Genomic DNA, 71,904 nt, shown 5'->3' on the forward strand with positions numbered 1-71,904 from the left:
CTATTACATGCAGGAGCAGTCCCTCATGGCTGCAGCAGCACCCTGACAATCAGGGTGATGTGGGTGAACTGAGTCCTCTGTTCTACCCCCCTTTCAGGTCAATGTGTCTCTTGGCCATGTGCTGCATCCATTGCCCTGATAGGAATATCCTTTACTTATGTCTGGCATATCTGGCCCTGCATAGAACAGACATTGCCACCTGCTCTGCACTGCCAGGTGGGTTCACAACATGGCTGTTTTTCTCACAGGGCAGGCAAGCCTTATTCTGACCCCAGGGCCTCATGCCTGAGCTCTCTTTGCCCCAAGGCTGTGCACTGGTCCCATGCCTCTTTGTCACCTCCTAACCATCCCACACCCAGGCTACTCTGATGGGCCACAGGTATATAAGCCAGTGATGTGGCAAACCTGCAGGAGAGCTGGGCCATGGCCTTGGAAAGCTCTGAGGGATAAGAGAGTGAAAGAGAAAAGTTGATGGTAATATCCCTTGACCCCTCAGCACTGCTGGTCTCATCCTGGGGAAGGGACTTCCCAGAGTTGAGGCGATGAGCACTTCCAGCCTGGATCACAGCTGTGGGGTCAGGGGTGGCTGAGGAGGCAGTTCTCCAGGAGCTCTTCTTGGGGTGCAAAAAGTGAAGGGAGTGGAGCAGCTATAGTGTGGTGGTCACCAAGGGGAGAGATAGGCTGCAGGGCCTGGAAAGGACTGTTTCCCACTGACAGTCATCAGACTCCTGGGGCAGTGGCAGTGACAGGATCTTCAAGCTGGGATGGGACCCCATCATCAAGCCCATTCCAGGGAGTTGCAGTGGATATGCAGCTTCCCCATTTCCACAGAGCTCTATCCAATGCCATGGGATCTGGGAGCTGCCTCTTTGTTCCCCTGCACCTCACAGTGTAGGGGAGCCTGAAGTCTGCCCTGAATGCCCCGACAGGGGAGGGTCTGAGGATCAGCTGCAGCCTGGCAACTCCTCTTTCCTTCCCACCAGCTTTGGTAAGGAATCCAGTCCCCCTCCCCAAGAGCCCCCTGTGTATGGGAACAAAAATGGTGGGAGCCATGCCCCTGCTCTGTCCAAATTGGCAGCAGTATCCAGTGCTAGAGGGACAATGGGATGACCAGAGCCAGCCTCTCCCCACGATCCCATATCCACTGCTCCTCCCTCACCTGCAGTTTCTCTCTCCCTTTCCTAGGGGTGCCCATGTTGAGGGTGAAGGCAGAGCTAAAGCCACAGCCAAGGGGAAGTCTGAGGTGGGGTGTCCTGATAACAACCAAACACAGCAGAGGTATCCATGTTGGTATGTGACCCTTCCAAGCACAACTGGGATCAGGTGTCACTGCTCCATGTCACCATTTTTGGTGTCTCCAGCTGTAGGGACATGGGGAAGGCCCATATGGGGATGCTGCAGGATGAGCTCCAGCACCCCATGACACTGAGTCAGATATGGGGACAAAAGGACACCAAACCCCTTCCCTTCCATGGAGCTGTCCCAGAGAGAAGTAGGGATGCTGTGGTGGTCTGGTAAGCCCAGAAATGACACCAGCTTCCCCAGCAGCATGACGCAGGGGATGTCCAGCTATGCCACCACAAGGTCCACATCCCTCCCACTAGTCCTAGACCTAGAGGAGACTGTTTGGCTGTCAGGACGGCAAAGTGCAGCCATAGGGCAGCCAGGGAGGGAAGAGACAAGGGGGCTTTTGTCTCTGCAGTCCTGTGAGGTGATCACTTGTCCCCATGGCTTCCCCTGAGACGACTGCTGGTCACTTCTTGCTGAGCAGCTGAGAGGCCATTCACAGCCTTCTGTCCTGTGCAGGTGCATGTGACAAAACTCAAATAACATGCAGCCCCCTGTACCCCAAGATGAGGTCCAGTGTACACAATCTTCTTATATCTACTCATATTTCATTTCTCCTTACTGGTGGAAATAATCACTAGATACAAAATTGTTAAATCTCACAGACTCCACAGAAACAAAGACAAACCCAAAACAGAGGGGTACTCCCCCCTTTCAAGATGGCATCTGCCACAGGCAACCATGTTTAGGGAGACAAAGGGAAAATGCAGTCAGCCTTCCTCCCTGCTTATCTCTCCAACAGCAAAGGCGGCTGGCACATTCCACAGGTGATACTTAGCAAACAGCTAGAAATCATGGAGAGACTTTGCCACACTGGGGCAGAGAACTGCAAGGCAAAGCCAGGCAAAGCAAAGCAGCTGGGCTGGGAGACTTGGTGCCTTTTTGCCTCGGCTGGGTACTGCTGGCAAGCTCTGGGCAACTTAGACTGGAGCAGGGCCACTGTTCAGTATGGTACAGTGCTGCTGATAGGCACTCCTGGAATTTGCCTTGAGGCAGGCCAAGATGCAAGAGAGGAACAAAAGGGAGGTAGAAAAAGCAAAGCCCCAAAGATTCTGCCTTGAGCAAAGATAACAAGGCAAGAGGGGTCTGCCTGAGAGACCCCTGACTTTGAAAAGGGGTCTTTGCGCCTTTCATGTCAACTTCCATCCATGGCACTGGATCTTAAAGAGACAGTAATAAGTTTGGGCACAGATAGATATGGACTACAATAACATCTTGGGTTACCCAGGACACATGCTTATTTGAAGTGGGCCAATCTTCCTTCCTGCCCTTTCCCAGGCTCAGTTTTTCCTCAGACTTCTCTCCTCCTGCTCATTACAGCTGCAAGTCACACTCGATGCCATTACCCACGTTCAGGGTACAGGTTCTGTGTACAGTGTAGGCTCTTGCTTTGCCTGTGCTCCCACCTGGCTTCTCTGCAGACTGCAGTCCCTTCAGGGGTGGGAGGGGGTGGCCCTGGCTGGCAGGTGACCCTCCCATCCTGCTGCCCACTCCCACTCCCTCAGGGGGACAGGAGAGAGAGAGTCACAAAGGCATGAGAAAACACTCATGGGTCAAGACACAGACGGTTTAACAAAGGAAAGAAGCTCTCTCAGGAAACACTTCCTCATATCACACTGTGGCCAAGGATGGCAGGAAGCTCTGGAGACCACTGGGCCCAAGCCCTTGCCCAAGCAGAGTCACCTATAGCCCAGCTCAGGGGGTCGTTCAAGAATGATAGATAATTTAAAAAGCATAAGCATGGCAACAAAAAGCTGCCTGAGTGTGGCTTGGTACGTCCAAAATCTTCAATTCCAACCTCATCCCATTACATTTTGAATGCATAAGTAATTACCCAAAGTGTAGTGTAGTGGCAATATCTAATGCAAAATGTTTAATTTTGACCTTTTTAAAGCTGTGAAGCATAGTACTGATGTCCATCTAATACTAGAAACCTCTGCTGCTTCTTTGAGGGAAAGAGTATCTTCTACATGGGTAAGTCTGATTAAAATAACACACAGTTCCAAATTGATGCTTGTTTTATTAGAACACCACATAATGTGAAATTCACAATTTATGACACTTAAGCATCAAAATCTTAAAGTTTCTTGCTCTATTCCAAAACCTCTAAGATGTGAAAAAAACCCCAACATGTTGTTCTAACCCAACATCTTCAGAATGTTACTTTGAGAACATTAGCAAAGTAGAATTTAATTTAAAGCATTTAATAGCTGAGATAAGCAATGCTTGAAGAAAGGTTGACAATGCTTACAGAAGAAACAGTGCAACCCAATATTCATACTACAGATCTACCTTTCCACAACAACTAGTACTTCCAGGTCAGTTTTTTCCACCAAAAAGATGTTGTAGTGGCGAAAAGATGATGCTGGGGAAAAAGTAACAACAAGAAGAGCACATTAGACTTAAAATACTTCTCTGAAAATATTGGGAAAAAAGCTGATTTCTGTGCAGAAGGACACAATGCTAGTACAAAACAATACAGAGGGAAACTGAAAAAAACCAGAGAAAATATTGAATAACTTGTGCACTAATGGTCTGGCCTCGGTCATTAAAGGAATGGCACACATTACAATTAACAAGGAGTTTTATTTTTGAAAAAAATAACAAAAAACAGCAGCTGCCAATATGCACCTGGTTCTGTGCAGTGATGGATAGCACTCACAGGATCCAGCCTCAGCAGCATGAGAGAACTCCTTTGGCCAGCCAGCAGGTGTCTGAACAGTGACACTGATTTCCATTTAAAATGGTGCCTTTGGGAAGGCAAAGTCCAGATTTGTTCAATGGCCAAATAAAGGTCACATGCAGCTTCATGGGGCTGACTATCCATCCAGGAAGACCCTTTTAGGTGGCACTTCTCAGCTGAGAAAAGCCACTTGTATAATGGCTGTGATGGAGATTCAGTCACCCTCTCTCATCAGGAGTTTTTCCCAAAGACAGCTCAGAAGAGGAACATTTAGTGGTAATGCTGCCCATTAGCATGAGATAAAATGACATCCCTTTTTTTTGCCTTGGGAGACTTTGGTTTAAACACAGAAAAATGTCTCCGTCCTTCAAAATTATGGAGAACAACCTGGCACTGCCAGAATCAGCCTTTAACACATCCTTGGACAGAGCCAGGCTGCCGCTGCTCATCAGTGTAGGATTAGTACCTTCTCCAGAACTGTGAGAGACCTCTTCCTTCTGACTTCATGCTTCCTTTCTTTCCTGTTTGGTCCACTTGCTGCAGCAGCTGCACTGCACCCTCGGCCTGACTGACTGCTCTGTTTTGTTCAAGGGCAAATTCCACAGGCCCCCCTGTAAGAAACAGCAGCAAGAACAAAACCACAACCTCGCTCTCTACACACTCCCTGTGTATCCAGGGAAATGAAACTCAGTGGAAACCAGGCATTCCTTACTCACAGAAACTCAGTTGGTCACAGTCTTTAGTAAGGGATGCTGGGCTGAATTCAAGTTCATTTGCTTTGGAGGAATTCTAAAAGGAAATGGAACCCAAGAACTGTTACATAATGCTAAATTATATTGTACAGAGATTTTTGTTAGCTTGCTTCCTAAAAGTATTAAAAAGCAAGGTCTAAGTCTTTGTTGTGTGGCTTCATTTGGGGATTTTTTTCTGTTATGATGAGGACTTTCTTCACCAAGGTTTTTTTACACCTCCTTCATCAGGACATAACATAAAGCTGTAATTTATTTAGAAGATTTTAGCATACCATATAGTGAACTAATAGTAGCTATGGAATAGGCAGAGATTTCAAAAAACATGAACAGAAGAGCTGTGGGAAACGACAGCCCCTGGACAGTGCAGGGCCCTGGAAATTCATCCTTCTAGGACAAAGTCCCAGGACAGAAGGATCAAAAATGAAAAGTTCCAGAAGCAAGAGGTGAGCCAGGAATACCCATTAGGAAGGTGATCAACAACACAAAGTACGACACAAAACGAAATAAGCATATAGAAACACAGCAAAATCAGCAGGTAAGCTTCTAAAAGAGAGTAAACCCTAAAACAATGACAGGTCCTAATGGTGTTTCCCTTGCACTAATCTCAGAACCATTTCGGTTTGAAAAGCCTTTTAAGATTGAGTCCAGCTGCTAACCCAGCACTGCCAAGGCCATCACTAAACCATGTCCCCAAATGCCACATCTAAGCTCAGGTTAACACAAAATTCCAAGCCTCTGATGGCCTGAGATCTTTGCAGTTTAGTCTGAGAGCATTAACTAAGTTAGGAAAATTCTCTGGAGTGACAGGCTGAGTCTCTTTCTTTATTTGACTCTTGCTGGTGCACTGTGTAAGTGAAAAGACATGCAGGTTTGACCACATTCATCCTGACCAGATGTCACCATCACAGGCCTGGGACACATTTGGATGACAGCTGAAAATGCAGTCTATTGAACAGTCATGTACCTGTGGAACTTCTTTGCTCCTTATTCCAAATCCAACATCCCTAAGTCGATAACACACATACTACATAGACAGATTTCCTTCCTGTTTAATGAAACTCTTCCCTTTTTGAGAAGCATTATGAAATACCAGGTGGATTTGAAACCAAAGCCACACACTGTTGATAAACTGAGAAAAAGCCTTGGAAGAACAACCAGAAAAACTCCAACAAAGTACAGGAGCTACTGACATGTTTTTATCCTAAACCTAATCTTTCTTCTCATCCTGAATTAAAAGAAAAAAACCAAACAAAACCCAAATGGAAAGCATGTCACAGAAATATTTGGCTTTCATCTTCTAAAAATGCATGTTAGGACTCAATAAGAGGACTTCTGCCCATGATTTCACACAGTACTTGTGACACCTGATCTAGTGTTCATCAACAGAACAGTCTGTGTCCAGACAACCCTCTCAGTTTAACAGCGCCTTAACTAGTGCAATTTCGAGGACAAGTCATGATGTCACAAGCAGCTGTTCCAGAGAAGGTTCTTTTCACCTGAGTTGGTATTTACTGAGTTATTTTTTATCACAGTTCCAGTTTACCTGGAAAGTGCTTATGAGATGCCCTCCCACATTAGTTAACACAAGAAGAGCTTAGAGTAACGTCTGCCAACTGTCATAGTGTTTCTCAGAGTCCAAGCTGCTAACCTGGAGCTCCAGCATTCAAGGACTCTAATGTCTTGAAAATTGTATAAACAACAGAGGAATTCTGGAGACACTGATTATAGCAAAGTGGAGAACAAAAAAAGCATCTTTCAGAAAATTATCCTTATCTCACCAACAGTATTTGGAGTACCTGAGGAAAGAAGCCAAAGAGGGCATGTGCAGAGACCTGTCACTTATACTGCAAAGATAAGGAGGGGGGGGAAAAAAAGGGATACAAATTTACAGACAAATAAATCTGCTTTTTTTAGGTAAGTTATTCTTTACTGAATGCTCCCAATGAGTTATTAGTCAGTCTTCTTCCTATCCTGTAAATCCAACAAACCTGTCAAAAAACCCTGTTCTAAAATAATGTTTTGGGCTTCTTTTGTGAGAAACCCAAGAGAAATGTGTTTGCCTCCTTGGAAAAAACTCTCTTCCAAAAAGCTAGAGAGGGGGAAAAAGCAAGAAAGGTGATAGTGTAGTAGGGATTTGAATTAAATTTAGAATGGGTATCCAGAAAATATATGAAGTGCATTTGGGAGGATGTGCAACATCTAGGAGGACACAGGTGTTAGGGTGTGACTAAGAGCAGCTCTATCTGAGCAGGCTTGGAGCCTGTGGGCTAGAAGAAAAAGAATCTTCTCCTCCTAACAAGGTCTTTGGAGAACACAGAGCAACAGCCAATCCCTCTGGAACAATCCTGTCATGAATCTGCCTTCTGGTGACATAGTGAGAAAAGGCATGGCACTGTTTCAGGAACAGGGTGATGCCTGCACAGCCATCAGCAGAGAGAGGGACACTGGTGGGGAGTGGCACATGGTCACAGCAAAGCCAGTGACAAGATGCCAGCACTCACTGTTGGCCCTTTGTGGAGTTCTCCATAAAGGGGCATGTGAGATGACAGAGGACTGGAGTCCTGGAGAAAAGGCACGGCATCCCTCAGGCTCACCTCTCAGAGGCTGAGCTTACGCCTGAGCTTGTAGCTTGACAATCAGAAAAGTTTGCGTAATCTCAAAAAAAATATAACTCATCCTTTTGCTAAGTCTCGTGAGGAGTCAAAAATGATGAGGGTGATGCAGGGAAAAAGGGGACAAATTACCTGCAGGCATTTTTATGCTTGCCACTGTAAGGGTCCAGGACTAAATAGGTGATGTTGTTTCTTCCTGAATATTCTGTAGCTTACCTTTTCAAATCCTTGCTCTGCTTTACTCATGTGGTGAACACAGTCAGCTCCAGTTCTAAAGAAAAGTAAGTAAAAACTGAGTTTACAAAAAAGGAAGCAGCCACTCCAAGTACTTCACTAGAAACCAGGACTTTAGTAGACTCTACTCAACAAGATATATACCCTTAATCTATATTTGTACTCATGTTTCAAAGTCTTCCTTAAAAATGAAAATATGCACTCATTCTGCTTTTCTACTGTTGGGAAGGATGAAAGTTTGACAAGAAAGTCTCACAGATATGTATGCTTGGCAGAAAGATTTTTTAATGTAGAGTCTGATGAAGGAATAGAGATGGAAGCAAGTTTTGATATAGAAGAAAAGAATTGCTGAGCCAGTCTTACTGGATAACCAAGAAGGCAAAAGGTATGTTAGTCAGAAGGGGTTCTTGTGACTTAGAGCAAAGGATAAACCCACCTCAAACATGAAGATGTTTTTACCAAGCAGAAAGAGCGCAGGCAAACAAGTCAGCAAAGCAGAAAACAAGTCTTGCAAGTAGAAAAAAGGTCTCAGAATTTTCCACTGCACGAAAACTGAAAAACAACTTCTAGCTTAAACTGTAATGTACTAACTTTTAGTGATTGGAGAACAGTAACATGAATATGGTAATTATAGTAGTTATGATAGGCTATAGATAATAGTTAAGGTATAGATTGGTTCTACTGCATTAAGATGCTAAGCAAAGAAAAGTATATAATGCATAGTAATCAAAACTAGAGGGTCTCCAGGCCTGCCTGCAGCTGGAGCTGACAGCTGTAGGCACAGGCTCTGTCACCCACCACCCTGGACTGCTGTAACATCTTGGATGGAATAAACTGCATTTTGGAGAGCCCCCTGGAGTCCCACGTCTCTCATTTAGGCTCTTACATTCTACGATGACAAACAAGCAGTTAAAGAGAAAAAGCATTACATGAAAAGGGGGATGAGCAGATAGCTGAGAAAGCTTGTGAATCCTACAAGGTTACAAGGGCAGGTTGTAAAGAACCACAGAAAGATCTTGCAAGACTTGGTCATGGGGCATTAAAATGGCAGAGGGAACTCCATATGGGGAAGTATGAAGGGATGCATGTGCAGAAAAACCACCCTGGCTTCACTTGAGGTGATCAGAATCACTGGGAGTGCCACTTGGAGATTCTGATTTCTCAACACTCAGTAGCACTCCAAGAAAATCCAAATCCCCCGAGACAATTTAGGAGCAAGAGATTGTCCAGAAAGAAGAGAAGACAAAGAGCTGGTCTCATTGCAGCAGACACACTCCTTCCTGGGGCAGGGAAGATGCTCACTCTGAATGAGCTCTTCAGTCTAACAGTGTAACTGGAAAAAATGACAGAAGGCTTGAAGCTAGTGCTCACCAATTTGATTTTGAATTCAAGCATACACTTAAAAATTACGGATTGCTCTAATCATAACTGCTGTGGCAAGATTCAGGACCTAGAGAGAACTGCCAGACTGGATCATGAAATAGTCCTTTTTGACCTTGTATTTTATTAATCTACAACTTGTGTCTTTGGGTAAAAGAAATAAAATTCTGAATCCTGGGCTCATTCCTCCCTCATATTCAACAGTTGTACTGTGAGTAGAAACAGGCCAGGGGGATGGGGGTGGGATTAAAGGAGTACATTTGCATGAGCAGGAAAAGAACTGGCTTCAGACTTTGTTAATATCTCCACATGAAACACGCTTGGGAAATGGTTAGGATATAAGGCACCAAGGTAGATATAGTCTGTACATGGGAGGAGAAAGGTGTGCACTAATGGATCCAGGACTGTTTGCCACAAACTTGTGAGGATTCAGCATAGGTATATATTTTCTTCTTTTAAAAAAATACACTCTAAGAAGAAAGAAGTCTGCCAGCCTGTAAGTAACACTGGATATCTGAGAGGTAGTCAAGAAGTAAGCAGAAGGTTCGCCAAGAGCCAGCCCTGTACCCTCACACAGAAGAGTGATTCAGCTGAGCTGAGTGATTCACCCTGAGCTGAATAGGCAGAGCTCTGCCAAACCACTGCCCTCAAGCAGTGATCCCTCCCCTCTGCTCAAGGCTGCTGAGGCCCCTCTGCCCCAGTATGGACTGGAAACCCCAGTACATAAGTGGGACTCACAGCAAAGGGCCACATGCAAACATGATGATGGGATTGGGGAATTTTTTTTCAAGTGGAGAAGCTTTAAGAGATGAGGCTGTTTAGCCTGGAGAAGGCTTGGATGGGATCTTACCAATGTACACCTGATGGGAGGAAATGAAGAACAGAGAGCCAGACTCTCCTCAACCCTCTTGTCTTCTGGCAGGACAAGAGGCAAATGGCACAGACTGCAAAATATGAAATTAAATTTGAACACAAGAAAAAGCTTTTTGACTGGAATTGTGGTCATACACTGCAAGTGGCTATTCACAGCTGTGGTGGTTCCACCCTCAGAGTCTACTCAAGACCTGAGGGAACTTGCTTTGGGTGACCTTGCTTGAGCAGAAGGGGTCTGAACCTTGATATCAAAGGACCTGTCCAACCTCAACCATTCTGTAAAATCCAGACATAGAGATCTACTTGGAAATAACCATGAGAAGTTTAGCTACTGAAGAAATATGGTGAAGTTGTGTGAGAATACTCACACAATGCATGCAATTGCATGAGACTTTAAAGCACTTGGAAAAGAGCAAGTTCCAAGGCATCTTGTCATCAGCCTCAAGCCAAGAGGGCAGCATTTATCAGCTGGCTCAATGGAGCAGGCTGGGAGGCAGGTAGAAAACTGCTTCCAGTTCTTCCCTTGCTGTCCTAGACTCAGGTGTGCAAGCCAGTGCACTGCTCTGTCTGGCTGCTGAGCTATCGCCTCACTGTGACTCAAAAGGTGATGTGAACACAGAGAAGTTAAACAGGCAGAGCTCTAGTCAATAGTATGGGAACTTGGAAAGTACGGGACCACTTTTTTCCCAATATGAGCAATGATGCTTAGATTCTGTTAACCATGGAAGAAAAGGAAGAAGGAAAATGGGGCAAAGGATTGCACAGAAATGAAGCATGAAGAAGGTACAAGAGACATTAAGAATATTAATATGTGTCCTGGGAGACTCTTCTGGAGTTCAACTTACCTGTCCATACAAGACTGTGGGCGTGAGGTATCATCTCTGACTTCCACTCTTCTCCTCTTCACTGCTTCTTTCATTGCAGTACTTTCTGACATTTCATTTCTTTTCCTGACCTTCAAAGGATTGCAAGTTTGGTATTGGTAACAATTGATTTTGACTTTTCTATTTTAGAACAAAATTCCTAGTTGAAGTACATTCATAGTTTGCAAAAATTGTTCCTGCTTATACTCTGAAAACAAAACAAAAAGGATTCAAGACTAAAACAAGCACTGGGAGGTCAGCCAGAGAATTATGCTCAATAGTTTTAAATAAAGTATTTCTTTCTAGGACATCCTATTTTCTCCATTTTCAGAGGACTGCCAATGAATGTAAATAGCAGGAATGCAGAGACAGAAAAAATTCCTTAGGGGAATTTGGACACTTCCTTGGGGGAATTTGGATTTGAATTATTCTTCATTAATTCACTTCAGACACTTACCTATATTGAAAATAATCCTATCCTGAACTCTCATTACACAGAAACTTCTCAAATAAGCATAACTTTGCTGTTTATGACACAGTACCTAGGGAACTACTTAATTACTCAGAAATATCAACCTCGCAGATTCTTCCAGTGATGGAAACACTGGACAGCTCACTCAGTCAGGCTTGCAGAAAATCCATGGAACTGAAGGCAGCAGGCTCTTAGGTCCTGATACAGGACTGCTTTCCAAGCTCAACTGAACTGTCAGAAGAACGTCTCTCCCCTTGGTTCTATGTGAGAATTCGGTGCCACTTTACACTGCCTGACTAACTCCTAGTGGTAGGAGAACTCTAGCATTGCCTAAAGGCATAGATTCTGTTTCTCAAGAATACTTAGAACATAAATTAAACAACAAAATAAAACCAAATGCACAACTTACAAGCTCACCACTGCCCTTGTTTACTTCTTTACCTGCAACAGAGGTATAAAACCTGGTGAATATTTGGACTCAACTTTCTTTAACCAACTGAAAAGTATATTTTTGCACTGCAATTTCTCTTCCAGGAGCAAGATAAACTACTGTGAAACAGTCTCGACCTGCATATGATACACTGAAATAGAAAACGTTCAAATACAGCTCTTTCTGAACCAGAATTCCTGGCTATGAACACCAGATATCACTGGGATGGGACAATTGCTTGTCTTAAAGAAGTCAAAGGTATCTTCAGAAGAGAAGGGCCTGAAAAACAGTTAGCATCTCGCTGTGCTTTGGGCACCAGATGGAAGATGCAAGGATATCTGGATCACAGCCTCTAGAGAATACTGGCCAGCTGTAGGATGTATGGGATTCACACATATTTCCCTGAAGAAAAATCCCCACCAAGAGAAATGTAAGACATCAAGTCTGAAAGTAACAGTGCCTTATACTGTTCCTAATTTTAGAATAGCAATGCTGTACAACTATCTGGATAAGGCAATTAAATACTGTAGCAGGTGTGCAGGGAAGTGAGTGAACTCTCCATGGTTAGAAGTCTTTACATCCAGACATGGTTTGTTTGATAGGAAATGCAAATAGGCGAGACTAAGAAAGTTGGCCATCTTATAAAGATCCCATTATCTGCTAGGCAGTCATTAAAGAAAAACAGTAAGTTTTTCCAGAGCCTGATAATCACAACAGGAAACAATATGAATACTCAGTTTTCAAATCAGGGGAGTTTTAATGTAGAGTCCCACAGAGTCCTTAGCTTTTGCTTGAGGTTGTTCAGAGAATTCATAGAAAACCTGGAAATTGAGACCCTGTTGAGGTGAAAATGTTTGCTAATTGTATAAAAGATATTATTAACATGATTACTATCATTATTTTTTAAATAAAAATCCATTATTTCTTTAAGAACATAGCAACAAAGAGTGTGATTTTCTATGTCAACAAATGTAGTCGTGCACAAGGAAGGAAAACATGTGTCCCATATACATTTATGTGCTGGCTCCAGCCCACTGACTGACATAAAAAAAGGAAGGTTGGGAGCCACTGGGCATAGCTTCACAAAAATACCAGCTAAAGAGTCATCAGTGGTTGGAAGACAAAGGGGAATTCAGGGAATTTTAGACAAGCAATATGAGACAGTAAGGAACACACTCTTAAGCACTATTTCAAACTCATGGTACAGCATCCCACATGCAGTTTTGCTCTCTCTGATTCAGATATAGTGACAAAGGAAAAGAGAAAAGCAAGACATGGATCATAGATGTTTACAGAAATTACCCAAACATAATCACAGTGACTTACCACAAGATATATATCGCTGAAATGAATTCAATTCTAGATACAACGTACAAATGTAGGGATAAGGCATGAGATGGACATTCTCATGTTTGAATTTCATTTTTGATACTTGCTCCCATTTACTCAAATCTGAGAAGAATGGTAAGACTCAAAAACACAACATTAACATTTCAAAGGAACATGAGTCCTGAAAATGTCTTCTAAAGCTTCAGAAGTCACAGCACACTGTATATGTGCACAAGGGAGCTAATACAACCTGTTCTATGAACTTGTGAAACTGCACTAGTAACACACTACAGGAAACACTTATCCATTTTTATTTATCCACACTGCCCCATCAGTCACCTGTATTAATAGTGTTCTGTTCCCTTAACTGTGCTTGCCTTCAGTACGAACACCCTCCTGAAAAAAAACGTAGCCAGGCCCTTCCAAACCTATAAATTAAAAAAAAACCCCTTCAACAGTCTTCCTAATTAAAAAGGAATTATTTTAAAATTTTATTTAAAAATTAAAAAGGATTTGTATTCATAGAAGCAGCATGTCCTGGTTTGAAAAGGAAGTGAATTTTTCGGGATGCTGTGGTCAGACCAATAGGTGCTCAGATTTGAATATTGGCACCTGGTGTGGGCACTGAGGACATGGATATGCCTCTGAGAACACGGGGGTTAAAAGCAGAGAACTCCCAGGGGGAAGCTCTCTTGGGTTCCGGTCAGTGAAAGAGGTCAGAGTTGCCCTGCCCGGCTGCGGGCTGGGCGGAGGAGAGGAAGCCATGCGGCCGGGTGAGGTAGGCCGGGCCTTGGACAGAGAGGGGAGGTGAAGGCCCCTGCAGGATGGAAGCGTGGAGGAGCACTGAGAGGCATCGGGCAGCCACCCCCCCCCCAGGAGAGAGGGAGAGAGAGACAGCTGGTGCCTGTGCCACCTTGAAATTTGATAGCACGGCCAGCTGAGGGGGGGGGGGGGGGGGGGGGGGGGGGGAATGCGGCGAGAAGGTGCTCGGCAGGGCAGCTGTGGGAGTTCTGGACATGCAGAGCCTGAGATTTTTAACCCTTTTCTTCGGTGATGGAAACCTTACAAATGCTAATCCTCCTGGAGTTGAATGAGAAGAGAGATAGAGATGGGATAAGAGAAAATGGACCAATGTGATGCAAGTTTGTGCAAGTGAAAGATGTCCAAGAGAAGTTGAGAAGAATCCTAGGTGGTGGGAGGAGATGATGGAGTGGCCTTTGGCTGGACTTTTCTTGTATAGCCATGGACAGAATCATTTTTCCTGTGACACAGAGACTGCATTTAGCAGGAGGCAATGGCTTGGAGCCAAGACAGTGCAGTGATGTTATATGAAGGAGTGCGTGAACAGAGACAACAGGTGAGGAGGGTGGTGGTGTCCTCCATCTTCAGGGAAGAAAAAGATCTCTGTTCGTGAGACCCCTCGGCCCCAGGGGGTGAAATTTGGGGGGGGACAGGTGTCCCGAAAGTGAGAGACTGTGCTTTTTTTGGAATTGGGCAAAGCATCCTTAAAAGGGGAACCCTAGAAGCAGCTCTGGTCCATGCGCAGTGGTGAGAGCATGTCATGATGGCAAATGATCTCCAGCCAGTGCCACGTGTGACATGGAAACACAAGAGGTCTCAACTGTGTTTCCAGGGGAAGCCTATGGTACAAGAGGCACTCCTCTCTCCATGATGAACCGAGGATTGATTATCTAAAGGGTGGTGATGGACTGAGAGTTGGGGACCTGACGGGTGGTAACTGAATTGAGAATCCAAGGTTTTGTATTACTGTGATGTATTGGAAATTTGGTGGCAGGAGGAGGAATGTTTTTAGAGGGTTTTCATTCTGAGTTCTGTGTGTGTTTCTTTTTATATATAGTTGTAGGTTAATAAAGTTTTTTTTCTTTATTCCTAAGTTGGAGCCTGCTTTGCTGTATTCCTGGTCACATCTCACAGCAGACACCAGGGGGAATATATTTTCATGGGGGCACTGGCATTGCGCCAGCGCCAAACCATGACACAGCATCATTAAATTTACTTCACAGTTCAAAATAGGGGAAAAAAGACAATTGATATAACAGCCATTCCTTCATGTGAGTGCAGTTCTGACATGCAGGAGCTTCTGCTTGGAAGGTCAAAGCATGCTGGACATAAGTCTCCTCACACACCTCAGATCTCAGGGAGAAACAGGTGAAATGAATACTGTTAGTCCTCATTTGCTAGCAGAAACTAACGTCTTGGGGACAGAAGACAATGAAACATTGATACAATCAGTTCCTTTCAGGACTGAAACTGCCTGATTTTTAGCTTGAGGGACTCATCATTGGTGATTAACAAAAACACTGTCACTCTACAGAGAGGAGCCCAACACACCAACTGTAAGACAACCCCTCATGCCAGGCCTCTGAGCTCACAGTTCTCTTCCAGGCCCAGTGCTGGCTGAGCATGTGGATGGACTTACAAGTTCTAGAAATAGAAGTTTGTAACTCTTCAATACACAGACAGAACTGGTTGAGCTTTAGAGCAAACTAATAAAGTTGGTTGGATTGGGTGTCTTCTGTATAATGATGCTCTTGGCTACCTTATCTTCTTGACTCTAACATGAGTAAGTTGCTGTCGTATGTACCTGCTTCAGACAGAGAAAAAGGATTTCTCATTCCATTATGCCTGCTATTAGGAGGCGGGAGGGGAATGCCTCAGAAGTTTTCATTACTCCAGGGCACTCAGAATCACAGGAAGTGATGCCAGATCTGATCCAAAAATGGACACGCCTTTAGGACTGGAAAACGCTAATATTTAACTGAATTACTTTTCAACAGAAGTCTTGGGATATTAACTTCTCAACCCAATACACAACAGCAACTACAAGAGAAATATTAACAGTTACCATCTCTTTTATCAAGTTATTGTCACTTTAAATTAAAAATCTGCAGAATATGTAGCAGCAACTACTAAATTCTGTCCAGTTGCACAAGCCAGAAGAAAAAAAATGAAGGCCACTTATGTATTCTGATAATAGAACACCTAGAAAGAGGAGGAGCCTGTAGTACAGCCACTAGCTAGAATAATCCAATCTCAAATGCCTCAGCACTTCTGTATCAAAAGTGAAATCCTGGGAAACTATACTCCTCAAAACCTGTGCTTCTATATGACTATGCTGTGCAACTGCACACAGCTTTTACAGCACTGTCTGTGGACAGCAGGCCAGACTGACAGCAGCTCAATGCCTCTGCAAACTTTAGGGAAGACAGAAAAGATCTGCTGACTGGTCCCACAGGAGTGAGAGGCATGAGTGCAGTAAAGGGAATACTGTGCCGATACATTTGCTTCACAATTGTTTCTAGGCTTCAAGGACTGAAGAGGGAACCAGGATAACTGGATGACAATCCTGCAGGCTTTGTGTGTTTAAAAGCTTTTCTGTTCTTCCAATTATCTTAGCTCAACTACTGCTTCTTGTAAAGCTCACTCTGTGAGGTACTTTTTGCTTTTCTCAGCCATCTCTGTGGAGACATGAGTGCAGACTCACACTTGCTCCCATCTTCCATCCCCAAAGGCTCATGGTGGTTTAACCTTGAGGGACCTAACAAGGACAAACACGTGAGTTTCCCTGCTCATGAGCCAGCATTGCTGGGCCTGTAAGGAGTGTTTTATGTTCCACAAACCTTTGGGAACAATGCACCGGCTGTGCTTCTGAGCACATGAGATGGGCTTCCTGGCACTTTATGTTTACCTTTGTTTGCTCTGGCTAAAGCTAATTTGGAACACAAGGCTGTTTGGATGAAAACACTGCAAAACACTCTCGTCACATCAGTTCTCTGGTGAAGGCAACACCTGAGGTGTTCACAATACCTTCAGCCAATGTCAAACTGCAAAGATTGAAGTAGTACTACTCCAGCTAAAGCACTACACACTCCTACACATAAATGTTGACTTATGCAATGCCCAAAAGATACAAGTCATTGAATCTTTTCTTTTATGAGTAGGAAAGAAAGGATACATGGAAAGACGGTGAAGTGGTCTGTAGAAAATGGATGTAAATCATCAAGATTTCCAAGGATTACTCTAATCACTTCCTGGAGAGGCCAAAAAATAAACAAAGGAAAAATATTAAAAACATAGTGACAATTCCACTGTCAAGTACACTTTCAAGACTTGGGGAAAAATTAACATTACTTTACAGTTTGCATGAATCATGGAAGACCAGATTCTATATATTCTGCCTTTCCTCCTCCCCTTCTTCTCCCCACTCCCTCTCGCCATTTTAGAGTGCACTGCACTGACAGACTCATAGACATTTAGGTGAATGAGTACCTTAATCTTGAATTAACATAGAAGAATTACTATGGAAAATGGGGGTGTGCTTTTAAATTTAAGGAGTGTCATTTAATTTTTCCAGCAAAACACACACAGCATTTACCTACCCCTCTTTCTCTGAATATTGACCCAAATCAGTTATAAGGCAAATGCAGTTAAGCCCCAACAAACTCCTCTACAAACACAAAACGTTTTCTAGTAATACCTTTCAACATTTTCAAAAGTGAAAAAAAGTTGTAGTTCTTCATATCAATTAAAATAAGCACATTTTCTTCAGTAATAGCATCTTCAATGCTATTACTGTACTTTGAAGTTTTTTAGAAATTAGGTAATAGGAAGAAGCATTTTTAAGCAGGCAGTATATTTGTTTCAATTTCTTAGTAATGGCAGGGGCCTTCTTCCATCTCAGGAAGAAGATGACAACAACACAACTCATCCATTGTGACCATCAGTTTGTGCTTGGACACAAAGCAATGGCATCATTAAAAGAACACCCACTGGTTCAAAAGTTGCAAGGAAAGCACATGCAATTTAGCATTAGATTAGCCTCCATTGAGCCAGGTCACCAGTACTGCCACAGCTCCTGAAAAACCAAGAGGGATTAACAGCTAAATCAAGTCTGACAACTTGAAAGTTTCGACTTTGAGAAAGTTTCAGTTGAGACTGAAATCTTGCAGGGAAAGAGCTCCTGCAAAAATGACTCTGAAGAGGAATCAGACAGGAATTGGGTGTGACTAGCTCAAGAAAGAGGAGTTTCCCTTTGTCCAATTTTAACAGTCAGTAGCTTCTTTGGAATATTTCAAACAAAAGCATGACTCTTCTACACTAAATTTTCCCTGTTGAGGAATATTTTTCATTTGTGGGGTTTTTTTTTGTTTGTTTGTTTGTTTTTTACACTCAGACTCTCCAGGGAAGTTCCCCCTAAGTTCCCCATTGCTCACACTTGAAATGCTGCATTTGACAAAATGTTCTCAGTCCTGTAACAAGCATATAATTTGTTTAGCCTAACACCCATCTGAAGTCCTATGGACCTGCCTCAGCTCCTACCTCTGACTCCTTGGCAGCGCTTTCAGTGAGACTGAGATTGGGAGAGCTGTGAAACAAAGAGAGAATTGGAACCATCCCAGTCAAAATGCAGTGAAGCTACATTTCAAGTAACAGTTTAAACAGAAACAAAACATAATTCCCACTGAACAGGAAAAAATACTTAGTGGGCAGATTAATTCCTAACCTATTACTCTTAAAAAACATCCCTTATTCACAAGGATTGTTCCGTGTGAACTTTCTATCCACTTGTGTTTTGTTTTTTAAGGTCTTGTATTAACTCACTGCCACGTGCAGCCAACAAACAGCAGACTGACTTCTTGGCTATAACACACATACCTGTTGAAGTTGCCATACCGGATTTTAAATTTGTACACATGCCTTCCAGCATGAAGAAATCTTGTTTCAGGCAATGGATAGGTGAATGGTTTCAACGACATCTCTCTCTCTCTCCCTGAATGCCAGACTAGGAAAGCAGGAGAGTCAAAGGTTAATTCCTGAACCCCTCACCACATCTCTTTCTGTCATATGGAAAGATTATATGCAGTTTTTCTTCCAGGGGACATTTGCAGAGAGAACTCTCCTACCAGTGAGCAAAAGACTGATCTGAGTGTCCCATGTCAATAGCGCTGTGTTTTTGAGCAGGATCCGAGGACAGGCCTGGAGCACACAGTCACCTCGTCTTCAGCTGCACTGCCCTGCAACTGCCTCTGCCGAGGTCCCTGAAGCTTTACGGGACTCATGCTACGGGGATGGCAAACCTCCTTTTCGGACACCCCCCCCACCCCAGACTCCTCTGCGGAGCCCTGTGGGGCCTGCGACCGGCACCAGATGCAAAGGAAGCCGTGGATCCTGGCTACCCCCGAGAGTCCGGCCCACAAGAACTCATTGCTCTCCACTCCCAATCAAAACCTCAATCAAGTGCTGATGTGGAATGATCAGGGAAATTCTTCACCTGTAGAACATAAAATTCTATCATATCACGAAAACAATCTTACAATATAAGAAAATGCAAAAACAATGCAAAGAAAGTTCATTGCTCCAAATCCACACAGCTGAGTCTCAGGAGAAAGTCCATGGACTGAAGATATTCCTCTTTGACATCTCTGAAAGTCCCTTTTGGTCCTGAAACGGGCTTGCAGAATCCTGAAACAAAGAACTGCTAAAGAAAATCCAACAACAATTATCAAAGATCTATTGACAGTCATCAAACAATTTTGAGAAAATTTCTGGAATGTCTTGGCCACAGCCCTTTATTGAACCACTTGGGCTGAAGCTAATTCTTGGCTCTTCAGTGCTTTTGAGCGGCTATTAGCTCTTTCAACTGTTTTAATTTTTTTTTTTCCGGAAAGAGCAGCAGCAGCAGAGAGGCCTGAGAGGCCCTTGGGGACCCTGGCCCTCTTGGAAAGATCAGGAACCCCAGACCCAGCCCACAGAATGGTGGCCCAGGTCCTGACAGGGGAAGCAAAGCCCCCAAACCCAACAGGAGGCCGGGCGGTGGCCCTGGCCCAGGGAACTGAGCCAAATGGCCCAGTCCCGGCCCATGAGGCGGGCTCTGTGTTCTCACAACCCAGCACCATGCTGCCAGTGCAATGGCAGAACAAGTGACCAAACGCTTCCTGATCCCCCTGAACCACTGAACCATACCGGCAGTGGGGGAAGAAAAGCTGTCCCGAGAACCTTCATCTCGGGTCTGGGGACGTTTCTTCCCCACAGCAAGCGAGTGATGGTCGCTTTCCGCTGTTTCCCCTGCTTCTGCAATGCAAATGCAAAAGCAAAAGGTGTTCGTCCTTTCTGCTTCCCGGTACCACTCCCACACCCTCCGGGCTGGGGACCAGAGGCAGAACTCCCGGGAGCCACCTCCCCCTTGCCGCTGGGGGCGCGAGGGATGGCAGGGATCACAACCCCCAAGGGGAAACCAGCCCGCGAAAAACGCTGAGTTTGAAAGCAGGCAGCTGTGCTGCGCCCGCCAGCCCCCGCCAGTGCCGCCGGCAGTATTGCGAATGCAACTGCCGGCTGTGATGCAAAGGGAGTGGGTACAGGACCGGCAGCAGCTTCTGCCCGTGGCTCCGGGATCGGCCATGCAGGCACAGCTGCCGAAACAATCGGAGCCATGGGCGGGGCCGCCCGGAGAGGCGGCCGCAGCGGCAGGGCGGATTGGGGCGGCCCCGCGGGCCCAGGAGGCGGCGCCACGGGGACTGGTGCCGACCACGGGGCTGGGCGGGACAGGGCCCGCGGCGCTGGCCAGGGCGGCGCAGCCCACTCAGATCCCCCCTGAGAGCAACGATGGGGGAGGAAAAGTGGCTCCATCTGAGCATGCTCCAAAGGCACGGAAAAAACTTTCCTTCGGCTGCGGGCAAAACCTTGGCCCCCCGCTGTGATTCAGGGGGGCTGGGAAGCAGCAGGTCGTCTTCCTCCCAAGGGTCTTCTCCCAGGAGCGGAGCCTGCCCCCTGCAATCGGCAATCCACTGAAACGAAGCTGCTTTCCGTTTCAAAACTGGGAAAAGCGTTTTGAATGACGGATAGATCCGAGGGAATCCAAAATCCTGGCACCAAGCCATAATAATGAATTCCATGCATTCCCATATGTACGAATCGAGGGCATAGAGCACATTCGTGAAAAACCTGTGGAACTTTGTCGACCAGAAAAACTCATGGAAATGTCTCTTCACCATAGGAACTCTGTCCTCATGACCCCATTTTTGCCAGAGGCCAATAAGTGTCTTCTCTGAGGGAGCTAAAGGAACCTCCGCCTCCATAGGCACCCTCTCCCACATGTGCAGCCAGAGTCTGCGAAGGGCAGCATCATCAGGAAGGGAAACGGTAACAGTACCTTGTGACAGTGTCCACCAGGCTCTGGCAGGCTGCTTGATGCTGCTGAGCTTTCCGGACATCTTCTCTGCAGGCTTTTCAAAAGGTTCTCTTTGTGGTCAGCCTTGGCTGTGAACCGTGTCCAAATTCAGGATCTTCAGTTCTTCAGCTCCTGGCTAGAATCCACTTCTGTGGTCACTTGTGAGGTGACCATCAATGCCACACCCTCGGGGTTTACCCAGTGTAGCAGTGCTCCTCCAGGGTCTCACCAAGTGATGAATCTTCTCCAGTCACTCGGGGTCACTATCTGTGACGGTGTTCACAGGGGTCCCACGATGAGGGAAGAGACGAGGATTTGACTCCATGTTTCAGAAGGCTTGATTTATTATTTTATTATATTTATTACATTAAAACTATACTAAAAGAATAGAAGAAAAGTTTTCATCAGAAGGCTAGCTAAGAATAGAAAAGGAAAGAATGATAACAAAGGCAGCTGTCTCAGACTCTCTGTCCGAGCCAGCTGGGCTGTGACTGGCCATTATTTATAAACATCCAAGATGGGCCAATCAAAGATCCACCTGTTGCATTCCACAGCAGCAGATAAGCATTGTTTACATTTGGTTCCCGAGGCCTCCCAGCTTCTCAGGAGGAAAAATCCTAAGGAAGGGATTTTTAATGAAAAGATGTCTGCGACAGTTAATATCCAGGGACTGATACAGCATCCCTTGCTGTTCAGTCAGTGAGGTGAAGTCCACTTCCTATAAGCAGTGGCATGATGGTCTCCCTCAGCATTGGTAAAGACATGATGTAGAGAATAATTCAGCAGCTGCAGAAGAATTTTGAATTTATTTTCACTGTCTTTTGGTTTAAAAAAAAGCAAAATAAGCTTAGGGAGTCAGGAAGTAAATTGATGCATTGATTTCATACACAAGCAGGAAATTGGTAACTACCAATGTTCAAGCAAGCAGATAATGCAGTGGAAAACACAGCTTCACTAACTACTCTAACCTTCTCTAAAGACACGCTGAGCCCACCCTTCTGGGTGCATCTCAGCAAGAAGGGCTATGTCCTGTTTGAGCTGCTCTTCAATAGCAAATGGGAGGCTCTAAGCTGGCTTTATAGTAAAACAGCACCCTCAGGCATCCCTCCAAGAAATCCTTGGGGCACACCAAGGGAGTCCTCAACACTAATGGATCTTGCAGCTAGGCATAGTCCCATCCTGCCACGGTGTCATAAACTGATGCCTGAAAATTAGGCAAGAAAACAGTAGTCCATAGTATAGGGCCTACGGAGCAGGTATTTGTTTAATCAATGCCAGGAGGGGGATAGCTCCACCACAAACTCACTTGTCCATTCTTTGCACAGTACTGCATTTTATACTTTTTTACATAATGTGTATATGATACTTTTCTAACCTTCATATCGCAATGTATTTTCTAATTATATGATTATGTAAGCCCTTATAGCACACGCGCAGATTCTGCATGAGGTGATCGTCAGGCTCCTGGTGGTCGCTTTGGATGAAGGCTCGTAAGTCTTCCGGGGGTTTGAATTTTTCACCTCTGTTTTCTGTGCAAGCTGTATAAGATTGTCTGCTCAAAGAGCCATTGGTTAGCTTTTGCAGTTAGCTTGTTCTGCTAAATTTGCTAAATTTGCTGATTTCACATACCCTGTTCCAAAGTAACTACACTTTCTGCATAGCTACAGCCTTTGCATAGCTCAAGCATTATCTTGTCACCTAGCCATCAGCACAAGGAACTCAATGTACATTGTGACACAACACAGCCTCATGGCTCAGCAGACCATTATGACAACCTGAAATCTCATGGATCCAAGCATCTACTTGGACAAAGTAGGGGCTCGTAGGACAACAGGTGCCACTGGGACATTGCCAGCTCTTGTAGAATCCAGTGTCCATTGTGACACAGCACAGCGAGATGGAAACATGGAGACCACTGGAATGGAATCTGATGGAACCAAGTGTCAATTGTGAACACAGCATGGCCTCATGGAATTCAGGGGCAATTGGGACTGGACCATGGCTCATGGAAGCAAGGGGCCATTGTGACACAGCAGGGCCTCATAGAACCCAGGAGAACATTGTGGGACAATGGAATCCCATGGAAACAAGTGTCAATTGCCAAAATCTCGGGCTTCATGGAACCTAAGTGACCATTGTGACTCCATGGCACTGCTCATGGAAGCAAGTGTCCATTATAGCACAGCCAGGTTTAACAAAATGCAGGAGACAATTGTGATGCAATGGAATCTCAAGACACCAAGGCTCCACTGTGACACAGAGGGGCCTCATGGAACCAAGGAGACTGTTAGGCAATGGAATCTCATGGAACAAAGTGTAAATTGTCAACACAGCAAGGCCACATGGAAGCCAGGTACCAATAGGATGTTGAAAGGTTTAAAAGCATTGTGCCTAGGCATACTTAGGCAAGAATAAGATACATTGCAGCCAATATAGAACCTGGCAAATCCTAGTCACAAGCTAGACACAGGATGAAACTGGGCAAAAAATGGGGAACAAAACTTCGAACAATGAAGTACAAAGCTTGCTAAAACCAGTGAGAAAATTGCTGAAACAGCTAACAAGAGACTGATCATGCCTAGAGGAGAAAGGTGAAATGGGCACGGCGATAAAGATATCCAGCTTTCATCAGTGGACCACCAAGGAAGACGCAGAGCCTTCCTCAGTGAGACCTGGATGCACTGCGCCTGTGTTTTGCATATGCTAATGATAACGATGAGTTCTAAGAAATAGTTTGTATAACCACAACTTTTCTAAGGAAAAAAATAAATATGCATGAAGTATAAACACGTATTGTAATCTGCTGTGTACCTTGGGTGCCGCGATGCTAGGAGGATTGATCCCTGTGCACCCAGCACACTGAATAAAGCAAAGACCTGTTTCTTGGACTTTGTCTCAGAAATATCTCTTGGCCTAGTTTGGGGCGATTCAACATTTCAAAGGCTCATCCAAGCAAGTGTCCATTGTGAAACAGCTGGGCCTAATGGAACACAATAGAACATTGTTACACAATGGAATCTCATGGATGCAAGTGTCAGCACTTATACACCGGGGCCTCATGGAACCCAGGCACTGTAATGCAAGGAGTCTTGGGGAAAAAAGTTTCAATTTTGAACAACGCAGCTCCTCATGGAACACAGGTGCCATTTGGATAATGCCAGGGAATGTGGAACTCAGTGTCCATTGTGACACAGCGCAGCCTCATAGAACTCAGCTGACCACTGTGACGCAATGGAATCTCATGGGTCCAAAGCTCTACAATGACCAAGGTGCCTCTGGAACATTGCCAGGCCTAGTAGAAATAAGGCTCCACTACTGCGTAGCAAGGCCTTATGGTACCTGGGAGGCCACTGCGTCGCAATGGAATCTGATGGAAGCAAGTGTCCATTGTGACACAGGAGGGCATCATGGCACCCAGGAGACCACTGTGACACAATGCAAGCTCTGGGAATCAAGAGTCAACTGCAAACACAACAGGGTCTCCTTGAAGCCAGATGCTATTTGGATATTGGCAGGGCAGATGGAACTCGGTGTCCACTGTGACATAGCATAGGCTCATGAACAACAGGAGAGCACAGTGACACCATGGGATCATGGTGAACCAAGCATCAATATAAACACATCAGGCTCTCATGAAACTAAAGAAAATTTTGTGATGCAGTGGAATGTCATAGATCCAAGGCTCTACTTTGGGCAAGATGGGCCTCATTAGACACAGGTTACTTTGGGACCTTGACAGGCCTAGTAGAAGCAAGGCTCCATGATTGCCCAGCAAGCCTCATGGGACCTAGGAGGCCACTGTGTCACAAAGTAGTTTGATGGAAGCAAGTGTCCATTGTGACACAGGTGGGCCTCATGGTATCCAGGAGACCCCTGCTGTGCAGTGCAATCTCTGGGAACCAAGTGTCAACAGGGCCTCCTTGAAGCCAGGTGCTACTGGGCAAGCAGAACTCAATGTCTATTGTGACTCCAGTCTCCATTGTGACACAGTGTTGCCTTGCAGAAACATGGGGACCCTTGTGACACAATGAAATCTGATGGAACTAAGTGTCAATTGTGAACTCAGCATGGCCTCATAGAACCCAGGGGCAACTGGGCCTGTGCCATGGCTTATGGAAGCAAGAGGCCGTTGTGAAATGGTGTGGCCTCATGGAACTAAGGAGAACATTGTGGAGCTATGGAGTCCTGAGGAAACAAGTGTAAATTCTCAGAACAGCGAGGTCTCATAGAACCAAAGTGACCATTGTGGCTCCATGGATTATAATGGAACAAACTGTCACTTGTAGCACAGCACGGCCTCATGGGACACAGGCACCACTGGGACATTGCAACTGTGCATGGAACCAAATGTCCATTATGACACAGCCAGGCCTGATGGAACACAGGAGGACACAGGAATATTGTGACGCAAGGGAATCTCAAAGACACCAAGGCTCTCTTGTGACACAGAGGCCATCATGGAACCAAGGTAACCATTGTGAGGCAATGAAATCTCATGGAAAAAAGAGTAAGTTGTCAACACTGCCTGATGGAACCCAGGTGCCAATGGGACGTTTCCAAGGCTTGTGCAAGCCTCCATTGTGACTCAGCTGGGCCTAATGGAACACAGGAGAACATTGTTGGACAGTGGAATCTCATGTATGCAAGTGAAGTCTTTTGCAGCAGGTCCTCATGGAACCCAGGAGACCATTGTGATGCAAAATATCTTGGGGAAAAAAGTTTCAATTTTGAAGAATGTGGGGCTTCATGGAATACAGGTGCCACTTGTGTACTGCCAGGGAATGTGAAACTCAGTGTTCATTGCGACAAACCACAGCCTCATAGAACTCAGCAGACTACTGTGGCACAATGGAATCTCATGGATCCAAGGCTGTAGTTTGACCAAGACAGGCCTCATGGGCCACATATGCTACTGGGACATTGCCAGGCTTAGTAGAAACAAGGCTCTATTATTGCACATTAAGGTCTCACAGCACCTGGGAGGCCACTGTGTCACAATGGAATCTGATGGAAGCAAGTGTTCATTGTGACACAGGAGGGTATCATGGCACCCAGGAGACCACTGTGACATAATGCAAGCTCTGGGAATCAAGTGTCAAGTGCAAACACAGTGGGGCCTCCTTGAAGCCAGGTGCTATTTGGATTTTGCTCTGGCAGGCAGAACTTGGTGTCCACTGTGACATAGCACAGGCTCATGAACAACAGGAGAGCACAGTGACACCATGGAATCTTGGGGAACCAAAATGGTCTCAACACAAATCCTTCTAGGAGTAACTCTTGCAAAAAACAGACTTTCTTTTGTCTTCAATGGCCTGGAATATTTAGCTTTGGAAAATCAACTAATTTACAAATGTAACTGCAGGGGCAAGCCACCATTCTTTTAATTAACCTTTATATGTGTATAACCCTTAGTAGGGATCCATCCTTGGGACACACTTCACATTTTGTAAGAAAAGAGGCATCATTTATTTGCTTTAGTGAAAAAAAAATCTTGAATATACTCTGAATAGAATTAGAATCCAAAAGAGTGAATATATAAGGAACACTTGAGATACTGCCTGGGATGAGATGCTTTCTAACAGCTTCACTTAAGGTCTCAAATTCTCCATCCAAATATTGGCAGATTGGTCAGAGGAGAAAAGCATTCTTTTTTAATGGTCCTTTGGGAAGATAGAGCTTGCAGGGAATTTGGTACTTTCTGGTCTACTGCCTACATTTCAAGAGTTTTAGATACTGAAATGACCTATGGAAGATGAAGTCATTATGAATGTGCAAGTCCAGTGTATGACAGTCCCAGAAAGGAGTCTATCAAAACCCTTGAAATCCCAACACAAAAGATGCGAGTTGGCAGTGTATGCCAACCAGTTTTTAGCAAACCACAGAAAATGCAGATGAAAAAACAAGGCAATTAGGTCAGATACAGTATGAAGCAGAATTAAAAAAGGAAAGCAGATGATTACAGCAACCCTGTTAAGTGGTATAAAAAATGCCAGTAGTCTTATTGACATTAGCAGAAATTTGCAGCAAGTCTGAAAATTACAAACTGGGCAAAAGAAAAGGGGACTGATGACTACTCTGGGATAGGGTTTCCTAGCTGGGATTTTCAAAATATACAGATTGTATCATCCTTTAATCCAAAGGATGTTATTAAAATGACAGTAAGGAAACTGCATCAAATGCTAGACAGACTCAGGACAGCATACATATAGCTAGAAATGCTACTGATACACTGAGAAAACTGGCACCAATGCAGCAACATTGTACTAAACTCCACAAATGTCCACTGCTTCACTGTCTGGCGTTTCATTAATATGCACATAGCAGTTCTGCAACATTCCTACTGATCATCTTCTTGGCACACCACTAGTTTCTTCAGTGCCAAGATTTCAGGTAGATGATATTACAGATACAAATCTATGGCCTTCAAGTGAAACATAGTGTGGGGAGAAAATCCTGTCTGAGATGTTCATCATTCAATTTTCTAGACAGACCAAATAAAAAGAAAAGCAAGCTATAGGATTGTGCACTTGCTATTACAAAACACCTGCTGGCATCTGAAAATAAACTAGCAGAAAATCATGATAAATGGCAGTTGAGGCAAACAAACCTTTGAAGAGAATAATGATGTGATAAATAAAACCAACGCATTTCCAGGCTATCAAGGTACTTCAAATGTAAGAAAAGGATTGAGAGCAGAGGCTGAACTAATGAGGAAAGATTAAAAGAACCCCAAGAAAAACATGACCAAAAATTCTGAAAGATAAGGACGACTGACATGTTTAAACCTTCACAAAATCAGTGACCAGAGATTTAGATAGACAATTAAATCAAGTAATTTACAGGTGCACCTTCTGCTCCTTTTTCACCTGGCAACATCACAGGGTGAATTGTGACCACGGAGTCAAGATGATTTGGATTATGTTTTTTGCTACAGGAGAGAAGTACAGCAGCTGAAGTACCTGTTACTGATGTGATACCCAGGAACACAGAGTTGACACATTTTATTCATGTCCAATGACAACTAGCAATACTAAGAGGATAGGATTGGCCTCTTTTCATGACGCTCTTCTTGTTTTACAGCCTGCTCTGATATTGATCCTCTTAATTAGCTTCTCTCTAAAAAGGAGAAAGTCCAATTAAATTTCCCTCCCTACTGGTGGAGCTTTGACATTTGGTTTGTTCAGCCTAAAAATGGAACTGGAACTAGCAAGAATTACTGTATTTTAAGTTTCCATCTCAGTTTGATAAAAGCCTACATGCTGTTGACTAAAGAATATTCTGTTTTCCCCAAGACGAAATGCATGCAGTTTCATCAAACTTTCTGTAATAAACCCCAGCAATACCAAAGAGTCACAAATAGCAGGAAGAATTATTTCACCATTTAGGGAATCAACCTTCTAACCCTCTTCTGGAGTGAGCATAATCCGGTAGCTGAAGAAACAAACTTGACAACATAAATCTCCCTACTACTGAGAAGCTGCTGACACAGGAACCACCTAAGCTCTGTGACTTTCTCCTTTACATTCACTTAGTCAAGCTTAGTAGCCTATATTGGCAATGGAGACAGATGAGGACAACTGACTGGTGGTCAGAATCCAAATTTATTCTGGACTACATATGCTTATACACTATTCTAGGAAAGCTAGTGATTTTTTATTACAATGTTTGGGTTCATCATCACATAAACAAATGTCTACATTTTGCAACATCTCTTGCTTGCAGAAGTTGATTCAATCTTCTTTCCTGTCTCATCCAATTTTCTTGAAATCTTCAAAGCTCTGTTTGTTCTTGCCAAGGCATCCTGGTTATCAAATCTCTTATGCTAATCTGGTCCAAAGAACATCAGCCTGAAATTGACCCAGTAAAGCAACCAATTTCTTATATCAAACATTTCACTTCTGTACTGAACAATCATATCTATAACTTAACACATGGATTGCATGAGCATCTGAAGGCTATGGGCTTTGCAATGGCACTCTAATGCATTGCCAGAGGTTAATATGAAGAAAAATTCTAGAAAAGCATAGGAAAAATTGCACCCAGTTTCCCTGAAGGATACATCCCAGGACATTTGGAATCACTTGTCAGAAAAGTGCATGGAGTTTTCTTGATAGCACAGCAACTGTTTTTTTTTCTCCTTCTTCATTTTATCCATATTTTTAGAAACTAGCAAACATGAGGATTGGTGCACCATGAAATCACAGACCACTGCAACCAGAAAAAAAGGCTTTCGTAGATTACTAGGAAAGCAATGTCATTCCTTTCTCTGGAGATTTCCTGTTGTTAAGCGAGTCAGTAACATTTGCTTTGTGTTTTGTATATTCTTTTGCACAAAAGGACTAATCTTTTTCATTACCAAAAACATGCATGGAGGAGCATATTGGTTCTTGTTTTGAAATATTTCAGAGCAAAGGCTAAGTCATACAAGGAGAATAGTAAAAAAAAGACACTTCTGACAGCTCTCTCAGCTACTTTTAACATCCTGGAGGGGTGGCAGGAAATATGGAACACTGGTGTGAAGTCAAGTCTGCCCTTAATTCTGTCACACTGACAAGGCTTTCCCCTCTGGTTCTCCGATGCAAAGAAGAATTTCAAATGGATGCACTCCAAACACATGCCGCCATTCACTCCTGCCTGGGATGGCTTCTTACAGCTCAGCTCTTCTGTTGGGGGGATGTACAAAATCACAGGAGCATGACATAAAGCAGAAAGGCAGATATTGGAAGTCACCTACAATATGTCGGGCAAGTCTCTGATGTCCCAAAATAGTGAATACAAGAGTGAGACATCAAACAAGATGAGCCCCTGCACATTGCCCAGCCCCACTGCCTCTGGTGTGAAACTTACATTAAAAACAGCCAATCACTCTTCCCTTAGAAACATGGTGGCCAAATCCAATTGCCTACTGCATACAGTGGGTCCTGGATTCCACTTTCCCTAAACCATGCCTGGGAATTGTCTCTGTTTAACAGGCATAAATTCAAACCTGGAGTGTTGGTACAGCTGCAGTAACTAAGGATGTAACCCCACCAGATGACAGCAGGTTATAGGGCGTTACCACAAGTCAGAGAAGACTGCTTGCAAGTTGCAAAATAAATACTCAGAAAATTAATTTAAAGCTGAAATAACTCATGCTAAGCAGATAATCCAACATTATTATTATTATTATTATTATTATTATTATTATTATTCACTAAAACTTTATACCCTATCAAGTAACAAAAAAAATTTTCATCAACACAGCATATTATTTTGTAATGGATATTTTTTCTATACCATTGAAAAATGGCTTCAGAAATTTTCAAGCTGAATTGTTTGTTTATTCTTACACTTTTAAAAATAACTTCTATTTTGAAGGACTCCCAAAACACAGCATCAGGAGTTAAAATATATCTCAATCCCTCCACAATACACAACACATTTATTAATTGTTTTAAACTGATGCACTGTCTGACTTTTAACTCCACCGCTTACAACTTCTGCCTACAAGGAGCTCACAAAATGGCTATAGGTTGAGTTTCTGCTAAATGACTGCCAAGTTTCTGCCAAGTTTCAAAACATGAAATTAGAAATCAAAGAAAAAAACAAACATCTACATTATAAGCTTCATCTGTCATTAGAGGAAAAAAAAGTCTTTCTTGTGTAACTTTTCTAGACCATGCCAAAAGGGTGAACAAAAAAGCCACTCTGTGCTCTATATGTTGCTGGAATCCGAAACTGTGGCAGATTATCATCACCCCAGCATGGTATACACTTACTTATTTCCTGGAGAGCGACATTTTCGTTTGCTTTGGTTCATTTGCTGTTAAAACATTTGTGAAAATAATTTAAAAGATTGAAAGAAATACCATCAAGGCGATACTTAGAAGACTTGCTAACTGCTACCTTCCATTTTATCAGAAAACAACCACAACGCTAATGATTTAATTGAAATGATTCCTTTTTAAAATGGAATTATGGCTTCCTATGAATTAGAACTAGATGTGATTAAAATTAACCATTTCTCAAAAAAAGAAATGTTTCATGGCAGTCACTATGAGGGAAGATATATGGCTAAAGATTCAAAGATTACGAATCTCAGGAGGAAGAATTTTAGGGACAAGGAGGGGTATATGTGCAGACCTTCACTCTAGAGTGTTTTGTTCCACAAGACTTCCCTTACATCATGGTTGCAAATAATCTGCAGAAGAATATTTACACTGAAGAGCAAGCAAGAGTTCCACAGATTTCCATCTTGAAAAGTGTCACAATTCAAACAAGTTCCATCAGCAAATACTTTGGAGGAAACAAACTGTCCGACAGATAATGAAAAGCATCTTGAAAGCTCTGCGTCCATCGTAGAAACGGTCTTGTCAACAGGCAGTGCCTGTTAGCTTAAGTGTCCACAAATGTAAGCTGTCCTAACAGCTAAACAACATATGGAGCCCTCTAGAAATGAAACTCCCTACCCTGAATGGAATCTACAAACAATGAAGTGCAAGAATAGCAAGTACCATGGTGAACATAGCCAGTGCAACTTAAAACACAAACACCCTTAACAGACACCTAAAATATAATAGCAGATCTTATCAGCTGCACCTCAACCATCATACAGAACTAACTAAAAAACAACACATTGCAATTCCTCCTAAGGGTGGCAAAAATGCATTTTCTGCTACAATATCAGGTTCCAAACTATAGGCTGAGTAGTACAATTTATGATGAAGCACTTCAATCTAATGAGGAACTCTAAGGCTAATACATCCCAGGGAAAAGGAGACCTGACTGTATAACAGAACTGTTTTACACACCATAGTTTCCAAACCACTTGGAGAACTGGTCAGTCCTGGCCTTCTGTATGGATGAGAAATGGAGATTCACCACTGCTAGGAAGGACTCATCAAAAGTCTTAAGAAGCCACCAAGAATTACAGAATGAGAAATTCCCAGAAATACCAGAAGCAAAATAAATTGAAAGGTGCACATCTGACCCATCTTCAAGTTCTGGAAGCATGTGTAGGACAAATCTGAACCGTATGAGATTTTTTTGCTCCAAATTCTCCTCCAGCATATCAACAGTGGCACACGCCTGCTGATTCATCAAGTTACACAGTCTCTCCTTTGGTCTGTCATACACAGTTAAGAAACTGCTTTGTAATAAGATAAGGAGTCCTGTACTTAAAGCATTCGTAAAACCAATCAAACAAGCAAACAAAAAGCCCACTTTCCATCTCTTACCCAATGCATCTGTATCCTAAGTAGAATCAGTCACTGAGCAAGAAGTTCTTAAACTCAAACCTCAAAGGCACAAGACAACCCTACTGAGATGGACTAGGGCTCCTGAAGCAGCTGCTTCTGGTCCATTGAGCTGGTTGGCAAAAATGAGAGGAGAAAAAACTCTACAGAAAAAAAAGGCCAGAATTTGTCTTGAAGAGGAAAAACTTTAGATCAAAAACAAATACAGCCCAATTGTAGTGCACAAATCAAAAGTTGCTAAGCAATCTGTAGTGACATGACTGGGTTAACCATGGGAACATGACTAGCTTTCCTCAGGAAGTTTCAAAGGACATTTAGTAAATAAGACAATTTTAAAGGCACAAATTTCTTGCTCTAAAACAAGCTAAGTCACAGCTAAGTAATTAGCACAATTCATTTCACAGGCTTTTTAATCATCCAGTAGTAGCAACACTAGTTTTGGAGAATTGTTTGAAGTGCTATGAGGACAGAAGAAGGGAAGAATTCCAGCAAACAAACAAAAGAACAAATACAGAAACTTCAGGATTAAATCTATCTGCATTGTTGAAATGCATCATCAATATGAAGAGACTAGGAAGTCAAGGGAATGTTTTTCCTAACACCTTTTTTTCTTAAGGCAGCTGGTAATTAGTAGTCACGGGTTCAAACGGAAGCCAGAAACACTTCCATGCATGTTCCAAGCACTGTTTCAGACACTGGAGTACCTGAAGGACCTGCACAGGCTGCCAGATGTACCACAGAAGTTCAAGGACACTCCCATTTTCTGGAGCTGCTCCTTGAGGTCACACAAGGGTGAATATGGCAAACTGGGTCTTCAGTTATACTTACTGCAAGTGAATGAAAAGTGCCTCCACAAATGCAGACCTTGAAGAATATATTCTGGGTTTATCATATAGAAATTGAAATAAAGCAAAAGGCTAAAAGAAACATTAGTTAAGTGCTCCACTTGCTAACAAAATCAGAATTTTCAGCCCACAGATGTTTGCTTACATCTCTAGCCTGGAGTATGCTACTCTGTTTTATCAAGTCAACCTAGAACACATTTCACTACAAGTAAAAAAAGGCAGTTAAGAGGAATACTAAAACTTCAAGTTTAGGCCAAGATTTCATCAAATTAGAACATCCAAGATCAAATACAAACAAAGGAGAGGAATAAGCGTTATGGCTTTTCCCTTCACCCACACAAATGTGGTCCAAACAGTTCCTTTTTTAGCTAGCAGTTCTATTTATGTATTTATACTGAGTTGAAATGGTGTAAGAATTTTTCTAAGATTTCCATACTGAAACCTGACAAAGAACTCTAAAAAGTGTCAAATACATTAAAAAAACCCATCCAAGCAGGCAAACAAACATGAGGTCTTATAAGAGCATGTACCAAAAGATTGAAAATAATCTTGTGAAGGTCAGATGGATGCTCAAACATTACTGACCTTTTAAGGAATTGTTTCATCCCTGCCTCTTTCCAGAGACAAAAAACCCCAAATCTAGTTTGCACATTTATACAGAAAAAAGAACTAATGCAACTTTTGCATCTGGTTGTCTCCCTAGTACCATCAGAAGAAGCTAGGCCATTTATTTGATTGAGTGAAAACAGCCTGGAGAAACAGTCCGATTGGTCTGGACTCCAGACCACATGATCAGGTTGCTGAATACGTCAACAAATTGCATTAATCCATAAAAGGATTGAATGACTTTTCAGTCACGACTTTTCAGAATTTCAGCATTCTCACCAAATGAAAGCACCTCCAGATGGAGCAGATGTAAGGCTCCATGTGAGTGAAAGAAAAACCATACTTTTACTGCAACATGTAATAGATAGGGACTCATACTCATCTTCCTGATCCCTCAACTCTATCTAGTCTTTCAATATAATAAAATGATATGATTACATTTCCAAGTCTTCATTTAAAATGGCTTCCAGAGTTAAAAGATGTGTATAAGTCTGGTCCATTACTATTTGTTGGCTAAGCAACGCAATTGTTTAAATTAATAGAACTGAATTTTCATAACAGGTTTTTTTTTTCCCCTATGTTTTATCATAACATTAAAGGAAGAAATTATCTTCCTGTTTCCAAAATCTCCAAATTACGTTCCTCCTTCCTGCATCAGGCAAAATGCAGGATTACTAAGGGTTTTTAAACCCAAAATTATTCCAGGCAGAAAAAATGAAGAAGAGCAAGTAACAGAGAGGGATTTGGACATCAAACCAAAAATGGCCCAGCACTAAGGGCAGTCAACTTGAAAAGAAAAGACAAAGCATTAAAATTCAGGTCTCCTGCGTGACATGGATGAGACAATTCTAATAACTAAGTTACATCCTGTATGATTGTCTTGGGGTGACTTTATGATGCTGAATTGTATCCCCATTCATCTGTTTAGCCCAAAAATAAGTTTTACACCTTTAAGACTAGTTCTGAGAGCAAAGGAGGGGGAGAGAAGAAGCATGCAGTTTGTTTCTGAAACTGCACTCACTCCTCTACATTCCAGCTCCTAGACTGTATTATCTACAGCACAGACAGACAGCAAGACAGAACTCTCCTTTACTTTTTAGTTTGTTTTTAGCTAGCTGAAGCAGAGAAGTTCCCTCAACTATAGTCTTTCTTTTTCCTTAGAACTCTTTGAACCTGCTCTAAACTGAAAAATCAAAGGAGCATCAACAACTCGCACCTATTAACCCACCAAGCCTAGCCTAGGTCTTAACATTTCCCAATGCCAGAAAAACTAATAAAGCACTACATAGGCCCAGCATGAAGGGCAGTCAACTTAAAAAGGAAAGATGAAGCACTAAAATTCAGGTCTCCTGACTGACTGACCTCTTGTCCACATCTTCTGATGTGGACAAGACAAATCAAATAACTGTGTTACATCCTGTATGATTCTCCTAACCACTCACTGTAATTCCAGCATGGATAAATTCTTCTTGCTTGAAGAAGCATTGATGTAGCTTATTTAAGCATGCACCTGCCATCCACTAGCCATGCAAATTATTTACCCTGCTTTACAAATATTACACCTGGAATAAGCACTCAAATATCAGCATGTGCCCCACAGAGCATTTGCCACCATCCGTGAGTCAGTGAAGAGGCAGAGTGCTGGCCACTTCTCTCATTCAGCCATATCCAAAGCTTTAAGCTTTAAGCTCCGTAACCTGACTGGATCCAGCTTGTCCTTCAGTGGCTTCCGCAAGTTGTCATGTAGGACTCCATACAGCAGCTATCCATTTTTGATGCATCTCTACAATATGGCAGGAACCATCAGTAAAGACAGACACTTTTCATTTTTTGGTCAGGGCCTCCTTAGCACGTGTCACCTTCACCTCTTCCCCTTCTGATGATAATCTGAAATTTTTGCCTCAGGGCCAGTTCATAATTACTTCCAAGATGCCTTTCCCTTTGAACGTCCAGCCCACCACTGGCAGTCGGGTGCCAGTGGAAGTTGTGCTTTGGTGCCAATCACTTCTGACACAGATGGAACCTTCTCATAAGCTGCCAGTAACTGCAGTGTGGTGTAGAGGTACAGCTGGACTCAGATCCTTTGTATCCCAGAGTCAAGAGCCATAGGGTGGTCCTCGAACTTCCTCAGGTCCCTTCTGGCGGAGGCTCCAGGATGGACCATTCTCCCTGGCTACAGTGTGGAGCCTGTTTTCCACACCTTGTTCTGTCCTGACTGGTCCAATGGCTACTGTAGGAACAATCTCCTCTTTAATTTGTTCAAAAGCTTGTTGCTGTTAAAGACCTCACTTGAAATCAATCTTCTTCCATGTCACATGATAGAGAGAGTTTACAATCTGATTGTAACACGGAATATGCATTCTCCAAAATACCACAGTGCCAGGAAAGCCTGTGTTTCCCTCCTCTTGGTTAGTGGGGACATGGCTGCTATTTTGTTAACCGTATCCACTGAAATCTGACAATGTCCATCTTGCTATTTTACTTCTAAAAACTGAATTTCCTGGGCAGGTCCCTTGACTTTACTCTGTTTTATGGCAAAACCAGCCTTCAGGAGGATTCGTCTCCCCTCGCACCGAACAGCTGCCCCCGTGGAAAACCCGCGGCTGCCCCGCCACCGCTCCGCGTGGCCATAGCAAGCCGGCCGATACTCGCTGCCTAGCCCCGGTCAGGGCAGCCTGTGGAACCGGGGCCGAGGGCGGGAGGGTGAGGCCAGCGGCCCCGGGGCGCCGCTGTTGCCAGATGGGTGGGCAGCCCCACCGAGGGATGGCTCAGAGCCGCAGTCTGGGCAGTGAAACCCGCTCACTGCCGCTGCAACAGAAGCCCCGTGCCGGCAGTGCCCGCGGGCACCAGCCGAGAGAGACCGCCGGGAGGGGGCCAAGCTCCAGCATGGCTGCCAGCGCCGGGAGCAAGACAAAGCTCGGACAGCAGTGCCTCAACACCAGCACCAGCGACATGTCCAGCAACAGAAACACGGACCCAATGACAAAGGTAAAAATGTCCTTGCCATGAATGTTTTGGGGGTCAGTGAAATGGTTCGATGTAAAGAACAGATATGGTTTCATAACCTGGAATGTTAACAAAGCAGATGTGTTTGTACATCAGACTGCTATTAAAAAGAATAACCCCAGGAAATACCTCCACAGTCCAGGAGATGGAGAAATTGTGGAATTTAATATAATACAAGGAATAAAAGGGCCCCAAGCAGCCAATATGACTCAGTGCAAGGTAGTGAACATGCACTGAACTGCAAAACTGTGAAATATTATCCACATCTCAGAACTCCTCCACACACCTACCAAGGAAATAGAACCCAAAACCAACAGCCATCAAGCCCCAGCAACAGCCTAGAATCCAAAAGGGCACAGAACACCGACGAGCTGTCCTGCATTGAAAAGTCCACCTCCATAATGACTGAACCTTCCAATCGGATAAGTCCCACTTCTTCCCCTTTCCCCAATTCCTGTGGCCTCCCTGCCCCTCTCCCACTTTCCCATTTTCCTTTCCATTGTCCTATTACCCCTTTTTTATGTTCCCAGAAATTCCTACCTCCTCTCCCCCTTTTCACGGCCTCCCTCCACTAATCCCTTTCCCCAGTGTTCTTTCATAATACCAGAGGGAGTGTGATTGGGAGGGAAAGAAAAGAATGTTTCCTTGAAGTAACCATCTTTTTCTTAAAAGTTAATAATTTCTATTTTGGAGTTTCCAACAGGCACACCACCACGTGCACTACATCGTACAGAGCCAGTCACAGACAACAACACTGCCACAGGTGACAGAGAACCAGTCCCTGCTGAAGGAACCTTCTCCTGACTCAGTTTCCAGATAAACCGTACTCAGAAAACCCCACATCCATCCTGCCAGCTGTAAGAAAATCAATTTGGAATTGTTTGCATTTTGAAAATTGTCTTATGAGTGCTTTTGATTGTTTTTGTCATTTTATGTTGATTCAATTGATCCTTCAGAGAAGCTTTCTTAATAATATCGAAACGGGGAGTTGTGGAGACCCTGGGGGGCATCCCCTGGGTTGGGGAAACACAAGAAGCTTCCCTCAAAAAGCTGGTAAAACGGCATTGGCTCCTTCCCCTGTTTTTATCTCTGTTCCTGTGTTCCTGAGCCACTCCCTCCCTATTCCCTGATTGGCCCTTATCTTTTAACTGCCCCGAGACCAAGGTGATCCCGGGCTCCTGGGGAGAGAGAAACCTGGACCCTCCATGTGTGTGTGCCTGGGACCCGAACATGTTACCGTGTGGCTGAATTAAACATCTGTAGATATTATGAAAATGGCCTTTTTGATTCTTTACCCTGGACTTTACTAGCAGCTATTCAGGCTGCAACACTGCAGCTGTGCCAGGTCATCAAAGGCATTGCCAAGGATGGCCGAGAGTGAGTTCTGTGACAGGTAGAGCGAGCGCAAGGCACTGAGTCCCTGAAAGAAGCGTTGTGGGACCACACGCATCCCCTGTGGCTGCTGCGCCTGCAACTTCAGCTCACAGAGGTTGTGCAGGGAGCGGAAAGGTGGCAGCTGCCGCAGGTGTGGGCTCAGGCAGTGCAGCCCATTGGCAGCAGCTCCAGCTCGCCCATTGGCAGCAGCTCCAGCTCACCCAGGGTCACCTGCATTGGCTGGAATGCGGCCACGCTCACCTCCAGCAGCCGGATGCGGGCCAGGTAAAGCCGGCAAAGCTGCGGGAGGCCCTGGAATGCCACGGCTGCTGAGTGCCACAGGTTGTTCCCGCCCAGGCCAAGGGTCTGCAGGCGGTGATAGAATGACCCACTCAGTAGATGAGGGAAGGGTGGTGGATGTATATTTATAGACATCAGTAAAGCCTTTGACACTGGAGAAGCTGGCTGCTCATGGATTGGACAAGGGAACTGTTTGCTGGATGAAAAACTGGCTGATGCCCAAGCCCAGAGAGTGGTGGGGAATGGAACTAAATCCAGCTGGGGGTAGTGTAGCAGGACATGTTCCCTGCCACAAGAACTTGCTAATTGCTGAAATAAATCACTAAGGACTGCTTGTCTCATGGCTATTTGGGCGCTATAGAAGCAGCACTTGTAGATGACAATAAACATCTTGCTGTGGAAGCAAGATTGTGGAAAGATAAGCTGGAATTTCTGACAGACACTTTACTTCACAATCTATTAAAGCTACATCAAACTTTCACAAAGTAGAAGTTTCTGCACATTCCCTGGAAATGTGTGGGGCTTTTCCCCCAAAGTTGGGATGCTGGTTTTGTGGTTCCTCTCTTGAGGGTTGAGTGAAAAGACTTTGTGTACACTCTTGCCAGTTTGGTGGTAAGTTACATTGATTCCTAATCTATATTATTTCTTTCCTAGCTTTGATATAGGTACCTTAATGTTGTGAACTGTTTTACGTAACCTACTGGTAGTTCTTCTGTTTTATACCGTGTAGCAAGTAACTCTGTTCAAGACCTTTGTCTATTATCTCCTGTCTATTCAATAAATAACTAATTTCATAATAGACCTGATCTGCCACTCTTAGAACTTGCAAGCCAGAGTGGTTTAGGTGCAGACCACCTAATTCAAGCTGTACCCAAAAATATTAGCCTAAGACAGGGCTTGTCTGAAGCTCCCATTCTATCCATAACACCCAATTACTTGTGGGTGACCCCAGGAGTCAGTGCTGGGTCCAGTCCTGTTCAACATCTTTATTGATGATCTGGATGAGGGGATCAAGTGGAAGTCAAACTAAGTTCACAAATGACACCAACTTATGTGGGTCTGTGGATCTGCTGGAGGGCAGAAAGGGAGAGGATCCCTGCAGAGGGATCAGGACAGGCTAGATCAAGAGGCTGAACCTGTCATCTCCCCCATTGAGATGCCTGTTGTGTAGGAATCATGCTCCAGGTGCCTCCACCTGAGGGACTGGAAAGGGCTGGAGCAGACCTGAGAGACTCACACCCCCCAACCCATCTCCCCCAGGGGCTTTTTCATCAGGTTTTCTCTTGCTGTCTCTTCCTGAAGTGTGAGTGATGGAGCAGCCTGGGAGGGCACCTGGGGTCAGCCAAGGTTTCCTACCCCAAACCTCCCCCACTTTTAGAATCCCAGGCTGGTTTGGGTTGGAAAGGACTTAAAAGGTCATCTCCATCCACCCCCTGCCATGAGCAGGGACATCTTCTACTATCCCAGGTTGCTCCAAGCCCTGTCCATCCTGGCCTTGGATACTTCCAGGGATGGAGCAGCTGCAGCTTCTCTGGACAACCGGTGCCAGGATCTCACCACCCTCGCAGGGAGGAATTTCTTCCCGATATCCTATCTAACCCTACCCTCTGGCAGGTGGAAACCCTCACCCTTCATCCTGTACCCTGACAAAGACCCTCTTCAGCTCTCCTGGAGACCACTTTCTATATTATATTTTATCTCTCTATTAGATCTATGCCTATGTACATATCAGCCCAAAAAGTGGCTCAGGCAGTCCACCTGGGGTTGCCCCTTTTAGGGGGTGCAGGGGGTGCCAAGGGTTTGGGCAGATCTATGGGTTATTTTAGAGAGCCTCAGGAGGTATTAGAGGGAGGTTTGGGAGGGTCCTGAGGGTTTATAGGGTCTTGGGGGGGAGGAAGCTATGGAGCATTTTCAGGGGATTCTGAGGGTATTTGGGATCTACTGGGGAGTCTGTAGGGGATGAAGGGGGGTCTCTGGGGTTTTATATACACCAGGTCCCCAAAGTCCTCTCAACCTGTTCTTCATCTGACCGGATTTTCTCCACCTGTCAGGGAAGTTCACTGCACGGACTCGGTTCCTGATTCCCATGAAATTTTGATGCACGCAACATGCAGGAATGCTTTTCCTGCAATTTCCCTGGCTCCAAGAGGGACCACGGGAGTGACACGAAAAAGTGCGGGGGCCTGTCCATCCTCCACATCGGCAACTGCAGTTTTGATTCAAATTTTAATTAAAGGCTGAAGTGTTGCTGATACTGCGATAGAGTCAGGGTCTTACTCTACATCGTTGTCATCACGCCAATTCCCAGGGCGCTTGGAGGCCAGCTGGGGATGCTTGCGGGATCATTAAAGGGTCTGGAGGGGCACTTAGGGGTCGGGGAGGTAGTTGGAGAGCACTTGGGGGTCCGAGGGTATACAGAGGGGGCGTTTTGGGGGCAAGTAGGGGACGGGCGGACTTCGGGACCCTGAGGGGCACTTGAGGGTCAGGAGAGGGAAACTGGGGGTACTTACGGGGCCCCGGGGCGCACTTACGGTTCAGGGAAGCACTTGGGGAGCAGCTGGGACGGTACTTAGGGGACTGTCCCGGCCCCGACGGGCCTTTCACGGGCCGCGGGGCATGACGGGAACCGCAATCGCGGCTCTATCGGCGGCCTATGGAGCCCCGCGGTCTTTCGGGAGTTGTAGTCCAGGAAGTGAGTAAACTGGCGCGGAACCATCGGCCAATGGGAGGCGGGGGGGGGGGGGAATAGGGAGAGCACGAGGGATTTTTGGGGGCTTAGGGGGATCTTCTGACGCCCTCATGATCCCCCCGCCCCCAGCGCCCTCAGGGGCGGAGGACATCAGAACCCCCCGGCGCCACGTCAGCCGTGTGAAGGTGAAGAAGACAGGTGAGCCCCACTCCCACGGATTTGGGGGTTCCCTTCCCCGAAATGCCCAATAAACCCCCAGGCACCCCTATTGACTTCCTAGTCCCCGTAGACCTCCCAACGCTGTTCTGGGCCCCCCAAAACATCGCACAGACTCCGGGACCGTAAAGACCCCCCCAAAGCCGTACCTGGACCCCCAATATTTTTCACAGATTTTCCTCGATACTCCTAGAGTCTCCCCCAAAATTCCCACAGACCTCTTCTAGATGCCCTAGGCTCAGTGTGCCCCTAACCACTCCCGATTTCCTGCACTCCCCATACAAGCCCCAATTCCCTTCTGAACTTAATAACGTTGGAGATTTTTCTCCTTTTTAAGGCCTTTATTAAAAATCAGCTTGGGTGGGGAGAACCACACGCCACCGCTGTGCCCAGGAGTGGCACGGAGGAGAAGAAGGAAGAGTGCAGCTGTGTCCACTGGTCTGCAGACAGAACTGGGGTTTCCATCCTCAGGAGAACACCAAGAGGTTGCCCAGTTTTGGGTTGACATTTGAGGGCCTCTTTCTAGCCGACATTTTTTAGGTTAGGGTGAGAACTAAAAAGGGTCTTAGCAGACACTGGATTCAGTTCTTCACCTCTAGACATCTCTTAGATCTCTTAATTCCACGGTGGCTCATTGTTTTACGGGTTTTTCCTGCTAGATTTGGTGAGGGGTTTCCTCATTTGCATGCCTACTCCGATTTCACCTCCTCCTCACAGTGCTGGGTGCCATTTTCCAGGAAGCAGCAGGGTGATACTCGAAGAAGAGGGATTTCTAACCATCAACAACAGGTAATTAAAAAAAATTATTAACAACAGGTAATTACAACATAAAATTATTAACAATAAATAGTTAAAACTGCAACTTAGCAGCAATTGGTTTAACCTGTTAACTCCGCAACCTTTTTAAAAAAAAAATGGACAACTTTTTTACTCATAACACCTTCCTCAGCCTCTGAGCCCCTCCAAACACCCTAAAGACCCTTAGGGACCCCCTAGAGACACCCAGTGCCCCACCAATAGCTGCTTTTGAGCCCCCAGAAGCCCCCAAATGCTCTTGGGGACATTTGGAGGGAGAGGGGATTGGGGGCAATCCCAAAGGTGGGGGAAGGTAAGGGAGGGAGTTTTGGGGGTCTCCCCACCTTCCTGGTGCAATTTTGGGGTGTCATTGCTTTATTGGCCCCACCATGGGCTGGAGGTGTCCAGGTGGGCATTCCAAGAGGGTCTCAATGGCCCTGGGGGAGAAAAGGGAGAGCACATGGGGAGTTAGGGGGACCTGGGGGAGGCTCAGGGGCAGACCCCTGAAATTTGGGGGTGGGGATGTCTTACCAAAGGCTTCCCCTTACGGCCTGGCGGTGGCATTGCAGCATCCAGAGGAGGACGTCCCCAAGAGGGCCTGTGGGGGGCTGCATGTCACAGGGGGTGGGTTACGGGGGGTGGCAGTCCCACAAGTGTTCCCCCAGCCCCACAAGGGACTTCCTGAGCCAGAAGTGTCTCCCCAACCCACAAATGCCCCCTCAGCCCCTCAAGAGGTCGCTGACCCACAACTACCCCCCCGCCCCACAAGTGCCCACCCTGGCCCACAAATGACCACCTGAGGCCACAAGGGCACATCCAGGCCCATCAGTGACCCCTCTGCCCCACAAATGCCCCCAGCCCCACAAAGGTGCCTCATAACCCTCAGTAGCCCCCAGCCTTCGAGTGACTCCCTGGCTGACAAGCACTCCCCATGACCCTCAGTTGACCTGATGACCCACAAGTGACCCCCATCACCCTCAAGTGGGTTCCTTGCTCACAAATGACCCCATGGCCCTCAAGTGACCCTCATGACCCTCAAGGACTCCTCTAGTTCCTCACCCAGTGGCTGCTGCCATGGCGCCCCCTATAGAGTATCACATGCACTGCTCCTGATTGGCAGTGGGGCCTCCCTGGGGTCACTTTGAAAGGGGCAGGAGACTTTTATCCTTTTTAATGCCTTTATTAAAAGTGATCAGCTCTGGGGGGGAAAACTGACAGTCCACACCACGCTGCCACCACTGCCGGTGCCACTGCTACTGCTGCTGCATTCAGGAGTGACTCAGAGGAGGAGAAAGAATGCAGCTTTGTCCACTGGTCTGTGGACAGAGCTGGGGAATCCATCCTCAGAAGAATATCAGGAAAATCCCTTGTTCTTTTGGTTTGACCTCTAGGGTCCTTCCTCTAGCCGAGGTCCTCCTGGCTGGGGCGAGGGGCAAAAAAGGGTCTCAGCATCTCTGCAGGCTCTGGATTTTGTATAGTCATCACTTTGATTCATCAATTTTGTGTTGGCTCGTTGTTTTAGGGGTTTTTGGCTAGGTTTGGTGAGGGGTCTCTCCCGCTGCATGCTGGATCCAATGTCATTTGCATGTTGATTCATGTCCCTTTTCCTCACCCGTCGGGGTGTCATCTTCTAGGAAGCAGCAGGGTGTCACTCTGACAAAAGGCGGAATTCTTAACCATCAATGACAGGTAGTTAATGAAAACGACTGGTGATTACAATAACAAACAGTTAGAACTCCACCCTGGCAGCAACTGGTCCAACCTGTTCACTCTGCAACCTTTTAAAAAAATTGGGTAACTTTTTTTACTCATAACAACATGACCTCAAGCCTGGGGCAGGGGGTCAGGAAGCGCCTGCCTTGCAGGCCGCACGGCATCCTGGGAGCCGCGTGACTTCCAATGTGGGGCACACCACAGAGCCCCGAGGCAGTCATGTGACCCCCGAAATGGCTCCTGCAGCAAAGGCTCATGGGACTCTCGCTTCCCATTGGGTGGCGCCCCCTGGTGCAGAGGTGCACAGCAGCTGCTGCTGATTTGCCGCAGAGCATGGTGGGAGTTGTGTGACTGTGAGTATAGTGCCCCCTGCAGGGTATCCAGCAAGCTGCTCCTTATCGGCCAGAGGGTCTTGTGGGAGGCCTGTGGCCTCCAACATGAATCCTGCCACAAAGGTTCCTGGGAGACAGCCTGGGGTGAAGATGCCCCCTGGTGCTCGCAGTAATGTCTCCCGATTGGCCATGGCAGGGGGCCCTCAGGTGGGTCACGTGACTCCCAGAGCACTGCCCCCTGCAGGACCCTGGGCGGTCATGTGACCTCCCCGGTGGCACTCCCTGCAGGGAACCCCGGGGAGCAGCAGAGCCCACCCAGCAGGGCCCTGGCCACCAGGGGCGTGCCCAACACTGGCTCCTCCCCTTGGCATCGCCTCCAGTGCCATTGGACAAGGGGATCATCGAGGGTGGAGCTGCAGGGGGCGAAGCCTCTGCTTGGCTCCGCGCCTTCCAGCCCGTGGGGGCGGGGGCTGAGCAAGGTCTGTCTGGGGGGGGAGAAAAGAGTTGGGGAGGGGCAAGGACCCCCGAAATGCTGACCCTGCACTGACCTCACGGGGCTGGTGGTCTCGGGAGAAGTTTGAGGGGCTACAGGACGCACTTATGGGCAGAATGGCGGGGTCCGGGGCATCACCTGGCATCAGATGGGGTAGTTGGGGGTCCTCGAGGCACTCTTGGGGAACGCTGGCGCAAGAGAGGGAATTGGCAGGCACTTAGGGGTCTGGGGAGCACTTGGAGTCTGGAACAACACTGAGGGAATGGGGGAGCAGACTGAAGCCTCCAGGGGGCAATTGGGGATCCCATAGGGCACTTGAGGATGGGCTGCTCTCCCACCTCCTTTGCACTGGACACTCTGTTTGCTGCTCCAGGCTGAGCCTCTGCGGGAGGTATGCGAGAAGTGATGATGCGGCCCCCCACCCCCCCCCAAGCCCTACAGATTCCTCCCTTGGTCCCCTCTGGAGCCCTCAGGCCTCACTCGCTCCATCACCTCGTTTGGTTTCCCCCAGTGCTCTGAGCTCGGGCGCTGATTGGTTCAGGGCGGAGATGGGCAGGCGCTGCGGCCAATGGGAGGTGGGGGAGGGGAGGGGTCCATGGGAGGGCTTCGGGGATTCCCAGAGGGGTTTGGGGGCTCTGGAGGCACTGAGGGAGGCCCTGGAGTATAAAGGGGGGTCCCTGGAGCGGTTTGTCGGTCTGGGGGTGCTGAGACATGCCCAGGGAGTTCTGGGGGTCACTGGGGTGGTTTTGAGGGTCTCAGAGAGGTTGGTTGGGATCCTCAGGGAAAGGTTTGTAGTGGAGGGAGGTTGGTGTGGTTCTGGGTGTCCTAGAAGGGACTTCGTGGTGCAGGAGGATCAAGGGGATCTCCATATGGTTTGGGAGGCCCTCGGGTTGGTTAAAGTAGCAGACAGCTGGGGTCACACTGACAGAGACCCCGATATCCCCATGGACCCCCCCAAATCTCCCCTAGAAACTCCAAACCCTCCCAGGGACCCCCAGATCCTGACAGGACTCTCTCAGCTCCCCTTAGTTCCAGTAGCCCGTCCAAGGGAATGATACCAAGATTTGCTGGCAAATAAACTTTCTAACACAATTTGAAGCATTAGAAAGCAGGCGTTCTTTATCTGCACAGGACACTCTGAAGGATTTCTCCTTTAATCTGATGTGTGCGGTGAAACTTTACCACAGGGTATGGTCCTGGAGGGACCACGAACGATTCTCTGGTGGTCGTGTTCACAGAATGCTTCCATATTCCATGTGACCTTTCCTTGAACGTTTTCGTTGTGCATGCACTGTTACTTCTTGTTATGTAATGTAGTGTTGAGAGTTTTTTGCATGACAATGGACATATGCAGCATATGCACTATCCAGCCTTCATAGAAACTGAGTAAGGTCACCATGCCCTTGGAAGGACACAAAAGGAGAAGAACACGCTCAAAAGCAGACAGTTCAGGAGGGGAGACTGCAAAGGCAGACAAGAAAACCGCAGCAAGATGCATGAAGAAGGAAGACTAACTAAAATTAACTAAAATATTAAAATGCATGCGTTAAAAGGATTTAACCGATCATGTATTAGCTTGAGGTGTGAACGATAGAGAATAGTATAAATATGGCTTGCTTTTTGTAATAAATTGGCTTGACTTGATCATATTGGTCATGGCGTGATGTCCTGTTAATTATCCTCTGCAATGTAGCAGGCCCAGTGTTGCTGCCGCTTGGGGCGTGGCGTCCTGGGTCGAGGACGGTTCAGTGGCGGCGCCTCTGCCACATGGGCCAAGCACATGCATACACCAATGTGGTGGACAGTAACTGGCCTTTATTAACGGTTAGACAGGGTCATTTATAACGGGGGTAATGGTCAGTTAACAGTAAAAGGGGAGGGGTTCTGCGTGACCTCGCGATATCTCGAGAACTCGCGATATTTCCCCACAGCCCAGAGCCTGCAAGACTTCCCTGGTGGTCAGAAGCCTAAGATAGGAAATGCCAAATCCTGGTGACTGGACTAGAAGCCCACCTCTTCCACCTTCAGACCCCTTGCTTATCTCTAAGACTATAGGTCACTTTCCTTTAACCCTTGCTATTGGACAATTTCTGAAACCCCTGTACCCTATATAAAGAGCTGCTTTTGCCTAGTGCAGGAAGAAGAGCTGTCACTGGGAACCTTCGCAGAAGAATCGATAAAAGACACTCCTGTGGAACCCCGCACAGCTCTTCTCTCTCCCTGCGTCTGCCTGCCTAGGCAACCTAGCAAGCTGAGAGCTGAAATCACAATGAGCTGATAATCACTAAAGAGCTGATATCACTTCCCTTGCTAAGGTTGCCTGCGGCTAAGAACTGCTTGGGAGCTTGGACAGCTGTGTTGAACAGGTCAAACAGGTCAGAGCTATCTGGACACCCGTTGCAGCTTGCTGGGGTCAGCCTGAACCCCAGAAAAGGTCGCAATAACATAACTTGACAAAAACCCCACTACATTCCTCATTACCTATATTCCATTGGCTCGAGCTGTGCTCAGCATATCCTCTCAGCATACCTTTATGTACTTTCAGCTTTTTTGCCAGTTGTCTTTCAGCTCCATCCAGCACCTTCAGGGCAACTGAAAATTTCTCTTCTCTGTATCATTTATCAGGAGCCCCAAAATCCTTCCAGAGACCCACATCTCCCCAGAGAGACCTTGTGGATTGGGAGGTTCAGAGGGCTGAGGGGATCCCTGGGTAGTTTTGGGGGATCTCCAAGTGGTTTTGGGGGTCCCTGGATGGCTTTGGGGGTGGGGTCTCTGTCTCTCTCAAGTTTTGAGGATCTTTGTGGGGTTCAGGGTTTCCCCATTTTTATGTCTTCATTTCAAGGCAAAAGCCCTTTAATTCCCTGTTTGCCATCATCTCTCCTGGCTCCAGCTGGTTTTCTTCAGCTTTTCCAGTCATTTGGGCCAGAATTTCTCATTACTTGGAATTCCCCACTGGGACTTGGTTCATTAATTTTGGGTAAAAAACATCTGGATTTGGTTTGTCCTTTCCCCAGGGTCATAGTGTCAGGAGAATTAACCCACAAGCACGAGAGGTTTCTTTCCAATAAGGAGACAGAGGAGCCCTGTAACTTTATTCAGATAATGCAAGAGGTCATGGGCATTTCCCCTGGGTCTGCCAAATTTTGGGGGGATGCAGCCTGCTTTTTATCCTAATTTCCCTGCTGCATTTCCCTCTCTCTTTCCTCATTGGCTGGTGTGCTTGAGAGGCACAGTCTTCCTGAATCACCCAGTACAGACCCCCTTCCAATGTATACCCTCCTATTTCTTTTCCTTGTGTCAATCAATGGAATTCCTATGGAATTTATGGTTCTTCCTGTTGTTTCTTTTATCTCTTAGTATCCATTTTTGTTCATCAGCAGACTCACTGTTTGTAAAGACAAATCCCTCATTCTTTTTAATGGAGTCAGTGCCATGGGGATGGCAATTTTTTTGAGTTCCACTCTGTCACATCCTATCAGTCACAGGATCCAGCTGCCAGTTCCCAGATTCTGTGGAACTGAGGGTCATGCCTCCCTGGCCCCTCCTCCTCACCCCCCATCCTGAAATTTTGCTGAATCTGCCCAAATCTGCATGGCTTGGCTGTGGTTGAGCCTCATTTGGGGATAAAAGGAACAATTTGGGGACAAGTGCTCTGTCTGTGTCTGCAGAGTCCCTGGAATTCTGGAGTTGACAGGCTGGTCAGTGGGGAGGCTTCATTCCCTGTTTTTTTCTCATTTCCTTATTCTTTGGGGATGGACAGAAATTGAGGAGGGGTTTTTTGCCCAAATTTCAGATTTTTTACCCTTTCTCCTCCCCAATTTTATGGCTTTTGCCCCCTTATCCCCACAAGTTTCATAATTTTAACCCTTTTTCTTCACAAATGTTGGATTTAAACACTTTTTTGTGCCCAAGTTTTTTAATTTTTGCTCATTTCTCCCAAAATCTCAAGGGTTTGCCCTTTTTGTGCACTTTCCCCCCAGATTTCAGATTTTTTTCCCTCTTCATGCCCAAAATTTGGACATTTCCCCCCCTTTTTTATGCTGAATTGAGGATTTGGGGGAACTTGAGTGGGATAAGGTGGAAGGTGGGTTATCCTGGATTTTGAACACCATTTTGACCCAAACTGGGGGAATTTGGGGTCCCAAATTTCATCCTTTCCATAAAGTTTTAGTGTGAATTTGGTGGAAATGGGCTATTGAGGTGGCATCAAGGTAAGGTGTAGCATTGTGTTTTATATGGGTTTATTGTAAAGTTGGTTATTTTTATAAGTTAAGAATTTGGTTTGACTCTCAGTTCCCCCCATTTTCTCCTTCGTAATGGTTCGTTCCTTCCACCAGGTACCTGTCAATCAATGTAACCAACCCCCTTTCCTTTCGAGAAATTTCTATGTCAGTCTTCCCTTACCTAACATATGATTTATCCCCTGAGCCTTTTCCCTCCCCTGGGCCATTTCTATTGGTTCAGTTGTGTCCCTCGCTCCTCCCCTGGGCTTCGTTCATTTGTCCCTCGTGTCTCCTTCCGTTACACCCTTCCCCTTTATAAGTGCCTCCCTAACAGTTTTTCCCTGACGCCGTTACTGGCCCCGCCTGGCTCAATAAAGCGCCTTGGCATCCATACGTGTGTCTACTCCTTCCTTCCTTCACCTTAGTACTTCGCAGTCCTGCTCTCGCCTGCGTCACTATGCCACAGACGGAGCCACTACTCGGGGTTCTTGCAGAGAACCTTGTGTTAAGAATAAGAATCTTGACTAGGCCAATATTCAAGCAGCAATCAATTTATTATTTAATATGGTAAAGTATGAGCAATACAGCGCTGGGTACAGTGGGGGAAGTTTTCCCTCCAACTGCACACTGATAATTGATGGTTACAGGTATTTATAGGGGTACTCATCAGGTTGGTTTTTTTTAACAGTTTCTATTTCCAATTTTTACTGATCAGCAATTTTTATTCCAAATCATTACATCACAATTCTATACACTATTGTGATTTGAATTTCTCAGGATGTATTTTCAAAGGAGTATCCCCAGATGGTGATGGTCCAGTTTCCGAAAGAAGAAAGACGAATCCCATCTGGTGGAGTCCAGCTCCCCAGATGTGTCCACCTTTTAATTGCAGAGGCTATAAATCTAACAACAGTGATGTCCAGCTTCCCTTTGGTCGAAACCATAAGTCCTTGAGGTGATGTTCATCTTCCTTTCTCAAACTGTTTTTCTCTGCTTCAATAAGGCGTGAGATAAGCATATTTCCTATATATCTTCCAAAGCTATAGTTTCAAGGATACAAGTAATATTCTAAAATTATACTTTCAAAAGGTTATTATTGCAGAGCTTTTTTTTTATGGGTTAAATGCAAGCAAGAAGCAACATCCTTAACACCTTAATTCCAATGCTCCTAAATCAACCAGGGTTAATTTCAAACAAAAGACAGGTTCAAAGGCCTTTTTCCATGCTTTATTTTCCTCAGTTATTATTAGAATTCAGAACTATCCCATTGTCGATGTCCACACATTTTGCATTTGCAAGTACACACTTCGCCTGTTTGTACCTGACACGAAACACAGCTTTGCATCTCACACTGGGAGTGGCGGGATTCGTGCTCTCCACTTCGGCAGCGGCTAGCCGGGACCTGTCAGCTCCCATGGCCGCGGGACGAGACTGCAGTAAGGGGTTGGTGGGGGAGGGCTACACCAGCATTTTAACCTGATTTTGACATAAATATAGGTGATTTTGGTAAAACTTTATCCTTTTTGAATAACGTTTTGGGCAAATCTGAATGGATTGGTGTAGGAGCATCGGGGGGTAGGACAGTCAGGACAGACGGAGACGAGATCTTTGAAGCCAAGTTGTGGAATTTGCGGTTTATTGCAAAGGGCCTGGGTGCAGGGCCCTGCTGGGAGCTGCCAGCCACAGCTCGGAGCAGGCCCGAGAGAAGTAAAGACAATGGTAAAGAGGATGATAGAGAGAGAGAGAGGATGAGAGGATAAGACAGCGAGGTTCCCGTTACAATACAATAAATCTTCTGTGTTGAATATTCTAATTCTCACTAACCAATCCAGTACAATATACAAATCCTATAGCATTTACATACAGCCTATAAGAATCGTTACATTACCCTACTATGTTACATTTTAAGCCCTAAAACCTCCTCTTTAGACCCCTTCTGCTTAGCTAGTAGGGTCTGCTCTGACCCTTGGACCTGCCTGCAAGCAGAGGGCATTGTTTCATCATGAGGGGATTACCTTCAGTCGGGCCACACCATTGTTTTCCAGTTGTTCAGTAACTAAAGTATCTCGAAGCTTGCTTTCGTTTCAATCTCGCTTATAGTTTCTATATTGTCGAAATCTCTTGCCAGGCAATCATATTTATAAGGCTTTCCTGTTTCATCTTCCCCAACAGATTGGGGAATTTGAAGTGGCCTTGGAGGGGGGATATCAGGGGGAGAGAGGGTTGGCTCATTTGTTGAACTCCATTTTGATCCAAACTGTATGGAATTTAGAGGGAAAAACAAGCATTTTGGCTCAAATTTGTGGGATTTGAGGCAAAATTCATAGTGTTTGGAAAGTTTTAGGGTGGATTTTGGTGGCAACAGGGGCCAAAATAAGCCCCAAGGGATTCCATGGGGTGAAAAAAGACATTTTGGGGGTTATTTGAGGGTTTTGGAGACATCTCTTGGCTCAGAGGGATTTTTCCCGTAAAATAGCAATTTTTAGTAATTTTGGGTGTTTTTCACCGCAGTGGCACAGCTTGGTCCTGGTGGCTCCTCCTTCCCTTCTGTGGTAAGCAACAGCCCCATTTTGCAGACAAAATCCCCAAATTTCTTGAATTTGGACTTATTTGCATGCTTTTTTGTACAGAAAAGGAAATTCTGAAAGCCTGGAGTGTCTTTTTCCTGAAAATTCCTTTTCCTCCTAATTTTGTATCTTCCCCAACAACCTCTCAGCCTCATATTTTTTATTTTTAACAAAAAAGTGTCCTTTTAAAATAATTTGTTTTAATCCAATAGCCTTTAGAATCTTCTTCTTTTTTCATGAAAACATCCCCTTTTTCCTCACTTTCTAAAGAAAAAATGAAAATGCACTTCATCCTCATTATTTGGGTTTACTTTTTAGTTTTGGGGAGGTTTTTTTGAGGTAAAATTCTAATTAGCTATTTTGGTGTTTTTTCAGGAACAAAACCCACCATTGATACAATGACTGTATTTTTGGGGGAGAAAAAAAAGTCTATTTTTAGAATGTTTTTTATGAAAAAGGCCTTTTATTTGCTCTATTTTAATAAAAACAATTCATTTTTATGGGAAAAACCATCCTATTCCTTATTTTCTTGACTTTTTCTTTAAATTTTTCATGCAAAACCTATATCAACCCTATTTCTTAATCAATTTTTTAAGGAAAACCCCTTTTTTCCTCTTTTTCTCCGAATTTCTTTCTTATTTTTCTTCCTTTTTAAAAGACTTCATAAACTTTCTTTTAGACTATGGTTTTAAGGAAAACCACCTTTTATTTGGTGTATTTTAATTTTTAAAATCCCAATTCCTTATTCTCCTGTTGATTTTTCTTCAAGACCACAATTAAAAAAAAAAAAAACCAAAAAAACAAACCAAAAAACAAACCTTACTTATAATTTAATTCAGAAACACCCCTTTATTCCCATGTTTTATTCCCAAACCTCATTATTCCTATTTTTCCTCCAAACACCCAAATTCCATTTTTTTAGAAAAAAAGCCAGAATTACCCTTTTTTAGTTAACCCCTCAGTTCCCTATTCCTTAAATTTAAAAAATTCCTTATCACATACTTTTATACATATATATGTATGAAAACTGAGTTTTGATCAATTGTATCACATTTTTGCAGGTTTCTGCTCCAAGAAAATCTCCAAGTTCCCTTTTTTTACCTGATTAGAGAAAAATCCTAGCTTTTTAAACTTGTTTTGGGGAAATCCAGGGCTTTTTAAATTGCTTTGTAACATTAAAAAAAGTCCTGAAAATATAGTTTGAGTTCTTTAACAATCTATTTATATATATTAGTTTTATATATTTATATTTTAATATATATTTTACCTTCTACAAAATAATTGAAATGTGAATAAGCTAAAAATAATATTAAATGCTATAATTGAATAGTAATTTGTGGTTAATGTGAGAATAATTAGTTCTTAGTGCTTATCTATAGTATTATATGTTTTGGATATATTAATTTTATATATATACAACTATAGTTATATAATACAGTTATATAGTTGTTAGTGTAATTATATAAAAATCTAACACATTTAAATGTTCTGCTATAATTATATTGTTATTATTCATTTGCATTTTTTTGTTAAAATGTCTATGAAAATTCAGTTTAAAATAATTTCAAAGTTTATATGGATGTATAAAATATGTAAAATATGAACATATGTATTATATTTTATATTTGTATAACATCCTACTGTATCAGCATATTTATTAATATAGCACTCCATAATAGGTATAGTTTCATTTAGTAATTGAGAGGTAATTATAAAAGAATAGATATAAATTACTATAAATATAATTATGTTCAATTTTTAGTTTACAGTGCAATATAAGATGTTGCTTTATATTATTGAATTCATTATATTGACTCATTTATTGAATTATAATTATATATTGAATTACATTACATTATAGTATTTATAATTCTATGTAATTTATTAGTAAGTATTATATGACTGTCCTGGTTTGGGGTAAATTTGGGAGAAAACCTCCAAAGGGGGCCCTTCCAGAAAGCAAACCCACACGGTCCCTCCCCCCAGCCGGTTCGGGAAGGATTCCTTGGAGACAAGTGGAAAGAACCTGTTTATTTAACAGGCAAAGCACCCCTCAGCACACAAAATGAACAATACCATATGACGCCACTCTTTCACCACTCTGAAAAAGATGACAACTTCAGAAAGTCTCTCTTGGGCATGGTCGCTCTGTTATCAGTCTGTCCTGTGCTGGAGTAGCTGCTGCAGGCCACAAGGTGCAAGCCCTCGGTGTTTCCCAGGTCCCAGTCTGGAGCAGGCTCAAGTGGTTCCAAGAAAAGGAAAGAAAAACAGTCCAGGGAAAATTTGGACTGCCTAGTTAAACTAACTAACAAGCAGGAGCAAGAGCAAAGCAAAAGCAAGAGTAAAAAGCAAAAGCTGCCCTATGTACTGCCCCATCTCTTTGTCCCACCAGCTGTTGCGGGAGTGAGCAGACTGATAACTGATAACAAAACTAAGCTTTGCTCTTCAGAGCCAGTCTTGAAGGTACAGTACATAATATCCAGCATAACAGAACAACGACTGGGAATACAAGCATCGTAATGTCACCCTAGGACAATGACGAAATGATATATGTCTAAAATTTATGTTGCAATGTGATATCCACTACTATAATTTTTATATTACTTATATATAATCATAGATTATAATGTAATATTATAATATAATGGTATATTAGTTCTATTCTTTTCTCTAGTGGTCTTTAATATAGACATTACTGCTCTAATTCTACTTCTTATTGCTTATTTTTGCTTGATTTTGGCCTTTTCTTTTCAAGCCATTTCTATGAAGAAAAGAAACAAAATTCTTTTAAATCACTATGTCTATAATATTCTAGAGAAAATATAAAGTATCAACTGTTGTATACAATTATAAAAATAAAATCTAAGTTTAATTTCTACTATGATTAATACGAAAATAAATAATTGTAGTGGTTATTATTATATTACTTTAATTATTTTTAATATTTCTGGTTTTGGATTGATTATTTGCTGATACTCTTTTATGATTATCTACAATATAATAGAAAAAATATTGTATATTTTCATAAAGGTATTGTATATTACAGGGTTATAATTAATAGGTCTGTATAATAATAACAGGAAACTATATAAATAAGTTATATACTTAATAACTAATATTATACAGTATATAATAGGTTAAAAAGGTAATAACATGTTTTTAGTAATATGTGAGTTCTATATTGTTAATATATAATTAAACTAATAATTAGTAATATATCAATGTGTATTACATTATGTAATTAATATATTAATAGTATAGGTTTTTGTGGTAGTTGGTGTTTTACAGTTGCTTTAATATAGAAGTTAGACCTTTTATGTTAGTCGGTTATAATGGTTTCTCCCATGTACCCCTTTTGTTCCCTCAAATGGTTCGTTCCTAAGTTGTTTACCACAAAGTTTTCCCGCCACTTGTCTGCCCATCAGTGTGTCAGTCTCCCTGTTCCTCCCCTCCTTCCATTATAAGCCCTTGTCTATCCCAGTTGTACTGCCCCTTACTCTTGTCAGTCTCTGTAGTCACTCCCCTTGTGTTCTCGAATGTTCTTTGTCAGTTACCCCTGCTTCAATGGCTGATTGGATTATAAAGCTTCCTCCCTCTCCCAAATGAGCCCTATTGGTTATGTTGAGTCCCCTAAGATACCCTTGTTGGATGAGGCTTGTACCCACCCCTTGTACCATCCCCTCTTTAAAAATACTAGTTGGACCTATTTTCTCTGCCACTCGACCCTGATCCTTCCTGGGAAGAAGCTTTCCTTAGATTTCATACGACTGATCTCTCCCAGTTTCCTTTGTCTCGGTTCCTTGTGCCTGGTTTCCTTGCTGTGCCACCCACGCCACAGCCACTGCAGGGAGCCGCAAACTCCCTGGTAAGCACCGCCACCCGCAGAGGTTTCAGGCGAGATTTGGGGGCGGCCACTCTAGTGCGTGCTCTCTGGCCACGGGAAGTGTGCTAGCCGGCAGCTTTCTACCCTGTGGCCACAGCGTGCTGCCACAAGTTTTCATAATAATGTTTTATTATAGCATTTTATTTCATATAATAATATTAGTTAATAATGCAGCATTATTTCATGTTATTAACACATTGATATAGTATTAATATTAATTTGATAATAGAACATATACATAAGAGTTTACCATTTTTATAGCACATAGTTTTATTTATATGTTGTTTATTAATAAAATAAACTAAATATAATTTTTATCCTGATTATATGTAAAAATAGACTATGAATTAGATACTGCAATCATATCTTTAATGTAATTTAAGTACAATTCCTACTATAATTCTATATAAAACAAATATAAAATTGATTTATGTTAAAAATGTGTATTTATGATTGGCTTTTCACAAATATTAAAATGAATATGATATGTGTTATGTTAGAAAGTTATGCTGTATTAATTTTCTTAAGTAGTGTGTTAAATATAGCTTTAGGTTATAACATAATGTTAAAATAGAAACGATGCTATGTAAGATTTTTTTTAAAGAAAGGACTCGCAGCAAGATAGCAGCCACAGGACACCTAAATCTTTCAGAGAAAAAGAATTTATTACTATTATCAGAAGAAGCTAACTTCTTCCTGCCACGCTCAACCCGGAAGATGCCGTGAGGATTAAGAGGAAGAAGTTGACGATGACCAGATAGACTCCTGTGTTTGAATGGACTTTATGCATCATGTATGAGGTGTATGAATATGCAACAGGCTATTGTTTTTAAGGATTAATCCTCTGTTAACCTGTGTCCTTTTTCGGGTTTATTTTGCCCAGAAAAGGTACCCGGACATCCATAACTCTTCGTTTTTATTGTCTCATATTGTCCTAATCCAAATTGTGCAAATTATTATTACTCTAATTATATTGCTATTTTAATAACTGTTTTATTACTATTAAAATTTTAAAAACAAGTGATTAGCGTTTTTCATAATTTAACAAAGGCCCCCTTTTCCCCCCATTTTTCCAGTGCTTTCCAGTTACAGCTACTGGGGCCAGGAGTTCCTGGCTGTGTTCCCACAGAACAGAGACGGGGCAGTATATAGGGCAGCTTTTGCTTTTTACTCTTGCTTTTGCTTTGCTCTTGCTCCTGCTTTGCTTTTGCTTCTGCTTCTGCTTGTCAGTTAGTTTAACTAGGCAGTCCAAATTTTCCCTGGACTGTTTTTCTTTCCTTTTCTTGGAACCACTTGAGCCTGCTCCAGACTGGGACCTGGGAAAAACCGAGAGTTTGCACCTTGTGGCCTGCAGCAGCTACTCCAGCACAGGACAGACTGATAACAGAGCGACCATGCCCAAGAGAGACTTTCTGAAGTTGTCATCTTTTTCAGAGTGGTGAAAGAGTGGCGTCATATGGTATTGTTCATTTTGTGTGCTGAGGGGTGCTTTGCCTGTTAAATAAACAGGTTCTTTCCACTTGTCTCCAAGGAATCCTTCCCGAACCAGTTGTGGGGAGGGACCGTGTGGGTTTGCTTTCTGGAAGGGCCCCCTTTTGGAGGTTTTCTCCCAGATTTGCCCTAAATCAGGACAAAATTTGGTGCTCAACATTTGGGCAGAGAGAGTGGAAAAAAACCTGTTTTGAGTGCATTTTGGTTGCCATTATTCTGTGTTTGTATAAAGCAGTTAGTAGCCATGTTTTTTGAATTCATAATGTCTCTTGTATGAAGGCTTGCATGCATTTCTGGTCCCTAGTTTTTTTGAGATCTTAATACCTCTATAGTCCCTAGGTTTATTTTCTTATCCAGAAATAGCTCTAGTATTGTCCTTAATACATAGTTTTTACAGCAGAGGGGCAGTGACCAGAATAGCTCTCCTGCTGGGCTTGGTGGTAAGGACTTGTAAGAAGTTTATAAAGGTGCTTGGGTCAGTTCCAGGTATGAATGGTTCATGGTTATGGTAATTCACCCAGTTTGTTAGAGGAGGAGAAGAGGATGAGGCTTTTCAGCCTTTGCTTTCCTTCTTCTCTGAATCTGTTACAACACTATTGGAGAATGTTCAGTTTCCCCTGGAATGTTAAAGAGACCATCTTTCTGGTATTTAATCTGCAGCTTCTCTACAATGAGGGTTGAGATTTCTAGATGGGCTGATGAGACCCCTGACCCAGGAGAAGACCCAGGTGTGGAAAATCCTGAGTGATGTGGGAAATGGGAGAATATGGGCCAAATCCTGAAGGAATTCTCTGACCCTATAGTCTGGGACTTTCCCCATGAACAAATTCAGAACCCAGTTGAGGTGGGGAAATACCTGAAAGAGAAGTAGCAGGATGACCCTAAGGGGGAAAAGATCATTGCAGTGAGCTGGGCTCTGGCTTGTGCTTATCTCATATTGCTAGATACTGTCGGGCAGCAGACAGAGGCAGGGCGGCAGGAAGATAAATCAGCAGCTATCCCAGTCAGACTACAGCCAGCAGCCAAACTAGATAGTGAGCCTAAGCCAGCAGCTAAACCAGGCAATAAGCCTCAACCAATGGTTGTTGCTGCCAGCACTAGAAGTGGAAAGTGCATGGACAAGACTAATCAACCAGTGGATGATGATGATGCAGGAGAAGGACCCTCACCACTTCCTGACATGAAATCAGGAGTCAAAGCAACAGCCACAAGATCAGAAGCCAATATTGAGTCCTTTTCTCTGAAGGACCTTTGTGGTCTAAGGAAGGATCACACTCGAAGACCTGATGAATCCACAATTAGCTGATTAGTCTGTCTCTGGGATGCTGCAGGTGAGGCTACAATTCTGGATGGCATTGAAACATTTGGGATCCCTGTCACAGGATCCTGTCATGTACCAAGGAATGATGAGGGGGGCTAACCCTCACAGCCTCTACGCACAGGTCTTGGAAAGTGTAGCACAAAGATACCTGTGTGCAGATGATCTCTACATGTAGCAAACCCAGTAGAAGACCACAGAACAAAGGATTCAATGCCTGAAAGAAATGGCAGTGGCAGAGATTGTCTTCTCAGATGACGTAACAACTAGGAATCCAGACTTGGTACCATGCACGTCTGTGATGTGGCAAAAACTTGTACAACTTGGGCCACATGAATATGCTTCTGCTTTAGCCATAATGAAGAGGGATGAGAGAGATGAGACCGTGCTTGATATGGCAAAGAAGCTCCGAGCATATGCATATGTTGTACTTGGCCAAACACATGCCAGAATTGCAGTGGTGGAAACACGTCCGCAGAAATTAGAGGCAAAGATAGAAAAAAATCATAAGAAGCTCAGAGAGGAGATTAAAGAAGACCTTCTCCAAATCTCAGCAGTACAGATCAGAGGGTCTGGTACCCAATGCAAATGTTCCCCAGATAGAAGGAGAAGGTACAGCCCATGAACTGAGCTGTAGTTCTTCCTGCGTGATTGTGGAGAAAATATGAGGAGGTGAGATGGAAAACCTACTGCTGCTCTGGCCCAACGGGTGCGTGAATTGAAGGAAGACAGGGCTCAGAGAGGAAGTTCCACAAAAGCAGCTCCAGTTGCCTGTAGCCAAACTGCCAGGTATGATGATGATGATGATGATGACATGTCCGATCCCCTTGAAGAAACATCCAAGACATATGTCCAAAGGAAAGAAGGATAACCAGGTGTTGCAGTGTGTTTTGTTAAGTTATTAGGTTGGTTTGTTCCAATCCCCTTCTGTCTGAAAATGGTTCTGCCCCAGTTCTCCCTTCCCGCCTTTGGAGCTGTCTGTCTTCCTGGCTCCACCTCAGCCAACAATGTATCCCCTAAACTCCGCCCTGGTTTCCCTGGAAACCCTTGTATCTTTTCTTCTGATCCCTCCCCAGTACCCCGCCAATCACTCTCACTCCCCACCCTTACTGCTAGAATGTTCCAGCAGGGGAGTTCGATGGTTGGCTGAGGAACCGGGGCCCCTCCCGAGAATGTTTCCCGTTGGTGTTGCCCACGTGTCAATCCCTTGGACCCCACTCCCCACTACACCCCCATTGGTCCAATGCCTGGCACCTCCCTTGTTCTCCCTACCCCTTAAAACTTGCTGTCACCCCTTCCCCCCTGTCTTCTCCTGTCGGTCCCTCCGGGATTCATTAAAGCCTGGATTAAGCCACAGTTGGAGTCCGCCGTCTTCTTTCTGCTGGTTGCAGCCTTTACTAGACTCCGTCCTGCACAAGGTGTGCCTACAGCCGCAAGCTGGGCACTGCCTTAGGCGCTATCCCGAAGCCAGCTATCGGGAAAAGTGCCCCCTCGTGCTGCTAGCAGTGCTGGTAGCTAGCTGGACGCTGACAATTGAGTCGCACTGCTGCAACCAGGCTTAGAGGGGCCCTGCCTCTAGTCAGGTAGAGGCTAGGGAAAATTGTGTTTTCTGGACCGTGTGGACTTGTTGGCCTGGCACATTGGAGCCACAAGAATATAAATCTTTGGTAGATGCTGGTGTGCAATACACATTAATCCCATCGAGATATGTGGGGACAGAGTCTGTTTCTATTGCTGGTGTGACAGGAGGATCACAGGATTTCACTTTGGTGGAAGCTGATGTGAGCCTGACGAGAAATGAGTGGAAGAAACACCCTATTGTGACTGGCTTAGAAGCCCCATCTATTTTAGGCATAGATTACCTCCAAAGTAGGTATTTCAGGGACCCAAAAAGACTCAGGTAAGCATTTAGGATGGCGGCTGTAGTGACAGAGGGTGTCCAGCAATTGAACACCTTGCGTAGACTGTCCAAGAATCCATCTACAGTAGGACTTTTGAAAGAAGAGCAACAGGTACCAATTGCCACTTCCACAGTGCATCACTGACAGTATAAAACAACTGGAAATGCTGTGTTTCCCACCCATAAGATGATCTGAGAGCTGGAGAGCCAAGGGGTGGTCAGCAAGACCCACCCACCCTTCAACAGCCCCATTTGGCCTGTGCATAAATCTGAAGGAGAATGGAGATTGACTGTGGACTACTGTGCATTGAATGAAGTGACTCCACCACTGAGCACTGCCATGCCAGACATATTAGAGCTCCAGTACAAGCTTGAGTCCAAGGCAGCAGAGTGGTACACCACTATAGACATTGCTAACGCATTTTTCTCCATTCCTCTGGCAGCAGAATGCAGGCCTCAGTTTGCTTTCATGTGGAGGGGAGTGCAATACACCTAGAACTGACTGCCCCAAGGGTGGAAGCACAGTCCCACCGTCTACCATGGACTGATCCAGACTGCACTAGAAAAAAGTAAGGCTCCAGAACACCTACAGTATATTGATGACATCATTTTGTGGGGAAACACAGCCGCAGAAGTGTTTAAAAAAAGAGAAAAAATCATCCACTTACTCCTGGGAGCTGGTTTCGCCATCAAAAAGAGCAAAGTAAAAGGACCAGCTCATGAGATTCAGTTCCTAGGAGTAAAGTGGCAAGATGGACAGTGTCAGATTCCTATGGATGTCATCAACAAGATCACAGCTATGTCTCCACCAAGCAATAAGAAGGAGACACAAGCTTTCCTAGGTGCCATAGGCTTTTGGAGAATGCACATTCCTGAGTACAGTTAGATCATGAGCCCTCTTTACCTGGTCACCCATCAGAAGAACAATTTCCAGTGGGGCCCTGAGCAGCAACAAGCCTTTGCCCAGATTAAGCAAAGAAATCTCTCATGCAGTAGCCCTTGACCCAGTCAGGATGCGACTAGAGGTGAAGAACATGCTCTGCTCTGCAGCTGGGAATCATGATGTTTCCTGAAGCCTTTGGCAGAAAGTGCCTGGGGAGACTCAAGGTCGACCACTAGGATTTTGGAGTTGAAGCTACGGAGGCTCTGAAGCCAACTACACCCCAACAAAGAAAAAAATCTTAGCTGCCTATGAAGGAGTCTAGAGGTAATTGGTACAGAAGTGCAACTCCTCTTGGCATCCTGACTACCGGTGCTGGGGTGGATGTTCAAAGGCAAAGTTCTACCCACCATGCCACCAGTACTACGTGTAGCAAGTAGATTGCTCTTAGGACACAGTGTGCCCGTAAAGAGAAACTGAATCTCCCTGAGATTTTGGAGATAATTACAAATTGGCCAGAAGGTGAAAATTTTGGTGTCACAGATGAAGAACAAGGACCAGTGACACGGGCTGAAGAAGCTCCTCCATATAACCAAGTGCCACCAGAGGAAACACCCTATGCTCTTTTCACTGACAATTCCTGTCACATCATAAGAATGAATTGGAAGTGGAAAGCAGCCATATGGAGCCCCTCATGACAGGTCGTAGAGGCCATTAAAAAAGAAGGTGGATCAAGCCAACTTGTGGAACTCAAAGCCATTCAGCTGGCCCTGGACATTGCAGAAAGAGAGAAGTGGCCAAAGCTCTACCTCTACACTGATTCATGGATGAGAGCCAACGCTCTGTGGAGATGGCTAGAGAGGTGGAAAGAGGCTCACCAGCAGCATAGAAGAAAACCAATTTTGGCTGCTGAAGAGTGGAAAGACATCGCTACCAGGGTAAGAAGGTAAGACTGTGAGAGTCCACCATGTAGATGCCCATGTCCCCAAGAGTAGGGCAAATGAAGAGCACCAAAACAATGAGCAAGTAGACCAAGCTGCAAAGATAGGGGTGTCAAAAACAGACCTAGATTAAAAACAAGAAAGAGATATTCCTAGTTTGATAACCCCATAACGCCTCAAGCCATCAGGGTAGAGAAGCCACCTGTAAGTGGGCATGAGACTGAGGGGGTAGATTTAACCATGGACAGTATTTCACATGTTATCCACAACTGTAAGTTTATGCTACCAAATTTATAGTTTATGCTATCAAACAAGCCAAGCAGTTAAAACCCCTATGGTATGGTGAGTGGTAGTCCAAGTACAAGTATGGGGAGGCCTGGCAGATTGACTAGATCACACTGCCGCAGACATGCCAAGGCAAGCGCTAGGTGCTCACAATGGTAGAAGCCACCACAGGATGGTTGGAAACCTACCCTGTGTCTCATGCTACTGCCCGGAACACTATCCTGGGCCTTGAAAAGCAAATCCTGTAGAAACATGGCACCCCTGAAAGGATTGAGTCAGACAATGAGACTCATTTCAAAAACAGCCTTATCAACACCTGGACTAAAAAGCACAACATTGAGTGGGTGTACCATATCCCCTACCATGCACCAACTTCAGGCAAAGTGGAGAAGTACAATAGATTACTAAAAACCCAATTGAAAGCCCTGAGTGGAGGATCTTTCAAAAACTGGGAGCAGCATTTAGCAAAGGCCACCTGGTTAGTTAACGCCTGAAGTTCCACCAACCGAGCAGGTCCTGCTCAGTCTGTGTCCCTGAATATAATAGATGGAGATAAAGTCCCAGTAGTACATATCAGAGGTTTGTTGGGGAAGACCATATGGATCAATTCTGCCTCGAGTACAGACAAACCTATTCATGGGGTTGTCTTTACTCAGGGACTGGGTGGGAGGGGGGGTGGTGCTGTGCCTGTTAAATAAACAAGAGGGGCTGTGTGGGTTTGCTTTCTGGAGGAGCCCCCTTTGGAGGTTTTCTCCCTAATTTGCCCTAAACCAGGACAGTGGTGGAACAGCTCCTCCTAATGACAGCGTGGAGGAGGAGCTACATGGTGCCACCCAACCCACTGCAGACAGATGTCGACTTCATTTATGTGGTGACAGATAAAGACAACACCATCACCTACAACACCAGGAGAGGGAATGCCACTGTGGCCATGGCAGCAGGGGAGGTGCAGATGTTCGTGGTGAACCATAACTCCCACCTGTATGTCAGAGCAGTGGTAGCTGTGCAGGTGGCATTTTTCTCCAGTGTGTCATCTTGGCAAGATCTCTTCCTCCTTGTTGTCCCACCTGTCACCTCCCATTGCACTGCATTCCACTTCAGCAGTGTGCCCACCCAGTATAACCATTCCATCCTCATTGCACTCACCACTGCCACCACCACCCTCAACCATCGGCCAGACAACACCATGGTGTGGCAGGCCATTCCTGGCACAGATTTCTCCTGGGCCAGCATCACCATGAGTGCAATGATGCAGAGTGCTGAGAACTCAAGGATGCCCATTGGGCTCCTGGTGTTTGGGTTCCAGAGTCACACTGGATATGGCTTCCCAGGGCTCTGTGCTACCAATGAGTACAGTCAGTCCATTGTTGTGTCACCCCCATGGCTGAGTGATGTGCAGTTGACCATTCATGGGTTTTCCCTATTTTTTTAAGTCCCCACACCGCTCTCCTGCGAGGATTTGGTATGCAAAGAGAGGTATGAGATGGTGGATGGGCAACCAGAGTTCATCCAGGAGACTTTCTCCACCTGTTGGCTTGCTGGCAGGCCACACTACTGCAGTTTTGATGGAAAAACCTCTGATTTCATGGGAACATGTGCCATGAAATTTGACCACAAATTTGACCATGCCTACAATTCGACCACCATCTGTGACCCCAATCCCACCCTTCCTGCCTTCTCTGTTGAGGTCAAAAAGGAGGAAAAGGTGAACTCCAAAGTTTCCTCCATAGGCTCCATCACCAATCACATAGACAACATCACTGTCACCACAGTCCTATCAGAGACTGGGATGGTGAGGGTAAGCAAAAATCAAGTAATTTTTTTGAATTTTGCTGAAATTATGTATTTAGCAATGATCTTGAGGGTCTTTTCCTAAATAATTCCAGGATTTGCTGGTGTGTAGGCAGCCTTTGAATGAAGACACCTCAAATCTTCTTAAACGCCATGTATTGCCCAATTTTGGTGAATTTTAGTTGTTTTGATGATTGTTATTGTCCTCCAGGTAAGCAGCCACCACTCATGCCTCCCCATGTCCCTCTCCCAAGGGGAGCTTCACGTCTACCAGAAGGGTAAATCCATGTTCATCCAATCAAATTTCAAACTGAAGGTCCTCTACAACTGGGATGATCATTTAGTGATCAAACTTCTGGCTGCTCTTTCTGGGAAAGTCTGCGGAATGTGCAGGAACAGCAGGGAGCTCCGGGATGACGCACTCCTTCCTGATGGTAAACAGACATGGGATATTGTGGAATTTGGGTGGAGCTGGAAGGTGACCAGTGAGAGTGGCCACTGCCAGGACACCTATGATGGGGAATGTGAGCTGTGTGGATGGGACCAGGCGCTGACATACAAGGCAGAGACCTGGTGTGGGAAGTTGTCCCAACATTCTGGGCCATTCCGGTCATGTCATGACACTATCAGTCCCAAAATCTACGTGAAGAACTGTATCTATGACCTGTGTGTCAATGAGTGGCATCGTGATGCGCTGTGCCATGCCTTCGAGATCTATGCTGATGACTGCCAGGAGGAGAGGATCAATGTTTCTGATTGGAGAAAACAGTGGGATGTTGTGAGTAAAGGATGGTTGGGTGAAAATACTCCTTGGGGTGGGCGTAGCCTAATTAATGGGAGACTAAAGATCCATGGGATCATGAGTTGGGAAAGGTTATGGCAGCAGATCCAAGCAGAAAATCCCTGGAAGTTCGAGGAAATTCCAGGAAGTCCATGTAGAAAGTCCACAAAGTCTATGGAGTCTCTAGAAAGTCTCAGCAGGAAGTCCAGGAAGTCTGCAGAGACTCCAGAAAGTCCAGGTAGAGCATCCAGGAAGTCCATGGAGACTTCAGAAAATCAATGGAGACTCCAGGGTATCTGTATAGATAGTCAGAGAAGTCTGTCCCACCATGTGCTGCCTCACCTTGACCGCTCTCTCCCTCCCTGTCCAGCTCTCACTTGCCCGCCCAACAGCACCCACAGCACCTGTGGCCTTGCCTGCCTCCCTGCAACATCCCTGCTGTGTCATCCAGCTGTGCTGCTGTCACCACCTGCGTGGACACCTACATGTGTCATGAGGATTTTATCCTTGATGCCAACACCCTCATCCCCCCGCTCTGAATGTGGCTGTGTATTGCTGGCCAGGGGTCTATGTACAAATCACAAACAGGATGGGACTGCTAGGAATGTGCCTTGAGCAACTGTTTTATTTTCCAGCATCAGTCTCATTACATGGTTATGACAATGGGAAGATGCCATCAGCTCACATCCCAGGCAGCAGACCAAGAACTTAATGTTACAACTTGCTTTATAAGTTTTTTGACCAATTACACAAAGCAAAAGCATATTGACAGTAGTTCTATCCAAACAATATGAGCACACGTACCTTCAGTTAAAACAATGCTTGCTTATTTCAAATACAAGAACTGCTTGTAAGCATTAAAACACAATGCACAGATCTCCATTATTAAGCTGAAAACTTCCTAATATCTCGCTAGATATACTTTTCTGCAGCTTAGGGAGTTATGCTAGACAAGCGTTAGTACACAGACCATTGTTCTATTTGCTCTTCCTTGTCTACTTTAAAATAATTTTTCTGCTGACCTATCTTGTGGCTACTGCTTAGCTCTAATCACAGTTCTGGTGTCTCTGAGGCCTGCCTTTTGCAGCTTTCCCAAAACCATCTGATTTTATGGATTCCCACAATTCCCCGTCTTGGTTCACCTAAAAAGAAACCTTCATAATCGTGTTGTTTATTAACTACTTTGCGTTTCATAGCTTTACTATAATATTTTTGTTTATAACTTACTTAAAACATCTTTTTGCTCGCACTAAGCATTGCTATATTACAACACAGCAATTTTAATGCTGTGGAAGTCCAGTCAGTTCAAAGGGCGTAAGTCATGCCTGACAATAATTACAAGTCATTTGAAAAAGTCTTGTTGGTTCCAAGGTCTTAATTCAAAACCTTCCTCCCTGTCTATACCTTCATCCACCATCTCTGTGAGATTTCGAGAACTCTCTGTGAATCCATTTCCTAATGTCTCTCTCTTGTATGATAAAACCTTCTTTGATAGTTTTGTCCATCATTTGTTGCACACACTGAAGTATGAAGGTATTACTACTAATATAACTACCAAGACACCCAACACATATAGACCTATCTTACAAAGTTCCCTTAGCCAAGGTGCAAAGCTCCATTCTTGGAACAAATCATCTAGCCAGGACCCACCATCTTCTTTAATTTGAGCTGTCAGATCTTTCAGCTTTTGTATGCTTTTGTGGATGGATTCAGAATGATCAGACAGGTTCATATAACACAATCCTTCAAATTCCTCACAACTGTGTCCATGTACCAGTAAAAGAAAATAAATTGCTGCTCTATTTTGAAGGGTAGCATGTCTAACACTATAAACATCTGTCATCATATCATTGATTGCAGTGGATGTGGCATTAGTTTGTTTACTCAGCCAACATCCAACCCAATCTAATTGTTTCAATGCCATTGCTGAAGCCAGTTAGGGTAAAAACAAACCTGTTGAAACCCTTTTGGCAGCATTCCAAGGCATGAAATCACTCTTACAGTTTTCATCTTAATGATGAGCAGATCTTGTTCCCCTGTGTTGCTTCTTAATGAATGCTTTAGCAGTAGATGCTACCACAGTGAACATTCCTATGCTACATGGGCCACCTTCAAGGTGTGATGGAATGTCCTGCCAAGCCCTATCTCCACAAATGAACCAATATCCTTTTGGCAATTTTCATGGTTATTGGTCAGCCTCGGAAAACACATCCCAACTGTTTGAATAATTACGCCAAAACCTGAAATTTCTATATGCAAAATAACAGGGAGTAACATTGTACTTTGGAGGATCACCTTCTCGCCAATCATTCGCTGTAAATGTAAGGCAAAAATCCATTGTTAAAGAACCAAGGATTTCTAATTCTTGGGGTTCAGATATTGCTTTGGGAAGTTCTTTGGCCCAAAAGTTTCAATACAATACAGGATTGCTCCCATTGTCAGTTTCACCAGTCTTACTGTTAAAGACAAATCCTTTACTGGCAGACTGACTAGACAGGTTGAGAAAGGCTTTTCTGGTTCCGAATTAGACAAACATATGGTATCCTAGCCTGCTGCCTTGGCTAAGGTCACCCAAACATTTGGTTTTGGTTGTTCCACAGGGAAATCTGCACTACAGGAAGCAATTAAAACCAACCAACACCGGCATATTGTTTGATTTTGCTCCATCCGTTTCATGAGCTAAATTTTGGCAAAAAATCCTCCCATATATATGCATAAAAAAACTTTGCTTTTGACCTTAAAATATGATTTCACCTTTGAAAGTCCAATAGAGGGAATCTATGACATAACAAAACAAAAACTACACTTTTGTCAAAAATCAGCTCTATGAAACCGACAATTGACACACTTATAAATAGCATAAAATCAGAGTTTGCAGGTTCCACCCATGAACAAGGAATGTCAGGCGTGACCTGCGTGACCTGTGATCCCTCTGTTCGGCTCACATCTGCGTACTTGCTTCTTCAGTCTTGGACTCGTCAACACGTTCTGGGGTGTGATATGGTTTGATGTTTTTGGCTGGGACCCACTTAATTCTTGCACTTGTAGAGACAGAAGCATACCCTTTGCCCCAAGTGATTAATTGGAAAGGGCCTTCAATTTGACCAGTCTCAGGGTTTCTAGTTAAAACGGGGATTTTCTTTAAGTTTCACCTGTGTGTTATTTGAAAAACACCTGAAAATTGGTGGATCGGGTTCGGCAAGAGAGCTGTTTTAAGAGAAAAGCATACAAAGCTTTGTTCAAGCTCATCAGTGGTGTGACTGTTACTCCCCCTCTCTGTTGATCTAGAATGTGTTTTAATGTCTGATGTGCCCTGTCAATAACTGTTTATCTTGTGGGAGAGTGAGGAGTACCAAAGATATGATGAACACCCCATTCTTTAAAAAATGTGGCCAATTTTTGAGGTATATATGCGGGACCATTGTTGGTTTTTACTCATGGGGGCACACACAATGAAGAAAAAGATTACAAAAAGAGGTGACAAGCATGATTACCAGTTTCACCTGTGTGAAGAGAAGCAAAATCTGCATAAGAGAAAGTGTTCAGATTGTCTGCAAATGGAAGCCATTTTCCATGGGATAAAGAAGGCATTTTCCCAGGGTCTGGGTATCAGATGAATGGTGATGTTTGGGGCTCTAACGCCTGGGAAGGTCCTAGTTGCTGGCAGCTGTTGATTTGGAGAAATCCCGCAAAGTTTGCCCATTTCTAACCAGGTGCTGCCCTGTTGTCCAGGGTGAGATGCCGCAAATGGAGGCCATTTTCTGGGGGAAAAAGGAGTCCTTTGCCCAGGGTCTGGGTATGAGATGAAAGGTTGCCTTTAGGGATCTATGGACTTGCAGGGTCCTAGTTGCAAGCAGCTTTAGTTTTGGAGAAATCCAACAAAGTTTGCCAATTTCTAGCAGACCACCGACCTGTCGGCCATTACGAGTGATCGCAAACAGAGGACATTTTCCATGGGATAAAGAAGTCTTTTCCCCAGGGTCTGGGTATCAGGTGAAAGGTGGCCTTTGGAGCTCTAAGGACTTGCAGGGTCTTAGTTGCTGGCAGCTTTTGTTTTGGAGATATCCAGCAAAGTTTGCCAATTTCGAGCTTGGCACAGTCCAGTCGGCCCAGGCGAGTGGACACAAACAGAGGTCATTCTCCTGGGGAAAAAGGAGTCCATTCCCCAGGGTCTGGGTATCTGATGAAAGTTGGCCTTTGGGGCTCTAAAGCATTGTAGGGTCCTCGTTGCTGGCAGCTTTAGTTTTGGAGAAATCCAGCAAAGTCTGCCAATTTTGAGCTTGGCACTGCCCAGTCGACCAGGTCGAGTGGCTGCAAATGGAGGCCATTTCCGTGGGATAAAGAAATTATTTCCCGAGGGACTGAGTATCAGATGAAAGGTGGCCTTTGGGGTTTTAAGGACTTGCAGGGTCCAAGTTGCGGGCAGCTTTTGTTTCGGAGATATCCAGAAAATATTGCCTATATCTAGCATGGCACCTACCTGTCAGCCAGGGCGAGTGGCCCCAAACGGAGGCAATTTTCCATGGGAAAAAGAAGTCATTTCCCCAGGGTCTGGGTATCAGATGAACGGTGGCCTTTGGGGCGCTAAGGACTTCCAGGGTACTACTTACTGGCAGCTTTAGATTTGGAGAAATCCAGCAAAGTTTGCCAATTTCTAGCAGGTCGCCGCCCTGTTGGCCAGATCAGGTAGTCAGAAACAGAGGCCATTTTCCATGGGGAAAAAAAGTCACTTCCCCAGGGTCTGGGTATCAGATGAAAAGTTGTCTTTGGGGCTCTAAGGGCTTGTAGGGTCCTAGTGGCTGGCAGCTTTGGTTTTGGAGAAATACAGCAAGATTTGCCAATTTCTAGCTTGGCAACACCCTCTCGGCCAGGACGAGCGGCCAAACATGGAGCTGATTTTCGGGAAAAAGAAGTCATTTACTTAGGGTCTGGGTATCAGATGAAAAGTGGTCTTTGGGGCTCTAAGGACTTGCAGGGTCCAAGTTCTGAAAGCTTTAGTTTTGGAAAAATCTAGCTATGTTTGCCAATAGCTAGCTTGTCACCTGCCTGTCCACTAGGGCGACTGGCCCCAAATGGAGGCCATTTTCCATGGGAAAAAGAAGTCATTTCCCCAGGGTCTAGGGATCAGATGAAAGGTGGCATTTGGGGCTCTAAAGACTTGCATGGTCTTAGTTTCTGGCAGCTTTGGTTTTGGAGAAATACAGCAAAGTCTGCCAAATTCTAGCAGGGCAGCGCCCTGTTGTCCAAGGCGATATGCCGGAAATGGAGAACGTTTTCTGTGGGAAAAAGAAGTCAGTTCCCCAGGATTTGGGGATAAGATGAAATGTGACGTTTGGGGTGCTAAAGCCTTGCAGTGTCCTAGTGGCTGGCAGCTGTTGATTTGGATTAATCCAGCTAAGTTTGCGCATTTCTAATCAGGTGCCTCCCTGTTGGCCTAGGCTAGTGGCCACTAACAGAGGCCATATTACGGGGGAAAATGAAGTCCTTGGCCCAGATGAAAGGTGGCATCTGGGGCTCTAAGGACTTGCAGGGTCCTAGTTGCCGGCAGCTTTAGTTTTGGAAGAATCCAGCACAGTTTGCAAATTTCTCGCTTGGCACTGCCCTGCCTGCCAGGCCAAGTGGCCACAAATGAAGGCCATTTTCCATGGGAAAAATGTCCTTTACCCAGGGTCTGAGTAATATGTTCAAGGTGGCGTTTGAGGCTCTAAGTACTTACAGGGTCCTAGTTGCTGCCAGCTTTAGTTTTGGAAAAATCCAGCAAAGATTGCATAATTCTAGCTTGGCTCCCCACTTTCTGCCAGGGAGAGATGCTGCACACAGAGGCCATTTTCTGGGGCAAAAAGAAGTCATTTCCACAGGGTTTGAGTGTCACTTGAAAAGTTTCATTTGGGGCTCAGAGGACTTGCAGGGTCCTAGTTGCTGGCAGCTTTAGCTTAGGAGAAATACAGCAAAGTTGACCAATTTCTAAACAGTCTCCGCTCTTTCAGCCAGGATGAATGGCCTCAAACAGAGCCTATTCTCCATGGACAAAAGAAGTCATTTCCCCAGGGTCTGGGAATAAGTTTAAAGGTGCTGTTTGGGGGTCTAAGTATTTGCAGGATTCTACTTTGCTGGCAGCTTTAGTTTTGGAGAAGTTCAGTAAAGGTTGCCAATTTCTAATGTGGCGCCGCCCTGTTGGTCAAAGCGAATGGCCTCAAACAGAGGTTAGTCATTCTTTTCTTGTTTTCAACCACTCAAAGAGCATTAATCAGAACTATTCAGTAGTTCTTGATCTGCGACAGTGACAAGCACTAGGCTGGTAAGAGTCAGTGGGCATCAGCAGATCCCCTATGACAGCAGGTGGCGGGCTGTTCGGGCAGGACTGATGTTTGAGGGGCTCGAATTCTGTGAAATAGAACATTCGAGGGATGGGAAATATGGAAACAGATTTTGAATTTTCAACCCAACACATGAAGAAGTAATAAGGCAGGTAATTTTCTGTGGAAATTTCTTTAGCCCCAGTGTTGTGTATGATGATTATTCTTCCTACCTCCTTTGACCAGCTACCAGCGCAGACGTGTTACTCCGCTTATGGACAGAAAACCGGAAGAAGGGATTTTTGACAAAACACCTATCAGGACCTTAGAGTGTTTTTTTGCTCCAAAATGTTTCAAGGCAGATAGGGAATCAATTCCATTTTCAAGAGTGTGTTAAGACAAGGTTGAAAGTTAAAAACCATGGGTTCTGTTTCTATATATGTTACTGATTGTGCTTATTATCTTAGTCATGTAATATATATTATATATATATATATATATATATATATATATATTGGTAGGGTTTGTTCTTTTTTATTTTTCTTGGGTTTTTTTTTTTTTCCTTTTTTTTGATGCATCCTTGAGATAAAAGGCCAAAAGTACAGGAAAGTTCTGTATGGTTAAAATACTTTTGAGATGCCTCATGCTGAAAAACTTGTAGCTACTGCTAAGGCCCATTGGCCAATTCCTGCTTCATTTCTGAGAAGCTATAAAATTCCCATCTGTATTTTAGTTCTAACAATTTGTTGTTATGGTGGAGATGCAAATTAAGACCAACCATT

The 71,904-nt window shown here is 44.5% G+C and overlaps 1 protein-coding gene and 1 long non-coding RNA gene across 4 annotated transcripts; one reads left to right on the plus strand and one right to left on the minus strand.

Moving 5' to 3' along the window:
- Nucleotides 1-3,347: 3,347 nt before the first annotated feature.
- Nucleotides 3,348-41,172, minus strand: MAJIN (membrane anchored junction protein). Of its 3 annotated transcripts, none has more exons than XM_066558255.1 (11): nucleotides 41,060-41,172; nucleotides 18,670-18,778; nucleotides 18,316-18,361; nucleotides 16,952-17,027; nucleotides 12,973-13,098; nucleotides 11,626-11,657; nucleotides 10,727-10,836; nucleotides 7,611-7,665; nucleotides 4,747-4,819; nucleotides 4,497-4,641; nucleotides 3,348-3,712 (listed from the first exon to the last, which is right to left on the minus strand). In XM_066558255.1, the coding sequence occupies exons 2-11, from the start codon at nucleotides 18,750-18,752 to the stop codon at nucleotides 3,667-3,669; spliced, it is 792 nt and encodes a 263-aa protein (XP_066414352.1). In that variant the 5' UTR covers nucleotides 18,753-18,778; nucleotides 41,060-41,172; the 3' UTR covers nucleotides 3,348-3,666. The 3 variants fall into 3 exon arrangements, with proteins under 3 accessions (XP_066414352.1, XP_066414350.1, XP_066414351.1); XM_066558253.1 differs by having other exon boundaries at nucleotides 18,652-18,778; XM_066558254.1 differs by having other exon boundaries at nucleotides 18,652-18,778; nucleotides 41,039-41,167.
- Nucleotides 41,173-41,296: 124 nt separating this feature from the next.
- LOC136561769 (uncharacterized) lies at nucleotides 41,297-46,415 on the plus strand. Its single transcript, XR_010784402.1, has 3 exons — nucleotides 41,297-41,415; nucleotides 42,151-42,222; nucleotides 45,898-46,415. It is a non-coding gene; the product is annotated as an uncharacterized lncRNA (long non-coding RNA).
- The last annotated feature ends 25,489 nt before the right edge of the window (nucleotides 46,416-71,904 follow it).

This window comes from Molothrus aeneus, chromosome 12 (assembly GCF_037042795.1).
Source record: "Molothrus aeneus isolate 106 chromosome 12, BPBGC_Maene_1.0, whole genome shotgun sequence".
Classification (NCBI taxonomy): Eukaryota; Metazoa; Chordata; class Aves; order Passeriformes; family Icteridae; genus Molothrus; species Molothrus aeneus.

Excerpts from the sequence above, each read along its gene's own strand:
- MAJIN (XM_066558253.1), bottom strand. The coding sequence starts at position 18,752 with ATGTCGTTGAAACCATTCACCTATCCATTGCCTGAAACAAGATTTCTT. Across the intron at positions 7,666-10,726 it reads CCACAGTCTTGTATGGACAG|AACTGGAGCTGACTGTGTTC; the intron begins GTAAGTTGAACT and ends ACTTTTCTTTAG. Across the intron at positions 3,713-4,496 it reads CTCTCACAGTTCTGGAGAAG|CATCATCTTTTCGCCACTAC; the intron begins GTACTAATCCTA and ends CTTTTTCCCCAG.